The following is a 70,038-nucleotide window of genomic DNA, read 5'->3' as shown; positions in this document are numbered from 1 at the left end:
CCCAGCAAAACTGCCCTGGCCACTCCCAGAACCAATGCATCCTTTGCTCCCTCCCCTCCCAGGCTTGGAGGCGGTGGGGTGGGGGGGGCGGCAATACCAGGGCTCCCCAAGGCCTAGCCGGTCTTGTCCACAAGCCGGGCAGGAAGCCAGAACCTCCAACGCTGTCATAGGCAGCCTGGGTTGCCCACCCCACACCAGCTGCCTCCAGTGCTGCTCTCTGCAGCGTGTCCCCACCTCAGGGAGACTCCCTACCCTGGAATCCCGCCGCTTGACTTCTCGTGTGATATTTATTTATATTTCTTTCATAGCCATTCGCATGCTCCACTTGCTGGATCAGCCCAAGTGAAGGCGTGCAAATGCGATGCAAAGCAGATGCAGAGGGCGGTGTTCCAGACAGCCTGCTCCCAGGGAGCGTTCCCCTTGCCCCGTTTCCAGAGAGGACCAGTTGACATTCAGGGAAACTGAGGCTTAGAAAGGAGTGATTTGTATGTGTGTCCCTGCCCACCACTTCGGGTCCTCAGGGTGGTTTCAGGGCCACTGATCTGAGCCATGTGGAGGCGTGTACACCCCGGCCCCAAGACCTCATCTGCCACACTCTCAGTCCTGGGTCTCCCTTCTCTGGGCTCTTCCTACCCTCAGGCCCTGGTACCCCTTGCTCAGCTCACCCCCTTGATTCCTGAGATCCTTCCTGTGGATCTGAGATTCCTGCCTCAGCACCTGCCCTGGCACCCAAAATTCCTACCACTGGGGCATTTCTCGAGATTCCAGTGGTTTAGGCAGAGGTGTTCCATTTCAAGAAAAACCAGAGGTGGGGGTGGCAAGTGGTAGTATAACAGGTAGGGCACTTGCCTTGCATGCGGTCAACCTGGGTTCGATTCCAGGAACCACAATGGTCCTCCCAGCCCACCAGGAGTGATCCCTGAATACAGAACCAGAAGTAAGTCCCGAGCACTACTGGGTGTGGTCCCCCAAATCAAACAAAAATCAAACAAAAAAGGCCAGGGGGGTGCAGAGACAGCTCAGTGGAATGGGCACATGCCTTGCCTGTGGGTGTCCTGGGTTTAATCCTCCAAGCACTGCTGGGAGTGACCCTGAGCAGAGCCCAGTGTGGCTCAGAAACTCAAACCAAATGCAAAGGGAGAAAGAAAGACCAGGGGTGCTGGTGGTGAAGGGGTGCAGGGGGGCATGACCATGTCAGCAGAAAGCAGGGACTTGGGATACCCCCACCTCACCCAGTTGAGCAGATCAGGGTGGTTTGAGAGGACTGGAAAGAAGGAGTTAAAGGACGGGCATCATGTTATTGAACATCTACTTGTCCCGGAGGTGGGGGAGCGGCAGAATAGGAAGCAGCAGGGAACAATGGACAGACAGACAAACGAATGGATGGATGGACAGATGGGACAGGCACAGGTTTGAGGGTCTCAAGCAGCAATGACCCCTCATCACCTGGGGTAAGCGTAAACCAAGGGCCTCAATCCCCTCCTGGTTCAGCAAGTCTGGGGGCCCCTCCCCTTTCCCTTCCCCAGTGAGGTCAATGCCAGCCGTGAGGGGACCCCACTTTTAGAAAGTCCTGGTGGCCTGGTCTGGGGCCCTAAGAGCAACCTGGAGTTCTAAGAGCTGAGGGAGGAGAAAAAAGGGAGAAGAGGAAGTTGGTGAGAGGTTGGTGCCAGGAAAGGGACTTGGGGGTTCCCAGCCTCTCTGGCTACAGGACCCCTCTCCCCGACCTCTTCCTCCCCAAGGGGGGGCCACATGGACCCCCTCCCCAGAGCCTTGTTGAGTCTGCCCTTCATCTACCTCAGGGTCCTGGGGGTGTTAAGAGGGACAGACATAGAGGCCTGAGACCCCAGACCCCCTGCCTCCCACGTCTCAGAGGTCTCCTGGAGTCAGTGGCCGGCCGAAGAGCTAGGGGCTGAGAGGAAGGATTTGAGAGCTAGAGGCTGAGCGCCCAGGAGAAGGGGGCCCCCCCACCCCACCCCACCCCGCGGGGCGTTTGATGCCGGGATGCTGAGACACCTCCTGTCCCGTCCCGGAACTGAAGGCCAGACAGATAAACACAGATGGAGAGAGAGACTCGGCTGCTTTATTTATGGGCCCGGTGACAGGCCCTCTCCTGTCTCGAGTCACTAATCTACCGGGCGGAAGAGCCAGCCCCCCCTCGCCACCCTCTTCCCTCCCTCCCGAGACTGGGACTCAGCCAGGTTCCAAGCCTCCCTCCCCCCCACATTGCTGCCAGCCAGGCGCAGCCCACGGTGCTGGCTCTGCATCCCTGGGAGAACGTCCAGGGGTCCAGGGGATCACCGGCTCCCTTCTCTCCCCCACTGGGGGGATGACACATTCCCCTCACAGCTCTTTCTCCCCACATCCACCCGGATTTGAAAGGGACACAAGGAAGGCGTCTTTGGCTCTGCCAAGAAAATTTCCCCCCAACCAGTGAACATGCCAGGGCACAGGAGGATGGCCTGGGGTATGGAGGGGGTCCTTCCCACCAAGACTGGATAGTTCAGAGGTCTTCATTCTGGGAGTCCCTGAGAACCCCACCTGGTCTGGCTGGGGTCTGTCCACAGAGGAAGCTGATTGCCTGCTGGACTCTAGGCAAGGGGCCTGTTCCCTGTGGGTGCCCTCTATTTCTCTCTAATTAGCATTCAGCAATGGCGGGGGGGGGGGACGGGGGGGCATCTCCAGGGGACACATGTAGATTCTTCCACTCTCTGCCCCTCACCCTACTCTTGTCTCCTCATCAAATCCTCGCGGTCACAGGATCAGGGTTGAGCACGGCCCATTTGGAGACTGGATTCCTCTGCCGCGTCAGCCCAGTGTCCTGGAGTCTGGGTCTGGGGGAGAAGTGACTCAGCCTTCCAGGGTCAGAGATCAGAGGGCAGCCAAAGGGCAGGCAAGAAGGGGTCACGGCAGGGCAGCTCCCTACCTGGCGGTGGCTTTGAGGCCGGACACAGGGAGTCTTTAAAGCCCCAGAGATTGAGGATTCAGCTCGGAGGATCAGACGGCCACTTCCCTGACTCACGGCCGGCTGCCAGACAGGGACCTGCTCAACTCGCCTTTCTCTCCCTGCTGTTTAAGTGACTTTGGGTCAACCGTGGGCCAGGGAGGAACCTCACCCAAAAGACACCCCTCCCCTCCCCTGCTTATCTGCAGCCCGCCCCTTCCTCCCCTCCTGAGTCCCCAGCATCCCCCCAAACCCAGGAAAACAGGGGCCTTTGGAATCTGATTTACTGCAAACATCTCTGGCAGTTTCTTTGGCTAAAGGATGAGCGTCACTCACTGGCCTCTCTGTCCCCCTTAAATCTATTTCACGTTTTCTTCTAAGAAACCCCCCACTGCAACTCCAGGCAACCCCGCTCCCTTGATTTTCTTCCCGGTCTTCGAGCACAACCTCAAGAATTTTGTTCATTTGTTCTCTCCCCTTGTTTGTAGACTTTGTTGACAAACGGGAATGTGCTGTCATCCTCCTCAGACTGGGAAATCTTTGTGGTCAAGAACCCTGTCTCGGGCAGGGAGACGGCTCAGAGGGCTGGCGTGCAGGCTTTGTGTGAGGAAGTCTTGGGTTTGATCCCTGGCACCACATGGTCCCCTGAGCACTGCCCACCAGAGCCACCCCTGAGCACAGAGCCAGGAGTAGCTTCTGAGCACTGCCAGCTCTGTGGTCACAAACCCAAGGTCAAACCAAAGCTTAAAAAAAGAAAAAAGAAAGAGAAAAAAGGAAAAGAAAGGAAGGAAGAAAGAAGAGAGAACATTTCTTCTTAAGATTTCCCCAAGAACCCCAGGGTTCCCCTCCCCTTCCCCATTCCTTCTGGTTCTTTCGGAGGCACAGGCAGAAGGGCTATGGGGCCCCCACCCCATCTCTTTGGAAATGCCACAGGGCTCCCTCCTCCTTCTCCCACGCGCCTGCCGCACCTCAGGGTCCTGGCTTGGGGCCAAGTGTCAACCTGACATGCCCCACCCAGAACCCAGAACCGGCTGGTGGGCCTCAAGACGGGCCTGCTCTTCCTCACAGCAGCTGCCCAGCCCCAGGCTTGCCCCCACCCTTGCCTGCCCAAATGTGAACGGGTCAGGCCGTGGAGACCACTTTGAATGCAGGAGCCTGGGCGCGCCTTCACCCCTCACCTTCCCTCATCTTCTGACCAGTGAATTGAGAACCCATGATCCAGAGACATCTTTCCCTTGACCCCTGCCTCTGCCACCCCTCCTCTCTTTGGGGTTTGGTTTCACCCCAGTGAAAACCCCCTGGCTCCCCCTCACCAATACACACCCTTTCCCTTGACTGTTCCTGTCCGAATGGCCACGTTCGCCACACACTTGCTGGTCCAGCTGGCTCCTGGCCCTGCAGACCATGGAGCTCTCCTGTTCCCTCCCAGTGATAATGAACTTGACCTGACTACCTGCTCCCCCCCCTAAACACCACCCACCCCAAAGATATGCCCAAAGCCTCCAGGGTCAGTTGGCTTCAACCCATCCCCGTCCCCATTTTGAGGGCTACCTCTCCACCCCCGGGTTGAGTCCCTGCCTGATGGTGGCCGGCAGGGCTGCTGCCCAGGAAGGCCTGTCTCACCCTCTGCTAGTGCCCCCAAAGGCTGATAGAGCTGATAGGATCAAGCTGGCTCTTTCTGGGCCCATGCCAGGGCCAGGCCCACACATTTTCACATCTCATCTACACCCGGAGCTGTTTCCACCCCCACTTTATAACTGGGAAACCGGGGCTCTCGCTGGCACCGATTGCACTTTCCAGCCGGAAGGTGCCCCCCCCCCGCCCCGCCTCCCTCCCCTCCACCACCCAGCACACACACAGGTCAGAGCCAGAATTATGGTTCCTTTTCAGCTGGACAAAGCTCTGTCCTGGAGGCCCAGAGAGATGATACAGGGGCTAAAGTGCTTGCTTGCACCCCACATATGGTCCCTCATGCACAGCCAGGAGTGACCCCTGAGGATACAGACAGGAATAGTCCCTGAGTATCACTGGGTATGACCCAAATCCTCTGCTCTCCCCTTGTATCCCCGCCTCCCCCCAAATCTCTACCCTGGGTAACTTGAGAAAGGGGACAGGGGAGGGACTAAGGAGGTAGCATCCTCCCTGGGGAGAACATCTTGGTAAGGCCTTTACAGTCTGATGGAAGAGACAAGACTTCTTGTCTTCTGACAACCAACTGCCGACCAGCCCTGGTCTAGCTCAGTCTGGTGGGGGAATCAGTCCTTTCCTGACCCTGCAGCCAACACACAGGTACTCCGGGGAAGTCCCCATGATGTCCTGGTGCTGAGTCTGCCCTGGGAACACAGATATGGCTCCTTCCCTGAGCACAAGCAAGAGTTCCTTTCTTCCATCCATTTCCTTTCCTTCCTTCCTTCCTTCCTTCCTTCCTTCCTTCCTTCCTTCCTTCCTCCCTCCCTTTTTCTTCCTTCCTTCCTTCCTTCCTTCCTTCCTTCCTTTCTTTCTTTCTTTCTCTTTCTTTCTCTTTCTTTTTTACCTTTCCTCCCCCCCTCCCTTCCATTCTTCCTCCCTTCCTTCCTTCTTTCCTTCCTTCCTTCCTTCCTTCCTCCCTCCCTCCTTCTTTCTTTCTTTTCTTTCTTTCTTTTTTACCTTCCCTCCCTCCCTTCCATTCTTCCTCCATTTCTTCCTTCTTCCTCTTTCTTCCTTCCTTTTTCTTTTTCTTTCTTTCTTTCTTTCTTTCTTTCTTTCTTTCTTTCTTTCTTTTTTACCTTTCCTCCCTCCCTTCCATTCTTCCTCCCTCCCTCCCTTCCTTCCTTCCTTCCTTCCTTCCTTCCTTCCTTCCTTTCTCTCTTTCTTTCTCTTTTACCTTCCCTCCCTCCCTTCGGTCCCTCCCTTCCATCCTTCCTCCATTCTTCCTTCCTTCCTTTCCCATACCCTGCTCAGGAGCTTCTCCCAGCTCAGTGCTCAGGGAACTATGAAGAGCCAGGGATGGAACCGCGGGCTCCTGTATGCAAAGCTCTTACGGCCCAAAGCCCCTTCCTGAGAGAGACAGGTGCTCTGACTCCCAGGCAGGACTCAGGGATCTCCTTGGAGGTGAGTCCTCCCACAAGACCATAGGGTGCACTCCTGCCCAAAAGTAGGGGGGCTAGCTGAGAGGAACTCTGAGGCATCTTGGAATTCCATTCTCTCCCATTTCCTCTTCTTCCTCCTGGCCAAGCGTTGAGGATTATGACGGTGTGGGCAATAAAAAGTGCCTAATTGGTTGTTGTCCAGCCGAGGCTGCTCCCCATTTCCCTGGGCGGGGGCGGGGAAACTGGCTGAGTCAGTTTCACTTTTGCTATTGCCCAGTTTGCCCGACGGTTGGTTGCTGGGTGCTAGCGGAAGGAGGGCACCCCGTGGGAGTCAGCCGCCAGGGCCCCAATGCTGCTCTGGAGGGGGGACCCCTGAGGGCGTGAAAGACCAACCAGGTCCTGCTGCTCCTTGGCTAAGCATCGAGCATCTGTGGGAATCACAAAGGCCGGAAGGATGCCCTTGCCCCAGCCTCTGCCATGGTGCCCTTCACCCTCGGGGGCAGAGGTGGGCAGCGCGGGCACGGAACCAATGGGCTGGCTGGTGATCCTGATGGTGCCACCATCCACCTGGGTGTCCCTGAGTGTATGACTTAACTGCACTGCCTCGGCTCTCACTTGTGTAGAGTGGAGCGCAGGGCTGGATGTGTGGCAGGTAGCTCAACTAATGGCAGCCACCAGCAGGGCCTCCCTCTGGCAGTGGGAGTCGGGAGCTGGGATCTTAGTCTCGCTGAATCTGGATCTGACTCGGGACCAGCAGGTGGGGGCACCCACTGCCTTCCAACCCAGAGATGGTGGCGTCCCCAGTGTCCTCTCTTCCTGGCCCTCAGGGACATCAATAGGACTCTGACACGGCGAGACTCTGGAGTGGCAGGCTGTGTGCTGTGTGCTGGCTCCCCTTCTTCCACCACCCATCTCGCCTCTCCACGTTAGAAAGTTGTCCTCTCTGGGAAGGGCAGAGCCAGGCAGGGGTCCCCACCTTCTGGGCAAACCCACTGGGGCCCCTCTCCCTCAGTTCTTCCTGGGAGCCTCTGAACAGTCTGTTCCCGTATTGGAAATGCCCTCTGCCTCCTGCTCTCCCGTCTTCCTGCTCTCCAGCCCTTCTGCGTGCCCCTTCTCCAGCGCCGACCCTAACCCTGACCCTACCCTACCCTGGGAACCTGCTACCTGACCCTCTGCAAACTTCTCCAAGAACCCTGAGTCCCTCAAGACCCCTCAAGTCTCAGCACTGACTACCTCTTTGCCCATTCCTCAAATTCCCAATTTTTTTTTTCTGGGTAGAGGTTTACTCCTCTGCACTCAGGGATCACTCCTAGTGGGCTCAGGGGACAGTATGTGGTGCCGGGGAGTGAACCCAGAATTGAACCCAGGTCATCTGCATGCAAGGCAAGCGCATTACCCTCTGTGCTATCTCTCTGGCCCCTCAAACTCCCCAAATGATCCAGGAACTCAGCCTTGCCACTGGGCTGCCTGCCACCGATGCCTGCCCCTAGGGGCTTGGCAGGCCGACAGCCACCTGTCTCAGGCTCAGGTGGATGCAGGCAGCCAGTGGAGCCCAGTGCCCCTACACCCCTGCCAGACCCCCGGGAGTCCCTCAGCGCCGGAAGTTGCCACTATAGACCACTGAGTGACATGGTCCAAAGGCAGGCAGGCAGCAGCTGAGGGCAAGCAAGGCCCCCCTCAAAAGTGAGCACCCTACTCCTGCTCCCCCCTCAGGCCCCCCCCCCTCAGGTCCCTTGGCCATTGTTTGGCCTTTCCCTGTATCTTGAGGGCAAGGGTGCTTGGGGCTGGGGGCACTGCCCGGGGCTGGAGTGGGAGGAACTGCAGCGGGGTGCCCAGATGCTGAGATTGATGGGACTGGATTTTTACGGGCTGGGGAGGCCCCGGGCAGGGGTGCTGGAGACTGGGGAGCCAGCGCATAAAACCTCCCTACATGAAAGTGGCTGCTTGGTGCCCCCAGGCCTGTGGGTGGGGAGAGATTTACAGCTCTTGCATAAGGCCTGGGGGGGCCCTGGGGGAGCTGGAGGACACTTCAGAGCTAGAATAACTCCCCACCGAGGCCTTCACCTTTCTCCTCTAGGAACAAATATTACTCACCAATAGAACAGGTTGGAGCTGCCAGGGAGATAGCTATCACCATGGGGTCCCCGCCCCATCTGGAGACAGGTGACTCCCAACTTCCTCCCCACCCCGACTCTCCTCTTTGCCCCTAGGCCAGGGATTGGTCTGGATGACAGCGGGCAGGGCAGGGGGACCATCTGGAGACTGGGGGATTTATTTTCCCCGGGTCCTTGGGTCCTCTTTCCTGGGCAACAAAGGGCAGCAGGACCTGAATGCCAGGTGCAGGAGGATGGGTGGGGGCTGGCCAATTCTAGAAGAGTTCAGGGTGGTTTTTATTTTTTGGATCACTCCCAGCAGTGCTCAGGAGTTACTCCCTGCTCAGTGCTCAGGGGTAGCTCCTGTCAGTGCTCAGGGAGCACACAGTGCTGAGCTCAAACTAGGGGCTCCTGCAAGCCTTCATGAATACTAACTCTGAATTAGTGTATTTTTCCCAGGTCCCCAAATTTCTTATTCCTATGACGCTTTCTCTTAACACTCCCAAGTCTGGGGCACAGCGGGTAGGGTGTTTGCCTTGCACATGGCCAACCTGGGTTTGATTCCCAGCATCCCATATGATCCCCTGAGCACCGCCAGGAGTAATACCTGAGTGCATGAACCAGGAGTAACCCCTGTGCATCGCCGAGTGTGACCCAAAAAGAAAAAAAAAAACACTACAAGTCCTTTAAAATTTTGTTTTGGTTTTGGGGCCACACCTGGAGGTGCTCAGGGGTTACACCTGGTTGGTTCAGTTGGTCAGGGGTCATCCCCTGTTCAGTGCTCAGAAGACCATGCATTGCTGGGATTCTAATTCAGTCCTGCAGTGTGCAAAGCGTGTGCTCCAGCCCACCACTGAACCTTCTCCCTGGGCCCTGGTTGGTGTGTGGAACGAAGTACGGGGAACGGAAAGTGGACTCCTCTCCTGGCTATTGACTCCGAGTTGGCTGCAAGCAATGCTTTAACCCCTGTCCTCTCCTCCACCCTGCAGCCCTTGTTTGTACATTGTTGTACATTGATTTGAGGACCCCCTCCCCACTCAATTTAGGGCCTCACATAGGCTCAAGGCAAGGGATCCCCACTGACTACACAGTATTTCAGAGCACACACAGGTGATTTTATTTTTTTGTTGGGGGAGCACCCCAGCAATGTTCTCAGGTGGCCACTCATGCTGACACTGACCAACCAGGCCAGCTGGGTCACTGGTGCCAGTGATGTGGTGTTGGGGGCCACCAGGGCTACCTCATAGGGCTCTAGAGGCCCCGTGGAAATGTCTCAAAACTGGAGCCTTCCCATGCACATAGTGCTGGAACTATGTCCCTTGCCTTGGGGGTGAGCATTTGAGCTGATGGGAGCCAGGTGCCCAGGGAGATGAACAGGTGTGGCCATGGGAGCTCCTGAGTTCTGGGGGGTGGGGGGCTCCCCTCCAGCAGGAGTGCCAGCAGCAGAGCTGGGATGCCTGCACAGAGAGGCCTGAACCCTAAGTTCCTGCCACCTCATCAGCAGCAGCTTCCTCTGGCCTAGAGCCTCGGGGACCCCTGAGCGGTCAGTGGCCTACATGTAGGTCTGGACGTTACGGGGTGGGAGGGCAGCTTAGCTGGTTTCAGGGTTGGTTTCTGTTATCTCTTTAACTCTGGGCTCTTCACCCCTTCATCCTGCTCCCCTACACCTCCTGTAGCTGTCTGGAGAAGCCCAGAACCTCAGCGAGCTGGGGGAAGGGTGTACAGCTAACCACTTAAAAGGGCCAGGTAAGCATCCCGGGATAGGTGGGGAGCCAGAGTCTTTGAACTGGGGGTAGGGGTGGTGGTGGGGCTGTTGCAGAAGATAGCCCGGCTGGCAGAGGGAGGGAAGGAAGCCCCATAAAGGCGGGCCCACCCTCTCTCCATCAGCCCTCTGCCTCCCCCTCCAGCTCCCTCCACCCCCCACCACCATCCAGTCACTCAGTCCAGATTTCCAGATTCCCCAGACCAGAGCAAGAGGCTGACTGAGGAATGTCTCCTTTGTAGCCAGGGGGGCACAGCCTTGCCCACAGCACCCTTAGGAACAGGCCGGGGGCCTCTGGGGAGAGGACAGTGGCACCTTCCTAAAGGGCCTTCCAGCTCAGTGGCACAAGATCGGGGACGGAGGAGCCTGGGATTGGGGAGCAAGAGGGGAAGGGCTGTGCCAGCCTTTCTCTGGCTGACAGGCTGTAAGCAGGGGTCACATGGTGGCAGGGCCCTTGGGGGTGGACAGAGAGGACTCTGCTCCCTTGGCCCCCAGCCCCCCTGCCCCCAGCGGCAGACTCCAGCTCACAGAGGAGTGGGCTGGGCGGGTCAGGACCTGCCCCCAGCCTGCCTTTCTCCCCAGCAGGTCCGGGGAAAATTACTCTCCTGGGACTCCTTTTTATTTTTTTGAAGCCAGATCAAAGGTGGGACCCAGCTGGGAGCCCTAGTAAAATCTCAGCAATGTGGGGCCTTAGAGTTTCAGAGGGGAAACCAGGAGCTGGGGGAGGGCCCGGCCCAGGCCGGCTGCAGGGTCAGCAGAGAGAGGAGCGCAGGGGTGGAGCAGGAGGGGGGAGGGGCCCGGAGCATCCAGACAAGTCTGTGGTCAGGGAAGACTCTCAGAGCAGGGACCCACTCAGGGATCAGTCCCCAACAGAACAGTTAGAACCTGGGTTCGCATTAGCCCAGGGGCTCTGCTGTCTTTGGCCTGAGGGTTCCCGTTGTCCCTGCCTGGGCTCGGATGAGAAACAAGCTTCTCATGTTTAGTGGCTGTGGTTCCCCTGTGCACCACCCCTTCTGCCCTGGCTCCTGTCTCATCTCTGTGTCTTCTTGGGGGAAGGGGGTCAGACCATGCATCACCACTCTGATTTGGGGGTCTTCTTAGGGTCGCCCCCTGTCCTCTCCTGCTAGGAATCACCTTGTCACCTCTAACACTGTGGCAGGCCCCATGGGGAACCTGTAGCAGGGAGCGAGCTTCCAGAAATCCCACCTTTTTTTCCCTCAGGAGGCCAACGGCTTGGAGAGGCTTGGTTCTGATGGACTTCCTGTCAGACCTGAGGTGCAGCCAACGGAACAGAGAAAGATCTTCCGGCAGATAGGTACCCGGATGTCTCTCCTTGTTATCCCAAGCAACCATCTTTGCCACAGATCTGGCATCTCCCAGCTCCGGAGGCAGCTGGCAGAGCTAGGAGGACCTGCAAGCACTGTGTGTGTGTGTGTGTGTGTGTGTGAGAGAGAGAGAGAGAGAGAGAGAGAGAGAGAGAGAGAGAGAGTGTTAGTGTTGTGTGTGCATGCTCCTGTGAACATAGCTCACACCCCTCAGGGGTCTGGATGGAAAGGAGAGGAAGGAGAGAGTGCTCATTGCAATTCTGCTATCACTCACTGATGCCCTGTGTGACCTTAGCCAACTCCATCACCTTCTCAGCCTCGGTTTCCCTGGCCATAAAATATGGGGTTAATTGTCCCTCCTAGGGAAGCCAGGAGGGTTAATTGGGCAATGGCTCTGAAGTGTCTCGGAAGAGAAGGAGATCTATAAATGTAAGGGATCATTAGAGGGTATTTCACAGCCGTTTTGTGGGCCCCAATGTTATTATTAATATTATTATTGTTATTGTTATCGCCACCATCGCCCACTTCCCGAGTCTCTGCCAGCTGGGTCTGTGCTGCCAGGTGAAGAAGTTAAGTGCCAGAGCTCAGCCTTGCAGTTAGTGGCCTCACTGAACCCACCCCCTCCACATCCAGAGTGGCTGGGGGTGCTAGGAGGCCAGCCATGACGACTGAGATGGGGCAGAGGGAGGCAGGTTGGGCCCAGAGAGAAAGGGAAGTTCATGGCTTCCCTTTGTCCATTGGTCCTGGGGCATTTCCTGCCTGCAGTCAGAAGCTAGGGCTCAGAGAAACTGGGAGGCCACCAGGAACTGTGCCAGGGCTGGGGGGTAAGGTGGGAGCTGAGTGCAGGAAGGCTGAATGCAGGGAAAAGGCTGAATGTAGGGGTGTGGGGGGGTGTCGGTGAGTGCAGGGAGAACCAAGTGCAGGACAGAGGTTTAATACAGCCCGCCAAAGGTGATGAGACAAGCCCATTGTTAGGAAATCCATCCTTGAAGAGACAAATGTCTTGGCTCTTCCGAGGAGTCTCTTTGCGGAGATTGAATATACTCTTGTTTTGCTTTTTTTGTTTTGATTTTTGGGTCACACCTGGACAGGGGTTACTCCTGGCTCTGCACTCAGGAATTACCCCTGGCGGTGCTCAGGGGACCATACGGAATGCTGGAAATTGAACCAAGGTTGGCCGCATGCAAGGCAAACACCCTACCCGCTGTGCTATTGCTCCAGCCCTGAGATTTGAATATACTCTTGAGTTTTCACGGGCCTAAGCTAACAGCAGAAAGGGATACGTGTTGGTGAAACTGAATGTCCGTGCCTGGCAGTGATGTTGCTGCAAAGTTAGAAACCTGGCGTCCACTTTGGAGATGTGCCTCGAGCGCCCCCTGGTGGTGAAATGTGAAAACTGCCACGCACGATCGCTGGTGAACCTTGAGGGGAGAAGACGCTTTTTTTCGCGGGACTCCACTGACCTCATCCCAAAGGGAGTGGGCACAGTAAGATCTAAAGAAGGAAGAAACTGTGGGGGAATGATGGGGGTGGAATTTTCTTGCAGGAAGACTCCATGGCACTTGGTGAACATCTGGACAGAGGAGCCGGCCGCGTGTAGGGGGGTGGGGGTTGGGGGTGGGGAGTGAGGAAATTGAGACTAGGCAGGGATCAGAGGTTCTGGGCACCTGGAGAAACGGGGTGGCTGGATGTGTGCACTGCACATGGGGTGTGAAGTGGGGCACTGCCAAAGTATATCTAGGAGATACAGTTCACAGCCTTTGTCAAGTTCTCATGCCCAAAGAAGGCAGGAAACCTGGGTAACTGAAATCACAGGCTCTGGAGAGGGAAAATCACCGTAATTCACTTCAATGTGAAGTGAAGTGAATTAGGGTGGTGTTTGTCCTGTCAAATTTTTCATGGGGCAGAGAGGAGCAACAGGGATTGTTTGAAAAGCCTGAAGCTTTGAGAGAAAGAGTAGCACTGCACTACATACAGCACTGTCATCCTGTTGTTCATGGATTTGCTCGAGTGGGCCCAGTAACGTCTCCATTTTGAGACTTGTTGTTACTGTGTTTGGTATATTGAATACATCATGGGTAGCTCGCCAGGCTTTGCCGTGCGGGTGAGATACTCTCAGTAGCTTGCCGGGCTCTCCGAGAGGGGCGGAGGAATTGAACCTGGCTCAGCGGGGCTGGCTGTGCGCAAGGCAAAGCCCTACCACTGTGCTATCGTTTCAGCCCGAGAGAAAGAGTAAGAATGTAGAAGAATATAGAATACAAGGGAGGGAAAAGGGAGAAGCAGGGTTCCAGGGAAATCCTGGAGGCCAAATGGCCAGCCTCTAGAAGACTGAGTCAGCTGTAATTTCAAAAAGAAGCGAGTGTGAAGCTTGGGTTGCAGTGAGCAGTGAGGCCCGGACAGATTTGAGGGCAGGGATGCTGGTATTCAGGTTTTCAGTGGACCATGGTCTGCTTACCTACCGCTTCTCCTAAGGCATCCTGTTTACTCCCTGGTTCTAAAGAATTCGATGGGGGTGGCCCATAGCAGGAGGAAAGGACCAGGAGTCTGTCTGGAGGCAGAAAAGGTATAGGGAAAGGAAGCTGGAAGCTGGGTAAAAGGTAGGCAGGGAAGATGTGAGATGGAAGTGGAGGAAGTCAGGCCTGGAAGAGCCAGGAGTGAGTCCATGGCAAATCTTGAAAGAATGTGGCCAAGGGGCTGGGGAGACAGTTCAGAGGTTACTAGAGTTCAAACCCTGTCATCACTGCATGGGTATAGCCCTGGGGGTCCCTGAGCGTTGCCAGGCAGGAGCATTGAATCACCCAGTTGGGCTGGTTGACCAAGTGTCGTTGGTGGTGGCCCCTGGGCCCCCTGCTCACTGCTTGAGAGGCCAAAAAAGAATGTGGTAAAGCAGCCAATCAGTCTAGACACTGACCGTGCACCTATGTGTGCTGGGAGCGGCAGTTGCAGAGGTGGATAAGAGGAACAAGGTGCTCTGGTGGGGTGCAGGAAATGATGACTTGGAGAGGCTGCGGGCACTTGGAAACTAGAGCAGAAGCATCACTAAGAGACAACCTGCCCTAGAAGCCCTGGGGCCAGGGCCGCCTTCCCCATCTGACATTGGGGCATAGCTGGAACCCAGAGGAGCAGATGAGCAGCTAAGGAAAACATCAGTGGGCAGGTGAAAGTACAGGCGCTCCTGGTCTGGGGGAGACACCTTTAGGCTCAGGAGTGGGTCTTAACATCTGTCCACCTGTGGGAATCACCCCAGGACATTTCTAAGGCCCAAGTCCCTATGATTCCATGGTCCCAGGATGGGATCCAGACTTTAGAATGTCGCCAAAGCTCTCTTGTGAGTCTAGGAGCGGCGCAGGAGGCAACAGGCCTCTCCTTTCTTGTCAAGGAGGGGATGGATGGGAAGCAGAGTTGTGAGGTGATCTGAGTGTAAATGAGGCCTAACGACCCTGATAGTCTGACAAAAGCATAACGTGGGCTGGAGTGATAGCACAGTGGGTAGGGCATTTTCCTTGCACGTGTCTGACCCGGGTTCAATTTCCAGCATCCCATATGGTCCCCTGAGCACCGCCAGGAATAATTTCTGAGTGTATGAGCCAGGAGTAACCCCTGTGCGTCACCAGTGTGATCCAAAAAGCAAAAAAAAAAAAAAAAAAAAAAAAAGAAAAGTAATGTGCTCCTCTCTTTTGACAGCTTACCCTTCCTGGACTGTGCCTCAGACCAGAGAGAATCCTGGCCTGTAAAAGGGAAGGGCAGGGCAGGGCCAGGGAGAGGGCAGAGGGCTTGGCATGTGGGAGCCCCAGGTTCCAACCTAGTAACCACACCAAACCCCAGCAACGCCAGGTATGGCCCAAAGACAAGCAGATGAAAGAGGGAAAACATTCAAGTAACTAAGAACTGAAGCCACGTTCTAAATCTCTACCCCGACCCCCACCCCTGAACACATTTTTCCCTCCTCTTTTGCTGTCTTCACGATGGGGCCTCTGGGGTGGGAGCAGCATCCAGATTTCATCTTAGAGAGTCCTGGCAGTGGCCCAGCAGGCTAGTCAACTCCACTTCCTCCCCCCACCTCAAACCCCTGCACCCTCAAATAGCTGAGTCATGGAACCCGGGTGGAGTGCTTGGCTTGACAGTGAAGCAATCTCCACTTGAAAAATGGCCTGGGAACAGAATGTCTAGTCTCCAGAAACAAGCTAGATGCATAGGTAATTGGACAGAAATATTTACTCTTTATCTCTGCAGATACTGCCTGTCAATCCTCGATTCTACCACCGCTCCCACTCTAGCAGGGAATTAGATGCAAAACCAAACATCTAATGCAGTAAAGCCTTTTACATGTGCCAAGAATAATCCACAAGAACAAGAAACATGCTAGGCTGGGCAGGCATCTGGTGTGCAGATTTTGAGTAGGGATTTGAAGGATGCATAGGAGTTTTGTTTTGGGGCAGGGGATTAAATGAGAGTTTACTGGAAGGGAAGGCTCTGTAGAGGTAAGCCTAAGAGTTAGGAGCTTCTTTGAAGCAAAAAGGATCTGTAAGCAGGGAACCCGACGGGGAGGGAAATTTTGTTTTGGGGCCACACCCACTTGTGCTCAGAGCTTATTGCTGGCTCTGCAGTCAGGGATCACTCCTGGCAGGGACTGGGATACCAGCCTGGGTGCCAGTGATTGGAATCTGGCTGGCCACGTGCAAGGGAAGCACCTGACTCACCCACTCTTCTACTCTTCTGGCCCCTGGGGGAGGGAGATGAAGCACATACAGTGACAATATGAAGGCCAGTTTGCCTAAAAAGAAGGGAGTAGGGAGTTAATGCAGGATTTTAACTACAAGACTATCTTCAGTCTTGTTTTTTCTGAGGCTAAGAAAGAGGAACCACTCATTCAGCACTGTGTACCAGGGTATCAAGGGGTGAATTTTGAGCCTCATTACCTGAAGAGCACATATTCTACCATGGAACCTCATCCTGGGCCCCTGCCTTGCCCTTTCATCACACTGACCCTTTAGGAAAACGGTTTTCAAACTGCCAAACTGATTAAGGAAAGAGAGAAGGAGAAGAGAGGAGGGAGAAGAAAAATCATAACAGAGTACAATAGTAGAGCCAGAGCGATAGTACAATGGGAAGGGCGCTTGCCTTGTATGTGGCAAACCGGGTTCGATCCCTGGCATCCCATATGGTCCCCTAAGCACTGTCAGGAATAATTCCTGAGTGCAAAGTCAGAAATAAGCCCTGAGTACCACCCAGGATGCCCCCCCCCCTACACACACACACACACACACACAAAAAAAGATGGGAGGAAGGAAGAAGTATCTGTACCTCCTCCAGAGAAAATGGTACAGGGGTTAAAGTACTTGCCTGGTATGAGGCCAACAATTCCAGTCAGATGTCCCAGGCCCCACCTGATGAATCAAGAAGGTCCCTGATCACTGAGCTCTCCCGCAGTGTTTATCAGCAATAAGGCAAGTATTATTCAGACCCATATTACATATTCTCAGGTATGTATATGTGTATACAAAGGTCCCATTTCCACGGGCTTTATTAGCTCTAATTGGACACTGTATTTTCATATTTGGATTCTGATCTTGTCCAAATTAGCAATGAGGATAATATTTTCTGGAGTTGCTAAGGTGGGGGCAGCCATCCACAGCTTCCCTCGGCCACTGACCACGGGGATAAACAGGCCACTCAGTGGACTGTATTGCCAAGTTCTTTTGATCCTGTATTTTCACAGCCCATCTGCATCTCCTGTTTTCTGGTGAAAAGAGGAAGGCGCTGCAGAGGAAGCTGAAGATAGTTTTTCAGTAGACACTGGTTCAAGTTCAGGGTATGGTTAAGATAGGCGAGGTTGCATTAAGTGCTCTTTCAACTTGGATGCGTTTATCTGGATGGAACTCCTTCCTCAATCTGGGCAGGATGCAAATGCATTTCTTTGGTCATGGTTAAAATAAAACGGCCTTGCCGTTGGACTTGTGCTGCTGTGCACGGGCGATTCTCATTTGGCAGATGGAGACCTAAGGCACGGGGAGTTTTCAGTCTCTCTGGGATGTTGATCGTGTTGTTGTTGTTTGGGGGAGGGGCTCTCGGGATCTAATGGGGTCTGCTGCGGTCCCTCTTACTTTCTGGCGGGGGTGATGTTCACATTAGAACCCTGGCTGGTCTTAAGCCAGAGTGCGTTCCTTCTCACCAGAGCCCGGGAACGCTCCAGAATCACCTATCCACAGGCAAACCCAGGGAGAGAAACTTACACCTACCCTGAGGTGCGTGCCTGCTTCGCGTAAGTGGGGGGCGCAGAGACTAACGTCGCTCACCCGAAAGGCTGCTTAGAGAGAGAGCCAAGGCGCTCTCTGAGGTGCGCCCTACACATCCCAAAACGGGAGTGGTTCTGGGAAGCTTTTGGAAAGCTTCTCAAGTGACTCTGATGCACAGGGTTCCGCCCCACCAACATTGGAACAAACAAGTGAGAATTAACAGGAGCTCAAACTTCAGGAAAACAAGCCCCGCCCCCTCAAATGTCTCCAAGTCCAATTCCCCGCTTCGCCAAGTCGCCCGAAGGGCTTATCTTCCTCGCCTTAATGGAGATGGACGGTCAGGAACTTAGTAAAAGGCTGGTGACTTTCCACTCACCAGGCGTGGGCTGGGCTGCCTCGACGCAGGAGGACCCTGGCACACTGGACTGAGACGCCAGGTAGATGCTATTGCTATTTATAGGGTCTGGCTCGGCCTCACCCTAAGGACTTCTGATTGGCTTTAGGGAAGATCTATCACTCATCTTCTAGGTTAGAGGTGGGTGGAAGGTCACCCCCGACCAATACAAAACTAGCCCTCGGCTAAGCCCCGCCCCATCTAGCTTCCTGTTGCTGTCTATCAACCATGCAGCAGGCGGGACTTTGTCTTTCGCCAGTTGGCTGGCAAACATGTCGTTCACTCGGCAGTAGCTTTTCGGTTGGCGCCTTCTACCGTCCATCAGTGACCCTTCGCGAGTCTATTGGTCAAACCAACGTCGCTCTATCACTCTCTCTTTGATTGGTTAGTAGTGCTGTCGGTCCCCAATGTACTGAACTCTTATTGGCGGAGGCTGCCGTCGCTCGGGCGGTGGCGGGCTCCGGGATTGGCGGGCGCTAGGCGGGCGGTGTCAGGCTCTCGGTGGCGGCGGAGGCGGCGGAGGCCAGGGAGGAAGATGTCGTAATGAGCGGTGGGTCCCGGCCGCTGCCGGCGGGGTCTTCCTGGCCCCCAAGGGTCGGGAAGCCGGGCAGAGGCCGTAGGGAGAGGGGCCCGGGGCCGGGGGTTTCCCCCTGGGGCCGGGCCTGGCCCCGGGGCCCGGCTCCGGGAGGGGCGGGGGAGGGAGGATTCCCGCCCGGAGGAGGAGCGGGGCTGGCCAGCCGGGCGGAGGCACCCGGAAGGGGGCGTTCGACTCCCCGCCCCCTCGGAGCCCTCTGGGCGGGAGGGCGGCGCTTCCGGGGGCCGGAGTGCGTAGCGGGTACCCCGGGCGGGCTTGGGACCCCCCTCTGACCGGTGGCCGAGTTCGCTCAGCCTGGCCGTGCCCTTTGACGTGGCCTGGTTTTGCTCCGAGGAGGCGGCAGGCGTTCCTTGTGCTCGCCTGGCGTCTGGGGGCGGGGTGTGTGCGCGGGGGCTCCTGCTCGCCGACTGAGGCGCCCACCAGCGGTTCGAAGCTCCCCTGAGAGCAGAGGGACGCGGGAAGGCTTGGAGCTGAGATGGCGCCAAGCCCCGCGGCCTTGGCGGGCGCAGACGCCGGCCGGATTCCCGCCGCGACCCAGTCAGGAGGTGGCGTGGGGACGCGAGGGCGTCTCGAGTGACCTCTCGCCTCAGACTGCTGAGGGGGCGGCCGAACCCCCTCAGGAATTCCTCTAGCGCCCTTTCCAGCAGCCCCGCTGGAGCCCCGCCAGCCCCTAGCCCGAATGGTGGGACGTACGTGCAGAGTTTGGGTGACGGGGCTCACAGCCCATTCGCTGATGTCTGGGGACACCCCCTGCCCGAGACGTGACAGAATTCTGACAGAAACCAGCGGGGGTCCTTGTTTCCCACCCTAACCCCCGCCCCCCCCCCCCCCCGTGGACCCTACTGCTTGTTCCCCGCCGCCCTGCTCCCCCGCCTTTCTACTTTGAGTTTCCCGGGTTCGAGGCCAGTATCATGCCCACTTCAGTTTATGCTCTGTGGAACGCCATCCTGGGATGGATCGGGTCAGGCCTTTTCTCCTCGCACACTGGGTTCCCGCAGAACTCGGGAGAGGCCGCGGGTGTGCGTGTGTGTGTGTTTGTGTGTGTGTGTGAACTGGCCCCCGGGCTGCCCCATATCACCAATTTCTCGCCGTTCTCAAGGGGACGGACTTGCCTTTTGCACCCCCAGAGGGCGTTCCCGCGTGGAGCGGATGTTTTGGGTAGTGAGCCATAACTGGGCCGGCAAGTTAGGGTTCTGGCCTGCCTTCATGCAGCATCTGAGGGGAAGGCGTGTGTTTTTGTTTTGGGCGGGGAGGGGGAGAGGGGACTGGGGCCACATCGCTGGTACCCCTGGCTTTGTGCTCAGCGATCACTCCTCCCAGGGCTTGGGAGACAGCATAGGGTACCAGGGGTCAATCCTCCCAGGGCTTGGGAGACAGCATAGGGTACCAGGGGTCAATCCTCCCAGAGCTTGGGAGACAGCATAGGGTACCAGGGGTCAATCCTCCCAGGGCTTGGGAGACAGCATAGGGTACCAGGGGTCAATCCTCCCAGGGCTTGGGAGACAGCATAGGGTACCAGGGGTCAATCCTCCCAGGGCTTGGGAGACAGCATAGGGTACAAGGGGTCGAATGCAGGTGACTCTGTGCAGGGAGGGCAAGTGCTGTACTGTCTAGCCCTTGGCGCAGGATTTTTTTCAGTGAGCAGCACAAAGAAACCTGCCATCTGCATTCCTGAAACTAAGGGCAGTGCCTGGTTTTGATTCTTGGGTGCCGTGAAGGGGGCAGACATGGCCTCAGTGGTCTGATGTCAGTGGCTCCAGAGGGGCCTTATTAGTACCAGCTGGAAACAGATTCTTATTTGGTAAAATTTTTTGATTCCCATTCTAATTTATGGAACAATAAGTTTCACACCTGTCACAGAAGAGCAATAAGTGGGGGAGGGGGGTCACTCCAGATATTGAGATCCCCATCCTCCAAGGGAGACGCTAAAGATACAGTCCCTGCTCTGAATACCGAAGTGGAATTAGTCCTTGGGCCAATCCTAGCATGCCTGCCAGCAAGAACTGGCTCCTGAAGAGTCTGGTGTCCCTGTTGACAGCGCTGAGACTGGCTGGCTTTTTCCTCGGAGCCTCTAGATGCCTGTTGGAGAAGAGCAGAAACAGCTGTGTAGTGATAGAATCCCATGGCATAAAGTTAGTTAGGTAATTTTGTTATGGCCTTGAAAACTTAGGTCTTCCAGTGATTCACAGCCTTTTGAGAAGTCTCATAGCCCTGTAGCGGAACAGTGAGTGATCCTTCCCAAGCTCGCTTTCAAACAAGTGTTGTCTCAGCAGTGCCCTTAAGGAAGACATTCTAAGCCTCCTGCAACCAACCCCCAGAGCCTAGTATTGTCTTGGTTTCAGCAGGCTTCTCTACCCATCACCAGTTCCATGTAAAAATGTAGGATGTTTTTCTTCTAAGACCTAATCATTACCCCTTTGGTTCTATGTGTATATAGATTAGAAAGCTGACTTCCAAAAGGTTGAAAATTAAGGAAGTATTTGTTCGAATGGAGGGCACTGAGGACCACCGAGGCACAGAAACACTGTTTTAAAAGTATGTGTAGCTTATTTGAATGCCTTGAGATATTTTTGTGTGAACACTAGAGTTTAAAAATGATTACATGGACCCACCTGTGGGCTACAGAGTTGGGTCAAGATTATTTAGAGATGTTCTGTTTTGGGGTTTTTGGGTCACGTCTTGCAGGGTTTAGGGCACACTTGTGGCTCTTTGCTCAAGGGTCACTCCTGATGTTACTCAGAGGGCCATCTGAGATGATGCCCAGAATCTAACCTAGGTCTGCCACATGCAAAGCAAATGCCTTCCTTAGTTCCCTGTACTGTCTCTTCTATCCTAGAGTTGCCCTAATATTTTGTTCCTAAGTTTATTTGAGATATATCTAGAGCATCCCTTTGGGTGACTTCCTTTTTTTTTGGTGGGGGCTAGTGTATACCTGACACTCAGCTTACTCCTGGCTCTGCACTCAGGAACAACTCCTGACATTATTCAGGGGACCATATGGGATACCGGGGGATACAGCAGGTTGACTGTATGCAAGGCAAACACCCCACCCTCTATGCTATCCAGCCCCTAGGTAGCTTCCTTTTTTTTTTTTTTTTTTTTTTTTTTTTTTGCTTTTTGGGTCACACCTGGCGATGCATAGGGGTTACTCCTGGCTCTGCACTCAGGAGTTACTCCTGGCGGTGCTCAGGGGACCATACGGAATGCTGGGAATCAAAGCTGGGTTGGCTGCATGCAAGGCAAACGCCCTACCCGCTGTGCTCTCTCTCCAGCCCCTAGGTAGCTTCCTTTGACTGTGAACTTCTTTCCAGTAAGTTCTAAACCAAGAACAATTGGCCTGCATTCCAAACCAAGTATAAGCTTGGCTAGGGAATGGACATCATTATGGACTGCATTTGTTGAGATTTCTACTTTTGTTTTTGGAAACATGTAATTCCGGTGTTATCTTCTTCCTCTTTTTCTTTTTTCTTCTTTTTTTTTTTTAATGTAAAGATATTTTATTGGGCTGGAGCAATAGCACAGCGGGTAGGGCATTTCCCTTGCACTCGGCCGGTCAACCCGAGTTCGGTTCCTCCACCCCTCTCAGAGAGCCCGGCAAGCTACCAAGAGTGTCTTGCCCGCACAGCAAAGCCTGGCAAGCTACCCATGATGTATTCGATATGCCAAACAGAGTAACAACAAATCTCACAATGTTACTGGGCCCGCTCGAGCAAATCAATGAACAACGGGAGGACAGTATACAGTGCAGTGCTACTAAAGATATTTTATTAAAAGGAAGAGAAAAGAAAACACTCAATAAAACACAAGCTCCTCCAGAGTAAAGAGAGCATCATGAAGTAGGGGTAAAGGCCCTCCCGTTGATCGTCGATTTGCTCGAGCGGGCCCAGTAACGTCTCCATTGGAGACTTTGTTGTTACTGTGTCTGGCATATCGAATACTCTCGGTAGCTTGCCGGGCTCTCCGAGAGGGGCGGAGGAATCGAACTCGGGTCGGCCATGTTGGCCGCTTGTAAGGCAAACGCCCTACCCGCTGTGCTATCGCTCCAGCCCATCATGAAGTAAATGAAAGGAATTATATACCCCATGTTGGGTTGCAGGCAATTCCAGAGAGGAATGTGCGCTTGTATGACTCTCATCCTCTTGTAGGAAGGAAAAACAAGCTCTAGTCCTACTCACCAGCATTTTTATTTAATTTACCTGAAATGTAGTTGAGAGTCTCTTTTTGAAGTGGGGGTCACCTGATAGTTCTCAGGGGCCAAACATGTGCTTCAGCCCTTTGATCCATCTCCTGGGTCCTGAACATCTGCCTTAAGAAGCTCCTCATTGCCTGTCAGGTGTTATTTTTGCTGGCAGCATTGGGTCTGAGACCTCAAAATAGGAGAGAGCCTACAATTCTCTATTAGCTATTGGAATGAAGGGGATAAAAACTTAATGGACCACCACTAATTCAAATGCATTGTCAGCTTAAGTAGAAAAGGAATTAGAGATTAACCTTGAGAGCCTCCCAGATGATACTGACAGATTTGTACCATTTGGCAGAATTCCAAAATAGAAAACTTATTTTTTTCTACTGCCTCTGGATGCTGTAAAGAGGGTTCTAGGAACAAGCTCAGAGTCTGCACTAGCATCTTGAGGGGAGCTCTGGCTTGCACTCCTGAATTTTCTGAGACTGCTACTGGCACCTGGTGACTATGATGCTCAGCTATGGGGGCTTTAGGCTGGTATGCGCTTGGGGGATGAATGCTGCTCAGGAGCACAGAAGCAAGAAAGGGGTAGGTGGCCTATTCCCCATCCAGTGCACAGCTCCCAGGAGTGGGGAACTTATTAAGGCTGTTGTCATCACAGGAAGAGTATGCTTGCATAGTTGTTTATATCCTTTTTATGGACATCTCATTCCGTTCACTACAGTTTGTTTTGTTTTTACATCAGAATTTTGTGCAGTAGATAGAAGCCTTCGGCTGGAACGATAGCACAGCGGGTAGGGCGTTTGCCTTGCACGCGGCCCACCCGGGTTCTAATTCCTCTGTTCCTCTCGGAGAGCCCGGCAAGCTACTGAGAGTATCCCGCTTGCATTGCAGAGCCTGGCAAGCTCCCTGTGGCGTATTCGATATGCCAAAAACAGTAACAAGTCTCACAATGGAGACGTGACTGGTGCCCGCTCGAGCAAATCGATGAGCAACGGGAGGACAATGCTACAGTGCTACTGATAGAAGCTTTAACATGTTGCTTGGGGGACTACTGCTTTTGATGCAAGGCCTCTGAGATGTCAGTTTGTCCCTGTGCTGTGATTTAGGATGTTAGGTGGCCTCTCGTTTCAGCTGCCAAGTGAAAGTGGCTGAGGAATTATCTATCAGTCACCGGTCTGAGCATTTCCAGAAGTCCTCTTTCCAGTGTTTCCTCTTTGGGATATTTGTTACTGGGTCCTATGGGACTTGGTGGAAAACACAAAGTAGCCTCTCAGAAAGTGTGAATGGGGAATAAGAGACTGTAGGCAGGGCCTTGTGATTAATTAGGAGTGAAATATTCTGTCCCCCCTTCCCCCCACACACACATCTAAATGATAGTTTTCTCAGATTAGTCTAGAAACAGAGCAGAACATTTCTAAGCCTTCAAAAATTAGTGGTCAGCCAGCCCTCTCTTCTGAGAGGAAATGAAGTCACCACTCAGTTCAGAAACTGATTCCAGCCCAGTGTGTCAGTGGGGAGTGACTCATGAGTAAATGTGCCAAAGCAGTGAAAGCATGTCTTTGTACATAATGGTATTCTTGTTTTTTTTTGTGGGGGGGCGAGGGGGAGAGGAGGGCACACCCAGCGATGCTCAGGGGTTATTCTTGGTTCTGCACTCCGTGATCATTATTCTTGTTTGTGCTTAAGGACTATTTGGGATCCCAGTCAGCTGTATGCAAGGCAAGAGCCTTACCCACTGTACTCTCTCCAGTCCTGTATAATGATATTCTTTCTGGAGATCTAACCCTGCTCAGCTGTATGCAAGGCAAGAGCCTTACCCATTGTACTCTCTCTCCAGCCCTGTATACTTATATTCTTTAGGGAAAATGTCGTCTCAGTTTTCTTCTTTCTCCCTTTCTCCAAGATGGAATTCTGAGGCTCAGTATTCTTTACAACATTTCTAGGGACTGATTATCCAGGTAAAGAATTCTCACCATCCCCTGCTGCCACATGTTCTCATGTCTCCAGAATCCCTGTATGATGTGGGGTGACTCAGGCAGGATTCAACTAGTACATAACATAATCATATTTGGGGAAAAGGAATTTTGGGAGGAGCCAGATAACTAGTGTCCATTTAGCTGATATCCTTTTAATTCACTTGGAAAGTACTTTTTCCCCAGTACATGTTAATTGAAGCACTGAAATGTAATGAGGGTTGGAGAGAGCTCATAGGGATTAAGGTCCTTGCCAATTACTGCCGAAAATTACCCTAAAGCACCACCGGGTGTGATCTTCTCCAACCTCCAAAATCTAGGGATTTGGTAATGAGAAGTGTCCTTTGAGATATCTGTCCAGGGCTGGACTGTACTGGCCCCCACACAGTCATGCTCTTTCCCCTACTCCTATTCTCTGTGTGTGAGGTAACTGGTCTGGGTAAGAGTTGCATCTGGAACTAGTTTGCTGAACTGACCTAGTGGGTGGATTCAGACCTAGTGGCCAGGATATGCTGAACTGTAAGTTTTCTCCTGTAGTTCTTTCTTATTTGGTCCTGCTGGTGGGCATTCCTGGCAGTGCTCAGGGAGCCATATATGGTGCCAGAGATCTAACAGGGTTGGGACACATGCAAGGAAAAGGCCTTAACCCTTGTATTAGCTCTCCAACCCCCTGCCCCTTTGATACTTTAGTTTTTTGAACTACACCTGGCTATGCTCAGGGGTTACTCCTGGCTCTGCACTCAAGTATTACTCTTGGTGGTGTTCAGGGTACCTTACGGGATGCTGAGGATCAAACCTGGTTTGGCTGTGTACAAGGCAAGCGCCCTTCCTGCTGTTCTGTTGGTCTGACCCCAGATTCTTTTTGTTTGTTTTGGGGTACACTCAGTGATGCTTAGGAGTTACTCTTAGCTCTGCACTCAGGAATTACTCCTAGCGGTGCATGGAGGACCGTATGTGCCAGGGATCAAACCCAGGTTGGCCACATGCAAGGCAAACACCCTACCCACTGTACTATTGCTCTGGCCCTGACTCCTGACTCTTTTTTTTTTGACCCCTGATTCTTAAACTTCTTTTTAGCCCTCCCACTTTACAGGATTCATTCATCCATTTAACAAGTATATATTAAACACCGCCTATGTGCAAGGTGGGAGTGGGTGCCTCAGTGGGTAAGGCAGAGAGAAGTCCCTGCTTCTTAGTGGGAGACAACATAAAAGTAGTATTTATCAGACAATGAGAAGTACTAAAGAGAAAAATAAAATAATATCTAGAATAGTACCTGGTCACGTAGGGCCTTGTTTGTCATGATTAATTATGGGGGTTGGATCTGAGTGGGACATAAAAAACTCCTGGAGGACTGAGCAGAGGAACATACGATTTCATTTCAGTTTGATGGTCCTACTGGATTGGTTTTTTGGTTTTGTTTTTTAATTGTGGGGGCATTACTCAGTGGTGCAGTAAGAACGAGTCCTACAATGGAGACGTTACTGGGCCCGCTCGAGCAAATTGATGAATAACGGGAGGACAGTGCTACAGTGCTACTCAGTGGTGCTCAAGAGGCCATTTGGTATGGGGTACCAAACATAGGGCTTCACATGCAGCCCCCCACTCTGGGTTCGTATTGAGAATAGACTGATAGATAAGCCCAGCAGTCCAATTAAGGGTCCGAGAGATGGTACAGTGGTTAAGGCGCTTGCTTTGCATGTGGGTTCAATTCACATATGGTCACCCTAGCCCAGCTGGAGTACTTCCTAAATGCAGAGCCAGGAGTAACCCTGAGCACAGTCAGTGTCGCACCAAAACAAAAAGACTATGAGAAGTCCAGTTAGGCTTTCACTGTTTATATAGGCAAGAGATGATAGGGACCTGGGTGAAAATGAGGTGGCGGTGAAGGCAAGCGGATTCTGAATCTATTTTGATTTGGGAGATAGCCTATTCCTGGCTCATGTGGTACCAGAGATTGAACCTGGGCTCTCATATGCAAGCTTATGCTCAGCCTGTTGAGCTAACTCTCTGGCCCCTGAATCTATTTTTTATATGTTTGTTTGTTTTAGGGCCACGCCCAGCAATGCTCAGAGGTTACTCCTGACTCTGCACTCAGGAATTATTCCTGGCAGTGCTTAGGGGACCATATGGGATGTCGGAGATCAAACCTAACCTAGGTTGGCCACACACAAGGCAAGCACCCTGCCCACTGTACCATTGCTCTGCCCTGCTCCCCCTCCCCCAATCTATTTTGGAGTTAATATCAAAAGGTAGATTTCACTATCATATATAGAATGTGGACAAAGGAAGAGCAAAGATCACTCCTAAAGTTTAGAGCCATGGTGTAAAGATGAAGTTTTGTTTATTGGAGAAGAGACAGAATTAGGGATGAGTCTCAAAGATCAAATGATTTAATGCACCCAAACAGAAATATCAGAGGTAGTCAACTATAATTCTCTGGAGATTGAAATCTGGGAGTTAATATACAGAACTTACTGTATTTCACCTCATAATCACGACAGATTTATGACAGTTTTGAGGGGGCAGGGAGGGAGCAAAAAAGTGGGGTATGACCATTATGTGAAGCTTTTAAAAATTTTTTTGCTTGGTATTACTAAAGACTACAGGATGTGATGATTATGTGGTGATTATATTACTGCTTTGTAAAGAAAGGAGACTAGATGAAACCATCTTATTTCACACATAGTTTCTTTTCATCTGGTTGTAGTTTCTTGTATCTATAAATAGGTATTGACAGAGAGAGATAAGTACTAAGATTGAGCCCAGGGGCAGCCTAAACACTTCAAATTTGAGAGAGGTGTTTTAGAAGAAATAGTCAGAAGTGACTTACCTGGAAAGTTTGTCCTGGAAGTCATCTGAAGAAACTATTACAAGTAAAAAGAGGGACCAGTTGTTAGAACAGATATGAGGTCTAAGAATGAGCCATTAGACTTGGCAGTGTGGAGGTGATATGTGACCGGTGTGAATATAGAGGTACCAACCTGGTTAGAGCTGATTCAAGAGATTGTCAGGAGAGAAGTTAAAACAGTAAAAATGGATGATTCTTGCAAGAAGAAAAATAATGGATCTTCGCTGGTGAAGGGAAGCTTACTATTTTGTGTGTGTATGCGAGAAGCAATATTTTTTATTGAAACTTATTTAGAAAGATATAAGGGATGTGAAAGAAGTGTTTGAGAGAACACAGGCTTCTCCATAATGGAAATAAACAGACAAGCAAGTGAAATGTATGTTCAAGGGAGAACATGGGCTTGAAGAGAGGATTGGAATCTTACCTTCTTGATGGATGCTTTAAGGGCAATGGGACTGAGGTTGAGGTCAAAGCTGAGAGTAGGAAAGGAAAGCTGCCTCTGTTATTCTGGGTGTAGACAAGATCTTTGTCCATAATTCTCCTTTTGGGCTGCTGCATTGTGAGGATGCTTTGTTCCAGAATCCTTATTTAATGAGTCAATGAAGTCTTTCCTGAGACTGAGCTCTATTTTATACGGTTTTGTTTTTTTTTTTTTTTTTGCTTTTGGGTAACACCCGGCAATGCACAGGGGTTACTCCTGGTTCTGCACTCAGGAATTACTCCTGGCGGTGCTCAGGGGACCATATGGGATGTTGGGAATCGAACCTGGGTCGGCCGTGTGCAAGGCAAACGTCCTGCCCTCTGTACTATCGCTCCAGCCCCTTATATGGTTAAGAATGCTAGGGGCTAGAGTGATAGTACAGTGAGTAGGGCACTTGCCTTATAGGTGACTGATCTGGGTTCTATCCCTGGCATCCCTCTTGGTCCCCTGAGCCCACGAAGAGTGATCCCTGAGTTCAAAGCCAAGAATAAGCCTTGAGCCATCTGGATGTGCCCACCATCCTCCCCACGCCCTCCCCTGCCCCTCAAAAAAAAAAAAAAGCTAGAGATTTGCTTAAATTGCTTAGCATCCACACTTTGGAGTCTTTTACAACTTGTTGTTCTAAGCAGTTGCTCTTAGTTTCATTCTTGTTCTCTAAAACCACCTATGGCTTCTTTGTCCTTACCAGCCCGAATTCTTTCATGCAAGACAACTGGGAAAGACTGGGCCTAGTAACTGGTTGGCTTTGGCCCAGCTGAACTGACCAAAATAGCCAGCATAAGGACTGTTTACGCAGAGTGAAATTCCTCTTGGGAAATACCATAGCACACAACCAAGTAAGCCATTGCCAAAGTGGCAGGAATCCATGGCCAAAAAATGTTGAGTACCCCCAAAACCTGGCAATGGGATGTGAGCCAGGCTTTCTCCCACAAGGAAAAGAATTTCCTAAAGCCTACTGTTGTGTTTCTTTGGGTCTTAAGAATAGTGTTCTCACAGTAAAGACCTGTGCAGCTGTCCCTAGTCTGAGATGGGGGTGGGTGTCTAATGTGAGGCCTCTTCCTGTGACTCTGTGTTCCTGAGTCAGCCCACAAGATTCCCCCCAGGGACAGAGATGCACTCCCAGCCCGGTGGTAGGGAAGGCTGTTAAGAGCCTGTAGCAGAAGCACTTGCCCTAAATGTGGGGGGGAAGGGCTTGGAGGGAAGAGGTCAGGAAGGGTTTTCATGAGTAAGTGAGTTATAAATGACTCTGAAGGAGACTGAACTTGGCCAGACAGATGGGAGACAGCAAGCTTAGATTCCAAGTGAGAGGAGGGTGTTTGAGAAATGGAAAAATGCCCTTGTGTCTGGGGTGGGGGTGGGGGGAAGGAGGGGAAGGTAGTGCAGAAAGGCCAGAGATAAGGAGAGGCATGCCTGTAGGGGGAGATAACTAAAAAGGGCAGATGGGTATTGGCCTTTCTAAGCTTTTTGTTTGTTTGTTTTCGTGCCACACCTGGCAATGCTCAAGGATTACTTCTCACTCTGCACTCAGGAATCACTCCTGAAGTTGCTTGGGGTACCATATGGGATGCCAGGGACTGAACCTGGTTTGGCCAATTGCAAGGCAAACAAACACCCTACCCACTGTACTATCACTCTGACTCAACCTTTTTAAACTACCAAGATCTTCTCTTAACTATGGAAGGCTTTTTAAGGGGAGGGGTTGTGGGACCACACCCAGTGATGCTCTGGGGTTACTCCTGGCTCTGCATTCAGGAATTATTCACTTGCAGTGCTCAGGGGACTATTTGGGATGTCAGAGATTGAATCCAGGTCATCTGTGTGCAAGGCAAGTACCTTACCAGCTGTACTATCTCTCCAGCCCCTGTGGAAGGCTTTAATTAGGGAACTGAGAGGAATTTGCTCTTTTGGGGTGGGCCACACCCAGAGTGCTCAGAGTTTACTACTGGCTCTGTGCTCCAGGGGTCATTCCTGATGGTGCTCGGGGAAATATATATGATGCTGCCAGATCTAACCTGGGGTAGCTGTGTGCTTTAACCCCTCTTTGAGACCTCAGGAGTTTGCATTTTTAAAAGGTTCTGATTGTAGAGATTGGAGAAGAGGTACCTGACCAGAGGCTTGGATACCATTTTGAAATTTTGGGCAATATTTCAGACTGAGCTTTAGGTGGTTAATGCAGAACAGTGGCCTTGCGAGTGGAGAGGTATACAGAGAGTGGAAACAGACACGTGTGTGTGTGTGTGTGTTTTGTGTGTGTGTGTGTGTTAGAATCATGAGGATTGATCAAAGATGTTACTCCAGTTTTGCTGTGACTGGAAGTATCAGAAGTGAGACTGGCTTAACTAAAGTTGCTCGTGATTCACTCAGCTTGCAAGGCATTAAAGGGTCCCTGTGCTCTGTATTGGGTTCTGTGTACGCATTTCAGCAGTGAAAATAGATCTGGCCCACTGGGGGACTTTCCCTTAAATACATGAGAGAGCTTTTAAGTTCCATGATTTGTTAACAGTGGTAAGCAACTGGAGGTGTTGACCACATCTCAGCCATCCTGGAAAGCCTGCTTGAGGAAATGACAGACATGTTATTACATAGTGGCTCTCCGTAAATTTTGCTGGTTAAAAACCAGACTGAGACCTGAAGGGTGAGTAGGCATTATAAATGAGTATAAAGAGAGGAACTTCAAGCAAGCAAAGGACAGTGACAGAGATGAAGACTTCTCAGGCATCTAGAAAAAGGCCTATGGTAGTCGGGATGGGAAAGCTGGGAGAGAATGGCAGAGCTGACAGCTCAGTGTTGAGAGTTCTGTGCCAACCCAAGTGGAGTGTCTATGGAGGCATGGAGATACACTCCAGATACTGGGAAGGTACTGGAAGCTACATGTGTGGTCACCCATGGACCAGGTATTGGGTGAGGACAGTTGTCAAAGAAATTCAGTACTTAAGAGGTGGCAAAGGATGAGGAGTTGTGCAGGGAAAGAGTTGCCCTGAAAGGTAAAAGAAAATCTATGTGGATTTGGGGAGGGGGGTGGGCAGTACATCGGCAGTGCTCAGAGCTTCCTCCTGGCTCTGCGCTCAGGGGTCACTCCTGGCAATGCTCAGGGAACATATGGGGTGCCAGAGATTGAACATGGGTCAGCCACATGTACATCAAGCACATTACATGCTGTACAATTGCGTCAGCCCTTCCATGTGGATTTTGAGGAAGGAATCAATAACCAGAGTCAAGAATTGCTAAAGAAGGTCTGTTGGTTTAACAATGGGTTTCTTTTAACCCTGGACAAGAATATTGTTCACAGAGAGCTGGGATGGAATCCCAGTGGAATAGCAGAGTGCGGGCAACTTTTCTATCAAGTTTGACAAAGGAGAGAGGAGAAGAAGGCTCTGGCTAGAGGGGAGAGAGCTTGGGATGAATAGAGCTGTGTGTGAAGACTCAGGATGGGAGTGCTTTTCTCCTTATCTTGGAATTAACGTTCACCTCTAGTGAAGGGAAGGGAAAGGTATGGGGACGTGCACCCTCAGCTTTCTGAAAGTCTTTTTTTTTTTTTTTTTTTTTTTTTGGTGGAGGCGACCTGGGAGGCTTGGGCTATACAACAGTGCTAAAGGGTCATTTCTGGCCGTACACTGGGAGTGAAGGAGGCCAGCCACATGCAGAGCAAGCATCTTAATCCCTATACTCTCTAGCTCGTGTCTGCAAGTCTTGAAAAGGTAAAGGTAAAAGGTAAAGGCCCTTCCGTTGTTCATCAATTTGCTTGAGCGGGCCCAGTAACGTCTCCATTGGAGACTTTGTTGTTACTGTGTTTGGCATATCGAATACGTCACGGGGAGCTTGCCAGGCTCTGCCGTGCGGGCGAGATACTCTCGTTAGCTTGCTGGGCTCTCCGAGAGGGGCGGAGGAATCGAACTCAGGTCGGCCATGTTGGCTGCATGCAAGGCAAACGCCCTACCACTGTGCTATCACTCCGGCCCGTCTTGCAAGTCTTGAAAGTTTTTTTTTTTTTTTTTTTAATCAGGGCCCAGGAGAACTCTTAGTTCTATCACTCTACAACTTCACCATTTCACCTGAACTCTGAAGGAAATGAAACTTTCTTGTTTTTTGTTTGGGGTCTCGGCAGTGGTGCTGGAGCCACCAGGGATATACCAGTGGTCAAACTTGAGGCCCTGTGTCTTCTAGGCATGAAGTTCAATTCTTTGAGCCCTCTCCCTGTCCCAGAAATGCAAATCGTTCTTGCAGCAGTATGCAGTAACTCCAGTTACTACCACTGTTAGTAAGTATGGATTCCAGTGACTGGATGTAAATTGCTGCTAAAAACAAATAGTATGTAGCCAGAGAGAGCTTCACAGACTGAATGCATACTTCGCTTGTATGAGGCCTGGGTTTGCTAGGTTTGATCTATCACTACAGGGAGGACCACTCCCTGCCCTCAATGTGGACCAAAAATAAAACCAAAAAGTAAATGGTATGATTTTTAAAATGGCAGAAGTGGATGAACTATTATATAACTATAGTTATAATGAGAGTCCCTTTGTAGTCTCTGTACTTTTTAGCTGCTCCCTATACAGCAACAAGAAAATTAAGTACACTTCAGGTCTGATATGCACATTTTAAATATAAGGTTCCAAATTAATAAAGCTCTAAAGTATCTTTGATGATGGTCATGCAGTTATCTGTGCTCCTTTTGAAGCTCGTGTGTGTGTGTGTGTGAGAGAGAGAGAGAGAGAGAGAGAGAGAAGCAAGAAAATTTTAATGAAACTTAGATGTGAGGGCAGAGAAAGGGAGAAGTGTGTCTTCAAGAGAGAGCACAGGCTTCTCTGGAGTGGAAGTAGGTAGGCAAAGAAACAGATAAGCAAGTGAAGTATGTGTTTATGGGAAGAATACATGGGCTTGAAGAGCAAACCTGAAGCACTTTTTATTTAAAAAAAAAATAAAAAGCGCTTTCATGGTTAAGTCCAGGATATAATTCTGCAGTGTCAGGGACATCTATCTCTCTTTTTGTTACTCAGGTATACAAACCAGGACCACAAAGCTCTGAATGACACTAGAAGAGAAACCCAAAAACCCTGGTTTGAGATCTAAAGAGTATTAGAGAGTATCCCAAGAGCCAACTGGGGAGAAAATGAAACCAAACTGAAATGGTGCAACATGCTCAGCGCCAGCTATCTGCCTTTTGCTTCAATAGATTCTGCTTTGACTTCTGAAATGCGGGATCACTGCAAGCCCAGCCCACTCTCCAATAAGCCTGAGACCAGGGTCAGGGTGGTAATGCCTGGAGAGGGAGAGAGGGAGGCGGGAAACAGACCAGTTTTTGGTTTGTTTGTATTGTCCTGTTTCCGAATCCTTTTGGTTTCCTGATAGTGGGTATTCGAGGGCATCATGCTGCGTTTTTAACTAAGCAAAACTGACTCAGGGGAGGCTGCTGAAAGGGGCCCTGCCTTCCCTTCCCCGCTCAGTATGCTCACTCATTGTGTGTTTTTATGGGCAAGACAATGTGAGAATTATAAAAATCTCAAAAAGTCCAACTTCCCACCCTGTTAGACATCTTGTCTCCAACAGTGATATACATCCTGCCACTATCTAAACATTTCCAGAGAAGGGAGAACATTTCCTTGAAGAGTAGCTGATTCCATCATTTGAAAGTTCTTTCGTTTGTTAAATTGAATTTCACCTTCTTGAAATTTCTTCCCTGCATTCTAGGCTCTGTCCTTTTTGAGATTGGGGCTCCCAAACAGTGCTCAGAAAATTAGGGTGATTCCCAGTGATACTTGGCCAGCCAATCAGGATGGATGGTCCGGTTTTCAGGCCTGCACTTTGATGCTGCCCAGGCCCACTGGTGCTGCAGTGTCATCAGATCATCAGATCATCACAGTGATTCTTTAGGACCTTCAGGAATACACCTACTAGTGCTGGGGGCAGGGTATGTGGAGCGGGAGATTGGACTGGAGTCCTCACACTAGGGTCTCAGCTATCTCTCCAACACTGGTCCTGCACTTTGATTTTGTTTTTTGGGTTTTTTTTTTTTTTTTTTTTTTTTTTGCTTTTTGGGTCACACCCGGGGATGCTCAGGGGTTACTCCTGGCTTTGCACTCAGGAATTACTCCTGGCGGTGCTCAGGGGACCATATGGGATGCTGGGAATTGAACCCGGGTTGGCCTCGTGCAAGGCAAACGCCCTACCTGCTGTGCTATCACTCCAAGTCCCTTTATTTTATTTATTTATTTATTTATTTATTTATTTATTTTGGTCCTGCACTTTGAACCCATCTTTAGAATAAATTCCTTGGTGGATTTATTCTAGCCTCTAGGGCATAACTCTGGTCTCCAGGTCACAACCATTGCTGATTTCTGCATCTGTTCCAGTTGAAAGCCCACCTTCTAAAATGCCCTTGAGCGTTTCAGAACACTGGATGTGGTCTGTTGTGCAGAGCACACTAAGACTATTCTTTTCCTGCTTTAATTGAACTTTTAGAAATACAGTAGTATTTTTGACAACTACATCTAGATTCTGTTGCCTCCCACTTAGCTTTGAGTCAAAACTACTAGTGCTTTTTCAAAAACATGAGAGGTACTATTTAAAAAAGCTCTGTCTTCTAGCTAAATGCATGTGATTTTTTTTTTTTTAAAAGGCCAAGTACAGGGCTGGTTAAACTTCAAAGTGAGGAACCATTTGACAACCCACTGTCTGCCGGGTGCTTTTCTTTTTTTCTTTTTTAAAATGTTTATTTGGGAGGCTGGAACAATCATACAACTGGTTAGGTACCTGCCTTGCATGCGGCAAACCCAGGTTTGATACCCAGCATCCTGTACGGTCCCCTGAGCACCACCAGGAATTATTCCTGAGTGTGGAGCCGGGTGTGACCCACCCCCAATTTTCTTTTCTTTTTTTTTTTTTTTGGTCACACCCAGCAGTGCTTAGGGATCATTTCTGATAGGGCCAGAGATTCAACCAGGGCCTGCTGGGTTCCGGGAAAATGCCCTATCTGTTGTACTATCTCTCCACCCTATGCCTGCTTTTCTTAGCAATTCCTGATGCCTCCTAGAATTCACGAGACTTCTGTCTTATGGACGTACTATGAGTCTCAAGGAGGCATGCCCCAGCCACCCTACTAGAGACCATCACAATCTGAGTTCTCATTTAGGTCTGGAGCCCCATTCTCTCCAAGAACACAGTACATGGATTTTTTAGTAATATCTCTGGACTTTGATAGTGACATCCCTTGTATTTATGATACTCCATTTTGTAGCGTCCACAAATCTAACTTTCCTTTTAGCTCTGTAGTTTCCCAAGCTTGAGTGGTATACAGACTATTCTGACACCATGTTTTCTAGCCTCTAGGGCACAAAACCAGCTGTCAGCATAAGCCCCAATTTGACAGCCTACCCTAGCTCTGTACATGCAGTACGCCCACTCTGCAGTGTCTGGTGTCAAGAGGCACAGCCCGCCCACACTTCTAAGCGTCATCCCTCCCTTTGCTTAAATGTACCATGAATTCAAACTGCAGAATTAAGTTGTCTTGATTAGCCCACGCAGTCAGAATGGTGCTGCTTGGAACCAGCTTAGTTGTAAACACACCGGCCCTGAAACAAACAAATCTTACTTAAGCAACAGTCACCCCCAGTTCTGTAATGTATGTTCATTTCTGAGATGATCCTCACACAATGAGAACACACTGATAGGGAAAAAAGGTGCCTCTGTAGGAAGCGCACAGGCCCTGCTGCTGGGACCCAGCCCTAGTATGAAACCCCCTGGCATCAGCAAGCTCCTCAGGCAGGCCATGTAGGTCTGCACTTAAGAGAGAGAGGTGTTAGTTTAGCCCCCACATGAAACCACCGTCCTGTCTGCAGTTTGTTCCTTCCTGGTTTACAGGAAGATTACGAAATGTTCAGTCAGCTGCCTTGTTGAAATCCAATGCAATGTATATACTATTTCCCTGATGTATCCATGCCAAACCCCATAAAACGAATTTGTTAAGCATGACTCACTTTGTTGGTAACCTGGTGCTTACTTTTCGTGATCATTTCTTCCTTGCCTCAGTAATTACAGTACTGTTCAATCATCTGTTTTGGGATTTGCCTCGGATCAGTGTTTGTAATATTTCAGGATCTTGATATACAGTTTTGCCCAGAGCTGCCCTCTGACTCCTTACTCAGTTTACAAGTGTGCTTGTAGAGCCCCCCTCTTCACAATGCAATTCTGTGGCCTGAGGGCCTGGAAGCCTAGATTTTGAGCTGCCTTCTTGCCAGCCCTTCACCTTTCCCAGGTTTCAGTTACCCCTTCATCGTTTTGCATTTACGAATAAGCCAGAAGCAGATAGTTCAGCTTCCCTCTTGTTTGTCCTTTTGATGTCTTGGGCATCTCACCAGAAGGCCAACAGGGGCTCAGTGCCTGAGTCATCCTGGCTTTCTACGTCTTGAAAGTAAATAGCCTTTTTCTTTCTGTCTTTCTGAAATTTGCTTTCCAGAGGTTAATCTGTTTAGTGTTCCTTAGTGATTTAAGCACTATGTAGAATGAAGATTATTTTTGTTTTGTTTTGCTTTTTTGTTTTTTGGTCACATCCAGCTGTGCTTATTTCTGGCTCTGCATTCAAGGATCACTCCTGGCAGGCTTGGTAGACCATATGGGGTGCCGGGATCAAACCTGGATCAACTGCATGCAAGGCAAGCTTTTTAACCTGCTGTTCTATCTTTCTGACCCAGAATTGTGATTCTTTCCCTTCTACATCTCATGATATCCATTTTACTTCTCTCTTAGATCAGGCTTAAGAGTATAGATTTCCTTTATAATTTTCTTAACACACCTTATTTTTTTTATTGTGTTGTTTCGTGATGCCAGGGATTGATCCCAGGTCCCTTATATTCAGGGCAGGCAAGTGCTTTATTACATCCCTATAACCCAGTTAAATTTTTTTCCTTTAAAAAAAATGTTCGTGGGCTGAGGAGATAGCTCAACTGGCTATAGTGCAGGCTTTGCATGTGGGAGCTTGCATTTGATCCCTGATATCACCAGGTCCCCCAAGCACCACAAACCACTGCATGTTGCCCCCAGACAAAAAGTCTACTGGGGTATATTCATTGTGGTAAAATGAGAAAGTACAGAAAAATAAGGAGAAACTTTTAAAAGGCTTTTTTGGGGGGTGGGGGTGTCACACCTGGAAAAGCTCAGGGGTTACTCCTGGCTCTGCACTCAGGAATTATTCCTGGTGGTGCTAAGGGGATTATACAGGATACCAAGGATCGAACCTGGGTTGGCAAGGTACAAGGCAAATACCCTACCTGCTGTACTATTGCTCTAGCCCTAGCATTTTAGTCTTTTCTTGCTATACTTTTTACAAGTATAGAAACATCTAAACAAAAAATAGAATTTACTCTATTTTCAGTCATCATAGTTCCTGGTCTCAGAATATCCACAGCTCAAACTGTGACCTCCATGGAAGGGTAATTATTTGAGCAGTCACTCACCTGGGTCACTGGGCCTTTGTGGTGAAGGCTAAGCAGAGATCAGGAGGACCTCATGTAGCACGGGTGTCTTCACCAGGGATCCTGGCCCAGTAGTGCTTCTCTCCTGGGCTGGCTTGGCATCTGGCTGCAGTGGGCATGAGCAGGAAGCTTGAGTGAGCGCTAAGGGGTTAGTTAGATTAGGCTTCCTTATCCACCATATGAGGGTTCCAAGTTACCTCTGAAGATCCTTTCAGAAAGTGCTTGAAAAGAGGACACAGCTTAGGTGTCAAAGTCCCGGAACCCTCTCGTTCTCTTAATGTTATTCCAGGCATTATGAAGGATAAAGTCTGAGAACGGGAGAAGGTAATCTGCTGCGGGAATGTGGATGCCTATTAACTTTGAATGGGGAAGTGTGGAGAGAAGATCCTAAATTTCTCTAGGAGCAATAGCAGCAAGTAGAGGCGAAAAAGGAAATGTGAGGCAAGTGGGCGAGTGTTTCTTTCAGGCAGCTTGTGCCTCACTGTGCGCATCTCTTCCAGCAGATCCAGAGACCAGCATGGCTGCCACTGCCGCTGTCAGTCCCAGTGACTACCTGCAGCCCGCTGCCTCCACCACCCAGGTGAGTCAGGTGGCGCCCTGAGAGTGTGAGTGTGGCGGTCGCCTTTGTCCAGAGGACCCACTGACACAAATGTTACATTAAAATTGAAAACTGCCTATGCTAACTTTCCATAACTGTTCTAGGATGGAGTTGACCACTTGTTCTGAGCTATGAAACTGTGGTCACTTAACTAAGGTGTCACAGTTGGGACAGGGGAAAGTAAGATTAAATACATGATCCCTTCCATCTGACCCCCTTAACCATATACAGGAAAACTCCAGGGACACTGTCCTTGCAGACTCAAATCAGCCTGCTGTTGATAAGGCATGTCCTTATAAGCATGTCCCTATAAGCATGTCCCGAGCTTTTGGGTGCATATAGCTGAATGTTTGTTCTGCCTGGTATTCCCTCCCACCTTCTGTTCATCAGCTGAGGAGTCAGGAATGTCACGATCCTTGTGGTGGGCTAACAGACTCTGTCTCACTACCGAGGGTAATTCCATGTCCCTGCCAAAATCAGGTGTGTTCAGCTCATGTTGTTAGTTCACCTGGTCATGGGGTGCTGGGAGTTTTCTTCCTGAGACTTTTCCCATGAAATCTCTCCCAACTCAGTAAAGAAATCAGAAGGCATAGGAGGCTGGGAGCACAGTGTGTGTGTGTGTGTGTGTGTGTGTGTGTGTGTGTGTGTACGCGCGTGTGCTTGCACACAGCTGGGGTACAGACTTCCCCATCTCACTCTTCTCTGCCTGCTGCTTTTCAGGACTCCCAGCCGTCTCCTTTAGCCCTGCTCGCTGCAACATGTAGCAAAATTGGCCCTCCAGCTGTGGAAGCTGCTGTGACTCCTCCTGCTCCTCCCCAGCCCACACCGCGGAAGCTTGTCCCCATCAAACCGGCCCCTCTCCCTCTCAGTCCTGGCAAAAATAGCTTTGGAATCTTGTCCTCCAAAGGAAACATACTTCAGATTCAGGGGTCACAACTGAGCACGTCCTATCCTGGGGGGCAGCTGGTCTTTGCCATCCAGAATCCCACCATGATTAACAAAGGGACCCGATCAAATGCTAACATCCAGTACCAGACAGTCCCTCAGATTCAGGCAAGTGGTTCCCAGACCATTCAGGTACAACCCAATCTCACCAACCAGATCCAAATCATCCCTGGCACCAACCAAGCCATCATCACCCCCTCTCCATCTAGTCACAAGCCTGTCCCCATCAAGCCAGCCCCTCTTCAGAAGTCGAACACCACCACCACCCCTGTGCAGAGTGGGGCCAATGTAGTGAAGCTGACAGGTGGCGGTGGCAACGTGACGCTCACTCTGCCCGTCAACAACCTCGTGAACACCAGCGACACTGGGGCCCCCACTCAGCTCCTCACAGAGAGCCCCCCAACCCCACTGTCTAAGACTAACAAGAAAGCCAGGAAGAAGAGTCTTCCTGCCTCCCAGCCGCCGGTGACTGTGGCTGAGCAGGTGGAGACGGTACTGATCGAGACCACCGCGGACAACATCATCCAGGCGGGCAACAACCTGCTCATTGTTCAGAGCCCTGGCGGGGGCCAGCCAGCTGTAGTACAGCAGGTCCAGGTGGTGCCCCCCAAGGCGGAGCAGCAGCAGGTGGTGCAGATCCCCCAGCAGGCGCTGCGGGTGGTGCAGGCAGCATCTGCCACCCTCCCCACAGTTCCCCAGAAGCCCTCCCAGAACTTTCAGATCCAGGCAGCTGAGCCAACGCCTACTCAGGTATGATCCACACCCTCTACCTGCACCCCACCCTGCTCCCCTCAGTTTGCTCTCCAGGATGCTGCTGGTGCATCTCCTGCTTGCTCTGTATGTTAGGTATCAGCGTGGCTGGGGGAGACAGAGGGCCTCTCTTCTGTTGAAGTGGCTTCCCAGAATGTATCTTTAGAAACTGGACAAAATATACTTCTATACTTATATTTTTGGTCACTTTTTCTGTATGGAAGTTTTTTGAGGGAGGTAGACTGGACTGATACATACTTTTTTTTTTTTCCTTTTTGGTTCATACCCGGCAATGCTCAGGGGTTACTCCTGGCTCTGGACTCAGGAATTACTCCTTGCAGTGCTCAGGGGACCGTATGGGATGCTGGGATTCGAACCCGGGTTGGCCGTGTGCAAGGCAAACACCCTACCTGCTGTGCTATCGCTCCAGCCCTAGATACATACTTTGTAATAATAAAGTTTGTTTTTCATTGTAAAATTATACACTCAGCATAGTAACAAGAATGAAATTTTCAATTTTCAAATTTCAGTTTCAATTTGAAATTTTCAGTTTCAGATTTTCATCAAGTAGAGTTTGATGGAAAGAAAATAATGAGGAAAATGCAGTCATGTCAAGGACAAGAAAAACAGGAGGGCGGGGTCTAGAGATAGTACAGTGGGGAGGACATTTGCTTTTGCCTTGCATGCAGCCTACCTGGGTTTGGTCCCCCGCATACTCTGAGTAGTCCTCTGACCCCGCCAGGAATGATTTCAGAGCTAGGAGCCAGGAGTAAGCTCTGAGCATTGCTGGATGGCCCAAAAAATAACAGAAAAACATAGAAAGCAGCAGCCTAGCTTAGTAACAGGAACATTTTAGGCTAAATTCATGTGGGAACTAAGATGGACCAAGATACTGGAATCTTTTTGCCCAGTGAGGCCATTTTTATTCTTTATATCTGCCTACCAAATGCTCGTCATGCCCCTGTAATAGATGCTGTAAAGTGCCCAAGAACACAGGGTGGAACTGTAGTTCAGTAGAACAACTGTTTCGTATATACGAGGCCCTAGGTTTGATCCCGGGCACTCACTCACCCAAATAGTAAAGTATTCAAGTCTTCATAGGGCGTACATGACTAGAGCTAAAATTTAACTTGTATCAGAATTCAAACCTCATACTCCTCCATTTCCACCATAATTCATCATTGTCTTTTTTTCATCCAGAATGGGGAGGTTCCAGTGATATTTAGAGAAGTATATGGTACTGGGAATCAAATTTAGGTTTCCTGCTTGCATGTGCTCCTAATCCATTTGAGCCATCTCCTCAGCCCCTTCATTCATTGTCTTTATGTCTTATACTGGGCCACATCCAATGGTTTTTGGAAGCTCTATATTTGGTGGGGACCATGTGGTGCCAGCGATCAAACCCAGATCTCCCAGAGATTATATATATATATATATATATATATATATATATATGTATATATATATATATATATGTTTTATAGGTTTTTTTTTATGGTTTTGGGCCACACCTGACAATGCTCAGGGGTTACTCCTGACTGCACTCAGGAATCATTCCTGGCAGTGCTTGGGGATCATATGGGATTCCAGGGAATTAACCCGAGTTGGTTACATACAAAGCAAGTCTCTATCAACTCTACTATTGCTCTGATCCCTGTCCCAAAGATTTTTGTTTGTTTTTGTGGAATGTATCTGATGATGGTGTAGGGGTGACTCCTGGTTGAGCTCAGAAATTACTCCTGGCAGTGTTCAGGGATGCCAGGGATTGGCAGCCACATGCAAAGCTAGCACCCACGTGCTATACTATCTCTCTGGCCCTCAGCTTTTTTTTTTTTTTTTTTTTTTTTTTTTGCTTTTTGGATCACACCCAGCGATGCGCAGGGGTTACTTCTGGTTCATGCACTCAGAAATTACTCCTGGCTGTTTGGGGGACCATATGGGATGCTGGGAATCGAACCCAGGTTGAGCCTCATGTAAGGCAAACGCCCTACCCACTGTGCTATCACTCCAGCCCCTCTGGCCCTCAGCTTTTTAAATAGAAGCAGCAGCTCCTGCCATTGAGGAATCAATACCTGAGGACCCAGTGAGTGATGGGAGAAGCTTGCTTTTTCCTGGGTGAGTCGAGCTATGAACCTGGAAGTCACACAGGGAGGAAATCTGAGGCTACCTGAGAATGCCGCCTCTCTCCTGACAGATTGTGTGTTGCCAAGTGACTTCCTAGAGAGTGCTTAACACTAAGCTGTCTGCGAGGTTTCATTCCTAGACCTACCTGAAAGGTGAGAAGTGCACTGATCCACTTGGTGCACACATCCTAGGCTGCATTTTTCCTCCCTTCCCTAGGGACCCATATCTTGAGAGTGACAGAGGCAGGGCACAGATGCTGGCATTCTTAAGGAAAGGGTTAGCTATATTGTTTTGTATTTTATATTTTTATAGTCAGGGATCACGCCTGAGACCTCACACATAAGAGACAAGTATTCTACCGCTGAGTAACATCCCTGGCCCATACATTTCTATTATTATTATTATTTTTATTTCTCTGGGGCTGGAGCGATAGCACAGTGGTAGGGCGTTTGCCTTGCACGCAGCCAACATGGCCGACCCGAGTTCGATTCCTCCGCCCCTCTCGGAGAGCCCGGCAAGCTACCGAGAGTATCTCGCCCGCACGGCAGAGCCTGGCAAGCTCCCCGTGACGTATTCGATATGCCAAACACAGTAACAACAAAGTCTCCAATGGAGACGTTACTGGGCCTGCTCGAGCAAATCGATGAACAATGGGAGGGCCTTTACCTTTTACCTTATTTCTCTGGTCTTGGGCCACTCTTGGTGGTATTCAGGGACTGTTCCCAACCAGGGATCTAATCCAGACCTCCATCCTTTGACTCTCTCCCCACCCAAACCACACACATTATTTTTCAGAATACTTTTTGAAAGTATTGTGGGGAGGTTGGGCCAAACCTGGAGGTACTCAGGGACTATTTCTCACACTTTGCTCAGGAGTGACCCCTGGCTGTGCGAGGGGGTCAATATGTGGTGCCAGGAATTTGAACTGGGGCCAGCTAAATGTAAATCAGGTGCCTTAACCTCTCTACTACCTTCCCAACCCTGCCCCAGAATGTTTGTTTGTGTTTTCTTTGGGCGCCACACCCAGTGAGGCTCAGTGCTTACTCCTGCCTCTACACTCAGACATCTCTCCTGGCTGTGCTCAGGGACTATGTATGGTGCCAGGAATTGAACCCAGGTCAGCTTTGTGCAAGGGAAATGCCCTGCTGTACTGTGTCTCAGGCCTTGGACCTTTTGTTTATTTGTTTGGGGGCCACATCTGGCTGTGCTCAGGGCATAATCCTGTCTCTGCTCAGGGATAACTCCTAGTCTGGCATAGGGGACCATATGTGGTGCTGAGGATTGAACCCGTCTCATTTTTACACAAGGCAAAGCATCCTTCCTGCTGTACTAATGCTCAGGACCGATTTTCTTTTTTTAAATATATCTGACAAAGAATATTCTTCCCCTGAACCATTTGAACCTATCTTGCCATCAATGTCCCCCATCGCTTCTGAATGTCATATATAGAAAGAGAAATTTTTTGTACAATGATGTTGTATGTAATGATACAACTTTTTCTGTGCTGGCAAATTATCATTGAAACCCACTAACATGTAATCTGGAGACCACATCCAAGTCTCAGCACTTATCCCAATGTTTCCTTTGTAGCCACAGGAACTCATAAGATGATATTAGTTTATCTTTTGTAAATAAGGTACTTTTACTTAAGAGAAATATGAAGGGCCAGCCAGTGGGGAGAAAGAAGTTGAGGTGCAGATGAATCTCTAAGAGACTTGAGCCCAGGATGGCATTTAGTCGTTAGGTCTCCTTGCCTCTATGATCTTTTCTAGTCTTTCTTGACTTTCATGATCTTGACACTATCCAGAAGGGTGGGGTGGGAGAGCACACCTGGCAGAGTCAAGGGCTACTACTCCTGACTGTGCCCAAGGATCACTCCTGGTCACACTCGGGAACCGTATGGGGTATTGAGGATTGAAATGGGGTCAGCCATATGCAGGGCAAGCTCCTTAACACAGCAATACCAGTACTGTAATTTGTGTTAAGCCATATCCAAGTGTGAGCCACTGGTGGGTCACACCAGCATCCGTGTGTTACCCCTGTATTATGTCTCTGACCTGGACACTTTGTAAGTGTACAGGCCTGTCATTTTGTAGAATGTTTCTCGTTTAGGTTTTTGTGATGTTTCCTTGTGACTTGCTGCAAGCTATATATTTTCTTAAGGAAAAAAAAGAAACCCACAGAAAAGATGCTGTGTCCTAGCTGCATCCTGAAGGGGTTGCATGGTTTCCATCAAGGCTGTCAAAATGATGTTTAACAGATTTCTGCAAAAAAAGTTTCTTTTTTACCTCTTTGTAATGAATTTGTAGTTAGAGATTGACATTATGTAAGTAACCTATTCCTCATCAGACTTTGCCCTCTTGTTTTAGTATGTTTACTATGATAGAAACTTTCTTAACTAATATTTTATATTTCAGAGTAAGTTTTTATTATGTACAGGCAGGTTTCAGATGTAGTAAATAGAGATAGGATTTGTACAGTGCTTACCTGGTTTCACCTATTATTAAACATCTTACATTACCAAAATATACTTGTTGAATGAAGAAACTGATTCTAATATAGCATAGTTAACTAACTTCAGGCGTGTTGTGGATGTCTTAAGTTTTTACCACTAATGTCTTCTTTCTGTTCCCTGATCCGTCAAGATACCACTTGGCACTCAGTGCCACGTCTTCTAGACCTCTGATAAGTAGTTTCTTGAGGGCCAGAGTGATAGTACAGTAGTTAGGGCATTTGACTTATGCACATCCGACCTGATTTTGATCCCCTAAACCCCATATGGTCCCCAAGCACAACAGGGTGACCCCTGAGTGCAGAGTCAATAAATCCCAAATAGGATGGAGCAACAGTATACAGTGGGAGGACGTTTGCCTTGCACGCAGCTGACCCGAGTTCAATCTCCAGCATCCCATATGGTACCTCTGTGCACTGCCAGGAGCAACCCCTGAGTGCAGAGCCAGGAATAAGCCCTGAGCATTGTCAGGTGTGACCCAAAAAGCAAAAATAAACTCGGAGTGCTGCCAGGTATGCCCTCCCCCCCCCCAAAAAAAAGTAGCTTCTCTGTGTGTGTGATTTCCATGATCTTGAGAATCTTGGTGGCTATCGCTCATCTAAACCCTGTAGGAAATCCCTCATTCTGGAGTTATCAGTTGACCCTTGAACACACCATGGATTTGAACTGTTTGGGTCTATTTATTGGCAGATATTTTTCAGTAAACATAATTGGCCTTCCATATTTGTAGTTCACATTCAAGGAGAATACAGCCTTGGGTGTCCATTGATTGAATCATGAGATGTGGAACTTATGGATACCAAGGGTCAGAAATTTACTCATGAAATAGTATATATTAGTACTTTGTTCCTTGTTTTGTCCCAGCCCTAGGAGCCCAATTTCTCTTTTGGAGGATAGACTAGTGGCTTTTTTGTTTTTTAATTCTATCATTCTCTTCTCCATTTATTTTAATCAGTGTGGACCCATAGGTTCCTGTTCTATTCAGTGGGCTGTAATCTATTTGATGTCATGTTGTCCAATATTTGGCCTCTGGGGCCCCTTCAAGTTGACTCTTGTGTTCTTTACACATGTCACCATCAGTCTTTGGACATTCTTTACTTTCTAGAGCAACATATTCCAACTTCCTTTTCCCTGCCCTCAATTCTGGAACCAGCTATTCTTCCAAGGGACTCTAGTTCATAGGATTGAGAAGCTAAGACATGTATAGTAGGTGATTTCATAGTTACTAGAGTGTTGCTGTGCCCAGCCCTTCTCAATGAATATAACCAAGAAACATATATACATATTCTGTGTCCATATACATGTATATATAATGATAGTACTATGATTACTTATATCTGTATGTATTAGAAAGAAATGAGTATGCACACACATATACTCATTGGTATTTATACTTGAACTAGTAGAAACCCAAGAGTTTCCACCATTATCTCTAGTTCCCCCTCATTACCACAGGGTTCATTCCAGTTTTCTCTCTTTCCATATTCCATAACTCCCATTGCTGATAGAATCCTCTTGTTACCCTTAATAGATCTCTTCTCAGGATCAGTGTCCCTGTATGGAACCAATCTCATTTCATCTCTCCCTTGTGGACATCTCAGCCTGCTGACCCATGCCAGATTGCTACCCTTACCTCCGTCAGAAGTTCTCATTTTATGAGGCCCCACTTGCATACTTGTAGGAAATTTTCTCCAGAATCCCAGATCTCCTTCTGGCAAGGCGAGGTCATTTCATATGCCTTCTCTTAATGGAAGTGTGAGTGCCTATTTCCTGTTGTCAACAGTGAGCATTAGGCCATCTGAGTTGGGGAAAAGCTGTTCTCATTAGATTGCCTCCTCAGAGCTTTTTTCATTTGTTTGATGGTCATTCACAGAGCATCTTTTGTGAGGTCATCAGTTAGCTGCCTTCTAATTCTCCAGTTACAATTTTCGACCATTGAGGATTTTTTCATGCAGAAGTAAATGATTTGCTTTTAAATTACCATTCCAGATTTGCTAATTCACTGTGGGCCAGGCATCATCCTTTTGTTGAATATCAATGGTGTACAAGAGAAGGTCTAGGCAAGTTCTGAAGATGTAGGCTGTTAGGGGTTTCCCAGCTTTTACAGGGTCAGGGAGGAAGTTCTGCATTTATTCAGTTTGGTTTTGGAGCCACACCAGGCAGTGCTCAGGGGTTACTCCTGGCCCTGCAATCTGGAATCACTCCTGAAAAGCTCGGGGAACCACATGGAATACTGGGGATCAAATCCGGGTTGGACATGTGCAAGGCAAGTGCCCTATCTGCTGATCTGCTGTGCTATCTCTTGGGCCAGAAAGCTCTGCTTTTTTTTTTTTTGCATCACACCCAGGTTTGCTCAGGGGTTACTCATGGCGGTGCTTGGGTGACCATATGGGATGCCGTGGATTGAACCCAAGTTGGCCACGTGCAAGGCAAACACCCTACCCGCTGTACTATCTCTGGCCCCAACCTCTGCTTTTATTTTATTTATTTATTTATTTATTTATTTATTTTCAAGCTCTGCTTTTAAATATGCTAGGAGCCCCATCTCTTCATGGGCACTGACTCCTTCTGAACCCTCCTAGGTCTATATTCGCACTCCTTCTGGTGAGGTGCAGACCGTCCTTGTGCAAGACAGCCCCCCAGCAACAGCGGCAGCCACCTCTACCACCACGTGTAGCAGCAGCCCAGCAGCCCGTGCTCCCCATCTAAGTGGGACCAGCAAAAAGCACTCAGCTGCCATTCTCCGGAAAGAGCGTCCCCTGCCAAAGATTGCTCCCGCCGGGAGTATCATCAGCCTGAATGCAGCCCAGCTGGCGGCAGCAGCCCAGGCCATGCAGACTATCAACATCAATGGTGTCCAGGTCCAGGGCGTGCCCGTCACCATCACCAACACAGGAGGTGAGGGGGAGTCCCTGGGCAGGTCCTGGATGACATGCAGCACCCTTACACTGACTCTATGGAGCGGCCCTGACTTCGCGGTTAACAACTGAAGAGTTACTTGGCCCCTTCAGGTTAAAAACAAGCGCTTCATGTTGTCTTTGACCTTCCAGAGCTTGTAATAAGATAGTTAAAGATACATGTTGGCCCCACTTGATAGTTGGGAGACCTTGGATGTGGTAAGCAAGTGTAAAGAACTCAGAAAAAAAGTTTCCAGCTAACATACAAACACAAATTAATTGGTACAGATGAAAGTCATGTTCAGGGGAGACTCCTGGGAAAGTAACATGAAGGTTTCTAGAAAAAAACCCTGAGTTAGGGTTTGATTTTGTCAGTGGGAATGATTTGGCCTGTACTTTTCATTTTGGCAAATTAAACAAGGGAGGGACCCAGGCGATAGAGCAGCCCCTTTATGGCCCCCCAAGGAGTGATCCCTGAGAGCAGAGCCAGTAGTAAGCCCTGAGAACATCCAGATATATCCCCAAAAACCAACCCCCTCCCCCGAAAAAACAAATTAATGAAGGGAAACACTATAGCTACCAACAATGGTTCCTTGTATTATTTAGCTGAGGCTCTTTCAGAAGGCCATGGGAATTCTGAATCTCCTCTCTTCATCCATCAAGAATTAAAAGAAAAAAATATTTAAAGAGGGGCTGGAGCGATAGTATAGAGTGGGTAGGGCATTTGCCTTGCACGTGGTCGACCCGGGTTCAATTCCCAGCATCCTTTATGGTCCCCTGAGCACCGCCAGGAGGAATTCCTGAGTGCAAAGCCAGGAGTAACCCCTGTACATTGCCAGGTGTGACCCAAAAAGCAAAAAAAAAAAAGAATTTAAAGAACCTTTTGTCAGTGGTTTAGGAGGAACTCCCTCTGAGGGATATCAACGTTAAGTGTGTGTTGCGCCCCCCATTTTGAGTTGTAAGTCCTAGAGGAACTTTATGTAAGTCCTAGAGGAACTGTTGTGTTTCTTTTTTCCTTCCTCAAAGCCCATAGAGGTGTTTTCTTACTCTTATTAATCAAAAACTTCTGGAGAATTTCCTGAAAGTGGAGTTGGTATCTCTCATTCCAGAAGAACTCCTCTAAGACAGGGCCCTTCCAGATTGAAGTCATACAGGCTGTGTCTGCGAGCAGATGAGTGGTCAGGCCCTGGACTCTGAAGCCAGCTGTTTGTGTTCAGACAGCTTCTCCCACTCATTAGTCATCTGACCTTTACATGTTATCAGAAAGCCTCAGTCTCTTTCACTGTAAAACGGGTGATGACATTTCACTTCATCAGGTTTTGTTTGTTGATTTGGTTTTGGTTTGGGGGCCACACCAGCAGTGTCCAGGGCTTATTCCTGACTCCATGCTCAGGGATCACAATGCTTGGGGGACCATGCTTGGGGGATCACCATTGATCACAATGCTTAGCAATGCTTGGGGGACCATGTGGGGTGCCAGGGATTGAACCCAGATTAGCTGCATGCAAGGCAAGTGTCCTACCTGCTGTACTATCTTTACAGCCCCACTTATTTCATCAAGTTTTGAAGATTAAATGAGTTAATACCTTTTAACGTCTCTGGCATTGTATTTGGCCAGTCAGCTCTCAGAAATGTTAGCCACCACAGTTTTCGCCCCTCCCTGCGGAAGGAAGCCCAGAGTCGTGCTCGTGCCTGCTCCCCCTGAGTGTGCGTCCTCCTCCCCATAGGGCAGCAGCAGCTGACGGTGCAGAATGTTTCTGGGAACAACCTGACCATCAGTGGGCTGAGCCCCACTCAGATCCAGCTGCAGATGGAGCAGGCCCTGGCGGGGGAGGCCCAGCCTGGGGAGAAGCGGCGCCGCATGGCCTGCACTTGTCCTAACTGCAAGGACGGGGACAAGAGGTAATTAAAGGACTGCCAGGGCTATGAGGAGGTGCCAGGCCACCTGGATGCCCACCTTTTCTCTGCTTTTCTCCCCCTTCTTTGCTCTCCCCCACCCCTCCATTATGCCAGGTCTGGAGAGCAAGGCAAGAAGAAGCATGTGTGCCATATCCCCGACTGTGGGAAGACTTTCCGGAAGACGTCCCTGCTGCGGGCCCATGTGCGCCTGCATACCGGCGAGCGGCCCTTTGTCTGCAACTGGTTCTTCTGTGGAAAGAGATTTACTCGGAGTGACGAGCTCCAGCGGCACGCTCGCACCCACACAGGTCTGCTCTCCGTCTTCAGTGACCCCTTGCACCCACACAGGATTGTTCTCCATCCTACCATCCGTACACACTGGGGTTCTTGGCCCTGCCAAGGAATTAACACAGAACCAGAGCTAGTCTGAGACCATCTTCCGTGTGTGTGTGTGTGTGTGTGTGTGTGTGTGTGTGTGTGTGTCAGTCGGTGGCTTTGTGACATACTCTGTGCTGGGCCATTTAGAAAATTCTCTGAAACCATTCGTGTGTGTGTGTGTGTGTGTGTGTGTGTGTGCGCGCGCGCGTGGGTGTGGGTGTGGGTGTGGGTGTGTTGGTGGCTTTGTGCCATACTCTGTGCTGGGCCATTTAGAAAATTCTCTGAAACCATTCGTGTGTGTGTGTGTGTGTGTGTGTGTGCGTGTGTGTGGGTGTGTGGGTGTGGGTGTGTTGGTGGCTTTGTGCCATACTCTGTGCTGGGCCATTTAGAAAATTCTCTGAAACCATTCGTGTGTGTGTGTGTGTGTGTGTGTGCGCGTGTGTGTGTGTGCGTGTGTGTGTGTGCATGTGTGTGGGTGGGTGTGTGGGTGTGGGTGTGTCGGTGGCTTTGTGCCATACTCTGTGCTCAGGTCTTACTTTGGCTCTGTGCTCAGGATCACTCCTGGCAGGGCTCAGGAGTTGAACTGGGTTCAGTTGCATAAAAGGCAGTTGCCTTACCCCTGTCTTGGGTCCCTAAGGCCATTCTTTCTATTGAAGTGCTGACTTCTGTGTTTCACAGCCACAGTGACCCAGTGACTGAGCCTGCTGCATAGTCATGTTTTTGAGTACCGATTAGCATAATTGACGCTGAGCCAGGTGCTTCAGATTGACGCATGGGAGCCCTCCCAGCAACTTCAGGGACCACGGTTCCATCCTCCCCTTTTTCTGAAGCTGTAGAGGGGGCCAGGTCACACAGCCATTCAGATCTCTAGCTCCCCACTTCACACACTTAACCATATCTCAGGAAGGCTTTCAGACTATTAGTTACCAAATGCTTTTCCTTTGATCATTTCACTATTTTCATTCATTTATGTACAGTCATTTCAGTTTTCACTTATCTATGTCCAGTCACTATAATATTTGGGGGTTGCCCAACCCCATCGGGGGCAACTCCCGGCTCTATACTCAGGGATCTAACCATATGGTGGGCAGGGATGGAATGCAGGCTGTCTTTGTGCAAAGCCAGCAGCTTAACCCCTGTATGAAGTTCTCTCCAGTCCCTATGTCTGGTCACTGTATTTAGATATCACCAGCTTGATGTCATAGTAACACGATGTAAAGTGCTAGGAAAAATTAGCATCAAGGGAGACCATCACCTCTTTACACCTGAAATTGCCTGGGCTATTTCCCTGGGCCTTAGCATGTGGTTTGAGAACTGCTTCTTCAGTGAATGCCCCCAAGGGACAGACCCCTCTCATGAGACTGGGGGTGTGGACACATGCCTTAAGGTCAGGTCAGCATGGTGGAGCAGGCCATGCCCACCACTCAAGGTGGAAGAGTAGCATGCCTTGGACTAAGTGCTTGGGGCTCAGACTGGCAGGTCAGAGGGTAGTGGGCTTTCCCTGCATGGGAGGTGCCACTCAGGCAGGGTTGGTCAGAGGGACGGAGGTCAGCAGAAAGCAGGCAGCAGCTCCCAAAGAGAGAGTCCTGGGTATGGGTGCACACGTACTGACTGCCCTGGCATGAAGGTGATGTCAGTGGGTGGGAAAGGAGCACTAAGAGGGTGCATATCTGCAGACCAGCAGAGGCTGGCAAGAATCCCAGCCATGTCTCACGTGCTCTTCTTTGGGGCTGGGGCAGAAGTGGTACGTGGCTCTGAGTGACAGCATCTCCTGTGCTCTTCCAGGGGACAAACGCTTCGAGTGTGCCCAGTGTCAGAAACGCTTCATGCGCAGTGACCACCTCACCAAGCATTACAAGACCCACCTGGTCACGAAGAACTTGTAAGGTCAGCTGAGGCGGGAGGCCCCGAAGATGCAGCCCTGCTCCCCCATCTGTGTTCTGCCTGGGCCCCTGGCCGAAAGGAGGTCTTCGCCGCCCTGGGCCCGCCTCAGCTTTTCCCTCCGTTCTGCGACTTTCCCCCAGGATGGGGCTCTGCTGCCCCCTCCTCGCCTTCTGAAGCCCCTTGGCTCTGCCCTGGCCCTTCCCTCTCACCACACGCTCCCGGCCTGCCCAGACCGTGGACACTGGCCGTGCCCAATGAGACGTTCTAAACCAGGACGAGTGGGAACCCTTATTTCCAAAGGAAAAACATGAATTTCACTCCGTCGAGGAGCAAAGTGAGCCCCCCTCCCTCCCCTAACACTGCCGGAGTCGCATTGTGCCATGCCCCTCTCCCTCCTGCACCTCCCCTGCCCTGCGCCACCTGGGATGCCCCCGGGCCCTGCACCCAGGGCTCCCTGGGCATCCACCTCCGGAGAGGCCCAAGAGGCCACCTCCACTCCACATACCCCACCCTGCCACAACTCTCCTCCAGCACATTCCAACTTTCTATTTAAAAAAGCAAGCTACCCCTGGAGCCCCCGACTCCCCTCTTTTTCTATGGAGAACGTTGCCTTATACTCTTCTTCAGATGATGAACACTGTGTATGTGTGTGCTTTAAAGAAGTTTTATTTAATTGCTCCCTTCTTCCTGTCCTTGTTACTCACCTCCCCCATGCCTGCTTTCAGTTTAGAGTTTTGGGGGGCAATGATGAACATATGAGTTTTTTTTCTCTAGCAATTCTCTTTTCTAAATGACACAGCATTTCAATTCAAATCTGGATTCAGATTAAAAACCTTCACATCCTAAACCTCATCCCCATCCCACCATCTCAGCCACCCGACCCCAGCTCTATTGTGTACAGTGTATATTGTATAATAGACAATTGTGTCTACTACATGTTTAAAAAAAAACATATTGCTTGTTATTTTTGAGGCTTTTAAATTAAACAAAAATTCAACTTTATTTTTAGTTGTAACTGCTTGAGGTATGTTTTATGAATTAAGTGACAGATTTGTTATTCTTTATTAACAATGTACTTTGTTGGTCAGCAGAGGGCTGACAAAAATCTTTTTCTTGCTAATAAATTTAGTTGCCTGAGGCAAAATCTGCAACTCTGGCAGTGCAGCTTCCTTTGTCTACCTCGGAGAGCTCCAGGAGGAGACTCCTAAGGTACCCACCCTGGAACCAAAGCAAGACCTTACCCTCCCGACTGATCCACACCTTTCAGGATGCGCCAGAACCCCCTGGGTGGCACCTCAGAGGGCAGTGCCCAAAGCTGTTTAGTGAGCCAGTTTTGCCAGGATCAGAGCAAGCTCCATTGGGTCACACAGCAAAGCCTTCCTCACCAATAAGGTATCGCGTCCACTCGACCCTCCCGGCCTTGAGGAAAGCTTGGCCACAGAGCCCATGAGTGCATGTTGAGAGAACACAGGAGCAGGCCCAGTCACTCTCAGGCTAGTGAGTGAGGAAACAGTCGCTCGGGGTCAAGATCCCTTCCCAGGTGCGAGCACTCTCCCCAAGCCACCTGGGTCAGCCACATGACCCAGTCACTACACATGACCCTACCCTCTGTACTATCGCTCCAGCCCCAAGATCGGATCATTTTTGTAAAGCCAAAAATGTGGAACTTTTGTGAAACCTTACAATCTCTATTTGGGGCAACTTGTTCAAAAATACAGCAGGGCCACATTTAGGCCTTAACTAATTAGTGACTGTTGACCATCCCCTTGTCTGCCCAATACCATTCTCTGAGCCCCCTGAAAGCCTTCTGTCCCTAATTCTTCCCTTCCCCAAGACTCAAGATCGCAAAGGCCAAAACCCTTTCCCCACAGATCAGAATGGGTGGGACAGCTCCCAGGACGGTGGGATGCGGGCGTGGGAGGATCCCACTCAGCCCTTTCCTCTGCCACCACCCCAGGCTGAGCCCTTCGCCCCCTAAGAAAGTCAATTTCTTGGGTACCTTTGAGGACACTGACCACCTCCATGGGCAGGGCCGTTATACTGGTGTTGGTGAGACTGATGAGCGGACGCAGAAGGGCGGGCAGACATCCTGGAGAGGGGGCGCAGGCCGTGTCATCAGCTTGGGTCTGTCTGGTGTCACCTGGGTCAGGTCATCAGGCTGCTGCTGCAGGGTGTAGGCCTGAGTTAGGCTGCTGCCCCAGCCCTCCCCTCTCCCCGACCTCCCTGAAAGCTGACCGTGTCTCTGTCTCTGCCTCACTGGAGAGTGGCTCAGCCTGAGGGTGTCTGAGCACAGGAGCCTGGTGACCGTGTCCCCCCTCCCTAACACTGGAAGCCTGGGAGGAAGATCTGCTCTTTTTGAGACACGCCCCCAGCAGCAGGGCCCACGTCAGCATCCTGGTCACCAGTGGGTCCTACAGCTGTCCTCCCTGTCCTTCCTCAGACAGGTCGTGGTGTCCCCACCCAGGGAGTCTTTGAGGAGGTGGGCCAAAGCGTATAGCCTGCTGAGAATGAGAAGGGAACCCAGGAAATGGGGCTTGGCGCTAACATTCACTTGAGTTCAAAACGTCAGGTTTCAGGGGCCAGCAAACAAGCCCAGGGCTCAAGTTTCTTGCTTTGCAGTTCACCGACCCAGGTTTAATCCTGGGCACCATATGTGGTCCCCTGAGCACCACCAGAGGGCACTTCTGAGCACAGAACCAGAAATAGCCCTTGAGCCCTGCTTCTGTGGCTGACCCCACCCGCCACAACCCACTCAATCCAGAATGTCAGGTTTCTATGGCAACGCACACACATGCATACTCACAGCAAAGGCAAGCTAGAGAGACTGCAGTGGCCACTGCCCTAAGGAAAACTTTGCCAAGGCAGTCCTGGTTTGCCAGCCCACAAACCAGGTCTCTGTGTGACTCTGCCTACCAGGTCCCTCTATTTCTCCACACGCCCATTCTTAATTGGGAAAAACAATAAAATGCCCTCCCATTGATCGTTGATTTGCTCGAGCGGGCCCAGTAACGTCTCCATTGGAGACTTTGTTGTTACTGTGTCTGGCATATCGAATACTCTCGGTAGCTTGCCGGGCTCTCTGAGAGGGGCGGAGGAATCGAACTCAGGTCGGCCATGTTGGCCGCGTGTAAGGCGAACGCCCTACGCGCTGTGCTATCGCTCCAGCCTTGTGATTATTATTTGGTTTGGGGTCAATAACTTGCAGTTCTGGGGATCACACCTACGCATCCCACATGCAAAGAATGCCTCAAGCCACTCAGCTTTCTTCCCAGCCCTAAAATAAAAGCAGTTGAACGGCAGACTATGACAGACTAGAGATGAAAGAGACATGATTGCTAAAAAGCAACGTGATCAAAGATTAGATGTCCAAACTAACAAAGAACATGAGAGAAGGAAGAGAAACCCGAGTAAGATCTGTTTAGCTCATAGTGATGCCAATGCTAGCACTTTGGTTTTGATCCTTGGTTACTTAATATGTGAATATTTGATGAAGGACATACAGAAAATCACTTTATTGACTTTGTGGTGGCTTTTCTGTAACTCTAAAATTGCCTCCCCACCCCCCAAAAATGTCATAGAAGGATAGAGGGGTGAATGGGGATTGGACAAATGGTATAGTGGGGAAGGCACTGGCTTTGCAGCTGACCCAGGTTCAATCCCCAGCACCTCATATGACTCCCTGACCACTCAAGTTCTCCAGGTTGGGGCATGAATGAAAAGGCTCCATTTAAAAATCATTACGAGTAATACAAGGATCATGAGTGGGTTAACCACCGCACCACTGCCTCTGCATCCCACCTTCTGGCCCCCTGAGTTCCATACTCAGACAACTGCTAGCGGACCCCCCACACTTCAGGCTGATTTCACCCCAAGGCTGATTTCTGTGTCTCCAGCTGATTCTACCTGGTCTGCCATTAGCTTCCTTGAGAGCTGAGGTTGAATTTCACCCACAATACTCCTGGACCCCTAACCTCCTCAGAATTGTAAAAAAATAAAAAGGAGCTAGATGATAGTACAGCAGGTAAGGTGTTTGCCTTGCATGCAGCCGACCTGGTTCAATCCCCAGCACACAGGAGTGATTTCTGAGTGCAGAGCCAGGAATAAGCCCTGAGCACCATAGGATGTGGCCCCCAAAACAACAAAAAAGAAATTGTCACCAAAAAAAAAAAAAAAATATATATATATATATATATATATATATATATATGGGTGGAGGGAATTGCACAACTGTTAGGGCACATGCCAACACCACACAGTCCTCTGAGTATCATCAACCCCAGAGGTTCCATACCCTGCCGGTATTCCTGACACACCAGGACCCAAGTAGTACCATATCCTCAGGCCTTGCACTGAATCACCAGCTGAGCCAGCTGAGAATCACCAGTGGGACCCCCAGCATCCTGAGCACTGCTTGGGAGACTCCCCTTCAAAAAATTCTCACCCTGGCCCTGGCTTCACAAACCAGCCTGAGGGCCCACAGTACTTAAACCAGAATCATCAAAGCAGATGTGTCCCTAATAAGTTCCAGACTTGATTATCCAATGGGACCAAATGTGGGTGTGCCATAAACGCTCAGGTCTGATAATCACTCTTCCCCACACCCCTCCAGCATGCCTAGTGCCCCACCCATGTCAACTAATGTCATTCTGGTGGGTGGATCCTGTTGAAGGCAGGTAGGTAGGTGGACTCTGGTATGCGCTTTGGGAAAGTAATAAAATTTAGCAAGAGATTGCCCAGCTCTGAAGTAGCCCAAAAGTCTGAAGACCACATCCTTTTGAAATACAAATCCTGAGCTCTTTGGAGAGGAGAAACTGAGACATCCCCCCCAAAAAAATGCAGAAATTCAAGGCCCAACCTAGATATGGGTGGACCCTTCGGAAAGGAGAAGTTACAGAAGAATCTGAGATTATGAACAGACCACCATCCACAGTGTAAGGGATGAGATTATGAAGAAACCATCAACAGCACAAGGTTTTCCCTTTGACAACACCCAGATTAACTTTTTTTTTTTGTTTTTTGGGTCACACCCAGCGATACTCAGGGGTTATTCTTGGCTCTGCACTCAGGAATTACTCCTGGCGGTGCTTGGGGGACCATATGGAATGCTGGGGATTGAACCCAGGTCGGCCGTGTGCAAGGCAAACGCCCTTCCCGCTTAATTTCTTCTTATTAAAGGGGCTTAACAAAAGTTAATCTGGGGGCTATTGCTCCGGCCCCCAGATTAACTTTTGTTCTTGTTTTGGGGGGTCATAGTGGTGCTCAGGGCTTATCCCTGGATCAGGGGACCAGAGATTGCCAGGAGTGAACACTGCTGGGTATAGCTGAAAACAAAAGGAGGAAGAAAGGAAGGAAAGAAAGAAAAAAGAAGGAAGGAAGGAAGGAAGGAAGGAAGGAAGGAAGGAAGGGAGGGAGGGAGGGAGGGAGGGGAGGGAGGGAAGAAAAAGAAAGGAAGGGTGGAATGGTAGAAGGAAGGAAGGAAGGAAGGAAGGAAGGAAGGAAGGAAGGAAGGAAGGAAGGAAAAGTGAGAGGCAAGAAAGGGAGGGAGAGAGAGAGAGGGAGGTAGGAAGGAAGGAAAGGAAGGGAGAAAGGAAGAAATTAAGAAAAGAAAGGAAGGAAGGAAGGAAGGAAGGAATGAAGGAGACAAAGATAAGCAAGTAACATACATGTTCAAGGGGGAACACACTGAAGTACAAGCCCCTATGATTTTCGAAGGACCTTTTGCACAATGCCTCCAAGTGTTTTTTTTTCCTGCAATTCTCTATAAACACAGAACTTACCCTGTGGCCAGAGATAGTACAGTGGATAAGGTACTTGCCTGGCACATGGCTGACCCGGGTTCGATCCCCAGCATCCCATATGGTCCCCTGAGTCTGCCAGGGGCTCTTTGGAGAGGGGAGAAACTGAGGCACCACCCAGATGCAAAAATCCAAGGCCTTACTTCGAGGAGGGAGAATCCCTTAGGAAAGGAGTGCAAGTAGCCAATCCAGGTTCAATTCCAGCATCCAATATGGTCCAAGCTTGCCAGGAGTGATCCCTGAGCATAGAGCCAGGAATAAGACCTGAGCACAGGAGGGTGTGACCCACAAATCAGAAACAAGAAACCAGGGCCAGGGATGCAGTTAATGCTTGCTGCATTAACACTGCATGCAGCCAATATTAAATCCCAGGCACCACCCCAGCAGGAGTGATTCCTGAGCACAGAGCCAGGGATAACCCTTGAACATGGCTGAGTCTGATCCCAAAACCAAAACAAACAACAAACAGGAATTGGATACTGGATGACAGCTCCAGAGGAGAATTGAGAACTGGCCCTGCCACCTGCTTGTGCCCTCTGACTTCTCACCACCTGGCTCCAGCAGTATCAACCCTCCCGCTTGCTGTGCAATGCATCTTGTCCAAATCCTTCCCTCTTCCTGGATTCTCAGCCACTGTTCATCTCGCGGACTCTTACCATTAGGACAAATCAAATGTCTGGTCCTTTTATCAAGTCTTTCCTGTCCACTGGACCCATACTGACTATTTTCTTCTTTTTTTGTCCCTCTGGACAATGAAGAAACATCTGGGAAAGCCTTTCCCTAGACACCAGGTCCTTTATGGGCAGGGCAGGAACCATGTCATTTTCTTCATCGCAGTATTTTTGCATTTGTCTCAGTGCCTGATTCAGAAGACTTATAATAAATGCCTACCTGGGCCCGGGAGACAGCACAGTCATTAGGTTTGATCAGTTTCCAGATTTGCTTCCCAGCACCACATGGTGCCCCAGCACCGCCAGGCCCGGATACTCCTGGATGCCCCAAGGCCCAAGCACCAAGACCATCCTCAACCCCTTGTATTGAACCGCTGGTCTGATTGGACAAGAATTCACAGCAGGCCCCTGGGCACCATTTGGGAGACCATGCCAAAAAAGAAAAAACCAAAACAGGTGCCAGAGTGATAATATAGAAATTAAGACACATCTGCTTTGCATGCAGTCGATCCTGGTTCAACCCCCAACACCACATATGGTCCCTTGAGCACTGCCAGGAGTGATCCCTCAGCACCACTGGGTGACTCAAAGGCCAAAAGTTAAAAAAAAATCAAAAAGTCTACCAAAATAATAAATATTTTCATACCAAGCCCTTGATTTTTAAGCAAACCATTCTAACAATCTTGGTGACCTAAAATCTCAGGTCTGGGAAAGAATAGCCCATGACGCCTAAGAAAAGCACTCATCCTGGTTGAAGGTCAAGAACTTGGGAGGAGAAAGGATTACAATGTACATACGCAGAGAGACAACCTCAACAAGAAAATCTAGTCAACTTCCTTTCAATCATTTTGTTGCTTTTGGGCCGTACTTGGCAGTGCTCAGGAACTACTCCTGACATGGTGCTTAGAGGATCATGCCTTGCTGGGGTTAAACCTTAGGGCTCCCGCATGCAAAGCATGCATTCCAGCCCTTTAAATCACCACCCTGGTCCCTTGTCAATCATTTACACAGATGAAACTAGAGTAGCACAAAAACACCAGGCAGAAAAGAATCCTTAGATCAACAGCTGTCACCCTCTAGACATGGATAATTTCTGTGCAGCAAATTTCAGATTCTATTTGAATCAAGTTGTGAACTCATAATCAAGGATGCTATGTAGGACTTTACACAGATTAGCTGTAATGCAGATATCTGGTGCAGGACAGAACATTCCCCTTACCTGGCACAGTCCGGGGTACCTACCTAGGTGTCTCTTGCAGCTGCCCTTCCTGATGTTGATAGAAGCCAGGACTACATGGAGACTGGACCCTAGACGATCCCAGGCAGATCAAAGCTAGAATAGACACTGGCAGTCTTCCCCTGCCTCTGCCTGGGCCACACCTTAGACGTGGAAGTGGCCTTGCACTTCGACCTGCTCTTCTGTGCCCTTGGCTACAGCTGGCCCTGACCTAGCAACAAGATTCTGACTACCCAGGAAGAGTGAAATGTGAGAAAAGGGGAGATTACCCAAAGCCCAGAGCAGCCCAGGAGAAGCAGAGCAGTAACAACCTTTCCAGGCCCGAAAATACTGGCTCCTGTGAACTTTACTGCACCCCTCAGGCTAAACTTGTGCAAGGGGTGTGTTGTGCTCTGACCCTGGTTAAAGGGATCAGGCTGGAGAGGAGGCTCAGGCCTGCAAGAGGAAGATGACTCTAGTCTACTTTATCTTGCCCCCATCTTCCTGGGGGCAGGGGACCAACCCCAAAGCCTCACGCATGCAAGGCGTATCTTGGGCTACATCCTGGATGTTGCGGGCTGTGCCTGATCCCAAACCTCTTCCTCCTTCCCATTCACATCTTCCTCCTCACCCCACAATCTCTTCCTGACCTTATTGCACCTCCTACATGCCAGAAGTACCCCTCCCTGACGCCCACACACACAAACATCTAACCTTAGTAATTCACAAGTCATTTCCACCACTCTCTTCTCCCAATTTCTTCCCTCTCTTCTATGTCTCCCAACACCTTGTCGGAGTCTGGCCCCTCATTCCATTTCCCAGGCCACCCACCTGTCTGCCACTACAGGGTACTTTCTGATCGCGTCCAGGAACCAGCCCTGGGCTGACCACTTAAACCTGACCACACCCCTCTAGCCCTGGAGGCTCATCCCCCGCCCTGAGCCTGGCCTGCAGCAGTCCCTATACCTTTAACAAACCTCCACGTGCATCTTAACGGCGGTGACAGCATTTCCTTGTCTCTCTGCGCCCACCCCCGGAGGCACCGCCCATTGGTCGGCGGCTTCTTCTATGCTCGCTCTGATTGGCTCCGCTCTCGGAAAACTCCAGCCAATGGCCTCTCCGCACCTGTCTCCCTCCTTCTTACTCTGGCCTCTCATTGGCTCCGAGAATTTAGACCTGATAGCCGGGCTTGGCGAGTGACAAAATCTTCCTTCCTCAGGGTAGACACCACGGCTGTGAAATTGGTTCCGAACCCAACGGAACCCAGCGCCGGGCGACGCCGGGTCACGTGGCCAAGCAGTCCCATGACGTTCGGGCTGCGGGGCGTCACCGTGACGTTCTGGAGGTCTCCCGTGCGGCCTTACTACCTTCGCTACCTGTGCAGCGACGGCCCCGTCATGGACCTGGGACCGATGCGCAAGAGTTACCGTGGGGACCGAGAGGTGACTGGGTCTCCCCCTGTGGGTGGGGAGGAAGAGGGCCCCAGAGTTTTCTCCCGAGGGAAAGAGGAATGGGAGGAGCCCCCTCGGGTTCTCTAGTGCCACCCCGTGCGATTAAGGGTCACCTCCCTTCCACCCGCCGTGGGAGGAGAGGGGTTCAGGGACGATCATGCGGAAGGGGCTTTAGGAACCCTCTGAACGCGGACTGAGGTATCTCCCAATAGTGGGTTACGACTCTGGAAAGGGCCTGAGTGCAATGCAGCCGTTCACCTTGACAACTGACGGCTCTGGGCCTCAGATTCCTCCTGTGTTGGTTCCTATGTCACAGGGATATATCGGGGTGATACTTGTAAAATGCTAAAAACAGTGGTAATCAGTTGAAGAGTGATACACGCAGGGAAGGAGGGATAAAACAGAAACGGGGGAGGGGCGGAAAACTCCTAGCTCTCAGGAGAGAAACCAAAACTATTTTGGAATTGGGGCCCAGAGCCAAGGTTAGTTACTAAGTCTGGTTTCATGGGAGCATTTCTAGAAATGCCAGTCGAGAAAGCAGTTTTTCGTGAACTGTCAGCCCTTCTAAAGGAGAACTGATGGGGGTGGTGCCCAGGAATCTGCCTTTGTTGGGGCTCAACAGCTGATAGGTTTGGCACCGGGATGGAAATCCTGATTCATCTGTCACTAGTTATTGGACCCCGCAAGTTTTTTCACCTCTTTTTTTTTTTTTTTGCCCCACCTAGAGATGCTCAGTTGTTGTTCCTGGCTTTGCACTCAGGGATCAATCCTGGCATTGCTCAGGGGACCAGATGGGGTGTTGGGGCTCAAACCTGGGTTAGCTAGATGCAAGGCAAGCTCACTACCTGCTATATTATCTCTCCAGCCCCATGTTTTTTCACCTCTTGTGCCCATTTCCTCACCTGTAAAATGAGGTTAAGAAACCTAGTTCCTGGGGACTATTTTCTGTTATGAAGTTTTTGTCACAAGAACTTGGACAACTGAGTTAGTATTGGAGAGTATCTAGAACAAGTGCCATGTTCACAGGACTGTGTATTTTGATTTTTTTTTTTTTGCCAGGTTGGGGTGGGCCACACTCAGCTGTGCTCAGGGTCTACTCAGGGGACCATAATACTCATGCTGGGGAATAGAACTGGGATCTGCCACATGCCTGGCAAACACCTTACCCTCTTAGGACTGTCTCTCATTCTGTGGATTCAACTTTCTTTGTTTATTTTGGCCAAACCCAGCAGTGCTTAGGGGTTACTCCTGGTGGTCAGTGCTCAGAGGACTATATGTGATACCAGAGATCAAACCCGAGCCAACTGTGTGTAAGGCAAGCACCTTATCTGCTGTTCTTTCCCTCTGGCCCCATTATGTGTTTTGGTTTTTGTTTTGATTTTGGACCATACCCGGAAGTACTCAGGCCTTACTCCTGATTTAGTACTCAGGGATCACTCCAGCTAGTGCTCAGGGGATCATATGGAATGCCAGGGATCGAACCCAGGTCTACCACATTCGAGGCAAGCACCTTACGTGGGTCAGCGGCATGCAAGGCAAGCACCTTATCTCTCTAGCCCTGTGTACTTTGATTAAATGAAGTAAACTTCTCCCTCTCCAGGCATTTGAGGAGGCTCAGCTGGTCTCCCTGGACCCCATGAAGCAATTTGCTGCGTGGTTCGAGGAGGCCGTTCAGTGCCCTGACATAGGGGAAGCGAACGCCATGTGCTTGGCTACCTGCACCAGGTGGGCACAACCCTTCTGCATGAACACAGATAAAGTAGGATGTTCTCTGTTTACTGGAAACCAGTTTTATGGTTCTAGCTCTGTTATTAGCCTGTGTAGCCATTAGCACTTTACTTGTCTCCTCTGAGTCTTGTTTTGATTTACCTGTAAATCCAAGTTAAACCACTCAGTTCTATTTTAGAAGTTTCATTCGGGATTTCAGTCCCATTTTGTGTCATAAAATGTAATGTAATGTCTCGTCCATCTTTCCCCTCAAGGCACCCCACAGATACTCCCATTTGGTCCTCGTCCCCTCACTGACCCATTTCCATCACTCCTTTCAGAGCAACAGCTCCTGGTACCACTCCATCAATCTCTCTTCCTCACCTTGGCACAGTGCTTCACTACATCATTCAGTTGACAATCATTAGCCTTCTGAAACTTTCCTTGTTTTTATTTGCCTCTTTTTCAGCTCTTCCTACTTACTGAAGAGTAAGGTCTTGAAGGTGGGACTCTAGGACTGTGTCCCAAATGATGCTAGCTCTGGGCAAAATACCTGCACCTTCTCTGATCCCTAAGCATTGGCTGGTTGCATTACTTTATAGTTTGCTAGCGATAGCTAACATTATTGATCGTTAACAAGCACATTGCTTATTAGCTTCCTAGGGCTGGCATAACGTAGTAGCATTAGCTGACTGGTATACCGAAACATGCCCACAGTTCTGAAGGTTAGACTCCCAGATCTGGATGCTGCCAGAATTGGTATCCTGTGAGACCTCTTTTCCTGGCTTGCAGAATGCCTACTTTCACTGTGTGTGTGAATGGGGAGAAAGTTGTCTGGTGTCTCTTTCAATAATCAGCCCTATCCAATTATAGTCCCACCCTATGGCTTCATTCAGCCTTAATCACCTTCCAAAGTCTGGCTCTGGAAGCACTGACAGAGGGCTAGCGCTCCCACAGTTCCAGGAAGAACATCACCACAATTTGAGCAGTGACCCGAGTCACACTTCCAGTACAAGTAGTGGTGAGAAGCTTGAGTGTCCAGACAGTGCAAAATCAGGGGGCACTACTGGAAGAAGGGGTTCTCAGCTCCCTTGTGGGCTCTGACCGCTGCGCTCTGTTCTTCACGCAGAGACGGGAGGCCCTCTGCCCGCATGCTGCTGTTGAAGGGCTTTGGCAAGGACGGCTTCCGCTTCTTCACTAACTTCGACAGCCGAAAGGGAAAAGAGCTGGTGAGGGTTCCGGGTACAGCCTTCCCCACCGGCCTGCTCCAGCCTTTTCCTCATCGGTTGCCCACTATGTGCCCACCGGCTTTTGCACTTGCCACGCCTTTGCCGTGAAGAGTGCTCTGCCCCAGCACCCACCTCAGCCTCTACCTCCAGCCCCAGCATTACGTCTGCAGAAAAAACCCTCCTTGGCACCAATGCTGCCCATGTCCTGTGTACCTTCACTGTCCTCTCTGCCCTGGTTTGGTCTCTAACTGTACTGATCTGTGATTAGCGTTTGTCTGTGGGGAGGGCGGGGCCAGGGGGCAGCTCCTGACATGGAGCAGAGCTGCAGTGAGTGGACACCTCCCCAGAGGCCTCTGAGAGCTTCCTGTTCGCATCCATTTGTGCTCTCCCCTTCCTGATGGCGGTGGTGATTTCTGTGGGGTCACCCAATCTGGGCTGCTGGACACCAGAGATATCACACTTTTGGATTTGGTTGGGGTTTTTTGTTTTTTTTTTTTGTTGTTGTTGTTGTTTTTTAAGTTTTGTTTTTGTTTTTGTTTGGCCTTTTGGGCTACACCCAGTGGTGCTCAGGTTACTCCTGGCTCTGCAGGAATTACTCCTGGAGGTGCTCAGGGAACTATATGGGATGCCAGGGATCGAACCCGGGTCAACCGCATACAAGGCAAATACCCTCCCCACTGTACTATTGCTCCGCCCACTCACACTTTGTTTTGGCACTGAGGGACCCCAACCAAAGAGGTGCCCAGGCTTTCTTTTTTAAATTTTTTTAATTGAATCACAGTGAGTTAGACCCTTACAAAACTGTTCATGATTAGGTTTCAGTCATGCAGTGTTCTAACACCCATCCCTCCACTAATGTACATGTCCTAGCATCAGTGTCCCCAGGTTCCCTCCCATCACCCCCTACCCCCAGCCTGCCTCTATGGCAGGTGCTTTTCGTCTCTCTCTCTCTCTCTCTCTCTCTCTCTCTCTCTCTCTCTCACTCTCTCTCTCTCTCTCTCCTTTTGGTGCCTGGGCTTTCGCTGCAGTGGGTGGGGGTACTGAGGATGGAACCTCACCCTCATCACACTTGCAGGGCAGATGCACTGCCCCCGAGCTGTCTCGACATCCCCCTCCACTCCAGCTTCATCTTCTGCCGGCTCGCGAGCTGATGCCTCATTATGGTTGGCTCAGTTTATCCTCCCCCCCGCCCCACGCTCATACTTTCTGTGTGAAGTCTGCCTGCCTCCTCACTTGTGAAAGTAGGCCTCTCTTTGGGGGCCTTCAGTGGGCTATTACAGTGCCCACGTCTGCCTCGGGGCCACCCGCTGCATACTCATGTCCCCCCCACCCACCCCTTGCCCTCTCCAGGGCTGCCTCTGAATCTTCTTTCATTTCCAGGATTCCAATCCCTTTGCTTCCCTGGTCTTCTACTGGGAGCCTCTAAACCGGCAGGTGAGTGCGTGTTTTGAGGGTAGCCGGGGTGTGTTCTGGACTGGGGGCTGAAGCCTGATTTTATGGGGGAATCCAGTGAGAGCCCTGCTCTGGGCGGGTGGCACCGGCTGCCGTCCAAGCGGGGCATCCCTGCCTAGGTGCGTGTGGAGGGCTCTGTGAAGAAGCTGCCCGAAGAGGAAGCCAAGGACTACTTCCACTCCCGCCCGAAGAGCAGCCAGATCGGTGCTGTGGTCAGTCACCAGAGTTCCGTCATCCCTGACCGGGAGGTGAGCAGGGCTCAGATGGTCCTTGAGGTGGACCCCGGGTAACAGGCTGGTCTGGGGTTCAGTGGAGGCCAGCCTCTTGTGCCCAGTGGAGGGTTGTTCAGTGAGCTGTGGCAGGACTTGGCTCCTACTCCGGCTTCCTTCCCTTGAGCAGTACCTGAGAAGGAAGAACGAGGAACTGGAGCAACTCTACCAGGGCCAAGAGGTGCCAAAGCCAAGCTACTGGTGAGTGATCCCCAATGGTCTCTGGTGCCCAAATGGCTCTTGAACTTGGGGACCTCAAGGCTTCTCCCTGGGGCCCTTGCTGGGAAAGCATGCCCAGCACTGACACCTGTATTTCCCCTGCAGGGGTGGCTACATCCTGTACCCACAGGTGATGGAGTTCTGGCAGGGTCAGACCAACCGTCTGCATGATCGCATTGTCTTTCGGAGGGGCCTGCCCTCGGGGTCCGCCCCCGAGGGGCCCATGACCCACCGAGGAGAGGAGGACTGGCTTTATGAGCGACTTGCACCCTGAGCCTGAGCAGAGCAGCTGCAGACCAGAGTTGGGGCAGGGCACTCGGGGAGCACGTGGGAGGCCCTTCCAACCTGCACCCGCCCCCTCCAGCCTGTGACAGAGTGGACTCCCCTCCCCCCAGCGGAGCCTGAGCCCATGTCCCCATACCCCATGTGGTGTCACACCGGGAAAACGTTCTCAGGATGTGTTTTCTTTTCCCTTTTTTTTTTTTTTTTTTTTGGTTTCTATGATCAGGGGTTACTCCTGACTCTGCTCAGGAGTGACCCCCTAGCAGGGCTCGGGGGACAGTATGCCAGCCAAGATTGAACCAGGGTGAGGCAGCATGGAAGCTTTTACTCTCCCTGGGGAACTCCCTATCTCCCCGCCCAGCCCTCCCCCTCCAATTATGCTTGGGTTTGAGTTTTTTTTTTCCACCCACCCCCCACCCACCTTTGATTCGGGGAAATAGCACCCTCTAGAGGTGGCAGCTGGTGTGATGGCTTCTGGTGACAAGGTGGGCCCTCAGCTCTGCCTGTTACCAGGTGACATATCACATGGGACGTTAGTGCCAAAGCCGTATGGTTCCAGCATAAGCACCTGAGCCAGTCAAGCCCATCAGTTTTTTCTTGTCATCGGTTTGAAGTTTGAAATAGGGAGACCTGGAACAGGATGGTCACTGTCACCATGGCCTGTGGCTAACTGTCCTTGCTCCCTGGAGAGCCTGGGTCCCTCCTTTTTATACATGGACTGTACAGACCATCCTCCCAGCTCCAAACACTCATCTCTAAAATAAAACTGATCTTGACCTCAGCTGGCCAGAGTTCATTTCGTCTTGTGGGCAACTAAAAGAACTGAGAGTTTTTTTTCTTTAAGTTTATTATTAATTTTTTTTCTTTGCTTTTTTTGGGTCATACCCGGCGATGCACAGGAGTTACTCCTGGTTCATGCACTCAGGAATTACTCCTGGCAGTGCTTGGGGGACCATATGGGATGCTGGGAATCGAACCTAGGTCAGCGGTGTGCAAGGCAAACGCCCTACCCGCTGTGCTATTGCTCCAGCCCCTAAGTTTATTATTAATTTGATGTGGACTGGAGTGATACAAGCAGGTAGGGCATTTGCCTTGCACGCGGCCGACCCAGGTTCGATTCCTCTGCCCTCTCAGAGAGCCCGGCTAGCTACTGAGAGTATCTCGCCCACACAGCAATGCCTGGCAAGCTACCCGTGACGTATTCGATATGCCAAAAAACAGTAACAAGTCGCACAATTTGTTGTGAGACATTACTGGTGCCTGCTCGAGCAAATTGAACAACGGGAGGACAGTGCTACAGTGCTATTAATTTGATGTGGGGTCCATACCCAACTGGTGCTTAGGGGGAGCCATGTGGCGTGGTAATGGGGATCGAACTGGGGTCAGCCCATGCAAGACTTGTGCCTTAACCCCTGTAGTATCTCTCTGGCCCTTCAAGTTATTTTGATAGCTCTGACCACAAGGGGGCCAGAGAGAGAGAGAACAGTGGGTAGGACACTTGCCTTGCATGCTGGCTATCCCCAGCACCCCATATGGTTCCCTGAGCCCTTCCAGGAGTGATCCCTGAACACAGAGCTAGGAATAAACCCTGAGCCAGTGTGGCCCCCCAAAACACAAACATCTTTTCTGGTCCAAAGGACTCTGAGGTACAAGTTGCACAGAATATGGGGAAGAAATTACAATCAGGGCTGCCTGAGAGGGCGTGGGGCTGTCTGTCAGGTACTGAGAGCTCTGTCACAGGAGGTGTTCAATCCCAGTCAGTCTGGAGGGTTGTAGAAAGAGTTCTGTGCAGGTACCTCCGGAGAGACCAGGGAGGTTTTTAATCAAGCTTTACTCTCTATGCTTATCGACAAAGAGTGTAGTGTATGTGTGTGACTTTCTGAGTGTAAAATGTAAATGACACTGTGACTTTTTCACTACTCCATTCCCCTCTGCTACTGGGACTCCCAGCTCACAACTCTCATTCTCTGGAATGACTGTAGGAACCTTAAAAATCCTGATGCTGGGGCTGGAGAGATAGCACAGCAGGTAGGGCATTTGCCTTGCACACGGCCGACCGACCCGGGTTCGACTCCCAGCATCCCATATGGTCCCCCTGAGCACCGCCAGGAGTAACTCCTGAATGCAGAGTCAGGAGTAACCCCTGTGCATCGCCGGGTGTGACCCAAAAAGAAAAAAAAAATCCTGATGCTGCTGGCTGAGGAAATAGTACAGCGCACAAGGCACTTGCCTCGCACACAGCAGGCCCAGGTTCAACCTCCAGCATCCCATGTGGTCCCCTGAGCCCCACCAGGAGTGATCCCTGTGTGCAGGCAGAGCCAGGATTTAGTCCTGAGCATCCTCAAGTGTGGCCCAAAAATAACAAATTCTCACGCTGAGGTCTCACCCTCAAAGAAGATACATTCCCTGAGCAGCTGAGGTTCTGGGAAATCTAAAAGTTGTCTGGGAAATTTTGTGCCAATAAGGGTGAGACCCCCTGATGGTCACTTAGGAACACCACCGCCCTCCCTAGATCCCCGATCTCACCCCCTACCTAACAAGACCCCTGAGACCAGCCCCCCTTCCCCTTTCCCCACCTCCTTGCAGCTGGTCTTGCCCTACCTTCCACAGAGGTGTGTGCTGAGCTGTGTTTGCTCACTGAGCTGGAGTCTAGTGCCCAGGGTCCACCTGGATGAGTGGCTGGAGCCCCAGCAAGGAACCAGGCTAGTCCATGTTTGCAGTGACTAAGTCAGAATCAGAACCGGTATTTGCCCTCCTGGGCATGGCGCCGTGTAATCCCATCAACGGCCAAGACTCAGAGACTATAAAACCCAGCTCCCGGAAGCACTCAGCCGCATTTGCGGCCGCGCAACATCTTATCATCTCATTCCTACTTTGGACAAACTGGCAGGCTACCGAATGTAACCTGCCCACACGGCAGAGTCTGGCAAACTCCCCGTGGCGTACCCAATATGCCAAATACCAGTAACAATGATGGGTCTCATTCTCCTAACTCTGAAAGATCCTTGAATATGGCACCTTTAAAAAAAATCTCAGGGCTAGGATGAAGGAGACGTTACTGGGGCCTGCTCGAGGCAATTGACGAATAACAGGATGGTTGTGATTGTGATTGGGCATTGCCCTCACTCCCCTGTAATCTGGGTGTGGGCTTCAGTGTCTGACAGTGATAGACTCCTCCCAGGGAGCCTCCTGGGCTTGATCCCCCGCTTAAGGTGGAAAGCGGCCACCAAGACTCCCGGCTCACAGTTCTCATTCTCTGGAATGACCCGAGGAGCCTTAGAAATCCTGATCAGTCCTTCCCTGCCTTGTCCTGTTTGTGTTATTGGATGCTTGTGAGCCCAGTGTCGACTGTTACTTCTCTACCCACCAACCACAGTGCCAAGTCTGTAGGAAAAGTTGCCCAACTGAGTTTAATGTTCAACCCCCAGTGCCATCCCCATGCACATGGAGGAAGCACATTTAAGCGCCCGGGTCCTGCATTGCTTCTCTCCATGCAGGTTGGGCATCCAGCAGGGGGAGCCCGCAGCTTGAGGCTGGCCCCTCTGGGCAGTGCTGGCCAGTTCTGGCCAGGCTCTCTCGGCTCCCCCTTCCCCCGCTTGGGCCGTGTCCCAGTGAAACTGTGGTCGATAACCCGTAGCCTCTCCCCGCTCCCGCTCATATTTGTACTCTCAGTTCCTCCTCCTCCACACTGGTAAAAGCTTGCAGCTGCCTGGGCCTGATTCCCGGGCAGCTGACTCTCCCCCGGAAACTCCTGTTCAGGAGTGTATGTGCCATCATTCTGCAGCAGTGTGTGTGTGTGTGGGGGGGGGGGGGGGTGCATACAGAGTTCAGGGGGTGGCCGTGTGCTGCAAGCGTTAGGAGAACCAGTGTTGGTGGCCCTGGGACCATTATCCTCCCCTACCCTCGCCACGGAGCCTCTGGCCGAGCTGAAGTGGCAGGTCTCAATAGTCAGGGGACACTCAGCCTGTGGGTCCGACGTCTGTGCAGCCCCTTGAATGGAGCTTACCTGCCCCTGGGATCTTACCTGACATTGAGGCCCAGGTGTTGCCCTCTCTCGCCACCACTCCCCTCTGCAGGAAGTGATGTGTCCCTTTTCTTGTCCATTGTCCCAACTTCTCAGCAGCCCCCAGCAGAAAAAGCTCAAGACGGACAGGGCTCACACACATAGGCTGGCTCCAGTGTTTTGGGAGGGTGAGGGAAGGACCATACCTAATGGTGTTCAGGGTCTACTCCCAGCTCAGTGCTCAGGGGTTCTTCCCAGTGGTAACGGGATGAGGGGCTACCAGGAATCCAGCATGCAGAGAATGCACAGGGTAGGCCTCATTTCTGTACCAGTCTCCCACTGCAGGCACCAGACCTGGGGCAAGTGGACTGACCTCTCAGAACTTCAG

At 50.5% G+C, this 70,038-nt stretch overlaps 2 protein-coding genes across 3 annotated transcripts; both read left to right on the top strand.

Annotated features, from left to right (window-relative positions):
• The first annotated feature begins 18,284 nt into the window (after positions 1 to 18,284).
• On the top strand, positions 18,285 to 52,507 carry SP2 (Sp2 transcription factor). 2 transcript variants are annotated; one of them, XM_056127079.1, is made up of 7 exons: positions 18,285 to 18,369; positions 37,873 to 37,949; positions 38,688 to 39,662; positions 46,881 to 47,196; positions 48,923 to 49,097; positions 49,209 to 49,402; positions 51,258 to 52,507. In XM_056127079.1, the coding sequence occupies exons 1-7, from the start codon at positions 18,363 to 18,365 to the stop codon at positions 51,356 to 51,358; spliced, it is 1,845 nt and encodes a 614-aa protein (XP_055983054.1). In that variant the 5' UTR covers positions 18,285 to 18,362; the 3' UTR covers positions 51,359 to 52,507. The 2 variants fall into 2 exon arrangements, with proteins under 2 accessions (XP_055983054.1, XP_055983053.1); XM_056127078.1 differs by having other exon boundaries at positions 18,314 to 18,369; positions 37,870 to 37,949.
• Positions 52,508 to 60,208: 7,701 nt separating this feature from the next.
• Positions 60,209 to 66,428, top strand: PNPO (pyridoxamine 5'-phosphate oxidase). Its single transcript, XM_056127080.1, has 7 exons — positions 60,209 to 60,480; positions 62,090 to 62,214; positions 63,326 to 63,425; positions 64,806 to 64,859; positions 64,997 to 65,125; positions 65,277 to 65,347; positions 65,471 to 66,428. Exons 1-7 carry the CDS (start codon positions 60,343 to 60,345, stop codon positions 65,637 to 65,639), a joined length of 786 nt encoding a protein of 261 aa, XP_055983055.1. The 5' UTR covers positions 60,209 to 60,342; the 3' UTR covers positions 65,640 to 66,428.
• Positions 66,429 to 70,038: the final 3,610 nt, after the last annotated feature.

This window comes from Sorex fumeus, unplaced genomic scaffold (assembly GCF_029834395.1).
Source record: "Sorex fumeus unplaced genomic scaffold, SorFum_2.1 ptg000063l, whole genome shotgun sequence".
NCBI classification, from domain to species: domain Eukaryota; kingdom Metazoa; phylum Chordata; class Mammalia; order Eulipotyphla; family Soricidae; genus Sorex; species Sorex fumeus.
Note: the sequence above shows the minus strand (reverse complement) of the source record. Positions and strands in the feature narration are given on the sequence as shown.

Bases quoted from the DNA above. Each gene is read 5' to 3' on its own strand.
- SP2 (XM_056127078.1), top strand. The intron at 39,663-46,880 runs GTATGATCCACA...GAACCCTCCTAG, and splicing joins CTGAGCCAACGCCTACTCAG to GTCTATATTCGCACTCCTTC. The intron at 47,197-48,922 runs GTGAGGGGGAGT...TCCTCCCCATAG, and splicing joins CACCATCACCAACACAGGAG to GGCAGCAGCAGCTGACGGTG.
- PNPO (XM_056127080.1), top strand. From the start codon at position 60,343: ATGACGTTCGGGCTGCGGGGCGTCACCGTGACGTTCTGGAGGTCTCCC. The intron at 60,481-62,089 runs GTGACTGGGTCT...CTCCCTCTCCAG, and splicing joins GTTACCGTGGGGACCGAGAG to GCATTTGAGGAGGCTCAGCT. The intron at 64,860-64,996 runs GTGAGTGCGTGT...ATCCCTGCCTAG, and splicing joins GGGAGCCTCTAAACCGGCAG to GTGCGTGTGGAGGGCTCTGT.